The sequence below is a fragment of the Camellia sinensis genome, unplaced genomic scaffold (genome assembly GCF_055761805.1).
Source record: "Camellia sinensis isolate YWXY unplaced genomic scaffold, ASM5576180v1 Unanchor1, whole genome shotgun sequence".
Classification (NCBI taxonomy): Eukaryota; Viridiplantae; Streptophyta; class Magnoliopsida; order Ericales; family Theaceae; genus Camellia; species Camellia sinensis.
In genome coordinates, this window is record NW_028128987.1 from 16,152,576 (window position 1) to 16,224,664 (window position 72,089).

Here is a 72,089-nt window from a genome sequence, read left to right on the forward strand (position 1 = left end):
GAATAATTTTGGGAAAGTTAATTAAAATTTGAAGTATAATACTAAAAAAGTTAAATTTTCTATAAAAATAAAAATAAAAAAACTAATATTTTGAAATTGGGGAGTATAAAATTTTTGATAATTTTTTTTTTAAAAAAAAATCCTAACATTACTTGTTTTTCAAAGGGTTAAGCTTCTGTGCAGTTTAAGATTGGTCTAGAACATTTTGTTACGTCTATGGAGCCTATTACGGATCTTATTTTGATAATAATGTGTAGAATTTATTGATTATTTAATCTTTATGAAAAATTACTTTAATCAAATATCAATAACTATTTGATCAAATAATACTTTTGTCAACAGTAAGGCTTGGTTTGACATATTACAAATAATTCAAAAAGTCAAAAAATTACTAAAAAAATTAAAAAATTACCACTATTTACTAAAAATAATAATAATAATAATTTTATACATTGCAACACATTCTGCCGTCCACAGACTTTTGAAATGCCGTTCAAAAAAAAAAACTTTTGAAATGAACTTTATGGAAAAATTGCACAGGATCAGTTCACAAACAACAAGGTCTTGTTCGGCCCGTGGGGGCCATCATGGGTCCCGTTTTAATAATATGAATCATTTAATGTGTAGAACTCGTCAAGTACTATATGTTTACAAAAAATCATATTGAACGGATATCGCTAACTGCATGATCGAATCAGTTTTGTATAAAAAAATAGATGGTGTTATAGTTAGCGGTTGAAAAAAAAATTAATCCGATCAGATAGGTATCGATATCCGATCAACATGATTTTTTACAAGCATTTAGTACTCGACGATTTCTACACATTGAACAATTCAGATTATCAAAAAGGGACACGTGATGGCCCCCACAGGCCGAATTGTACCGTCCAATGCAAGGCTCGAAAAGTAGGCAACAATTTCTTGTTTCAAACTACTCTGCCAGATAGGTCGGCCGTACTGCTACTCTCCCCAACTTCGCCTATATAAAAGTCAAAAAGTTAACTCAAATATTCATATTTTTTTTCTTAATTTTTTAGTCTAAAAAAATAAAAAGTGCACTTATTTAGGACACTCCAAACAACTCTTAAATATAATTTTAAAATAAATTATTAACAGAAATATAATAAGATCAAATAACTATTAATATTTGATTAATATAATTATTTGTAAAAATAAATACTCAAACAAAATCTATATATTAAATAATTTAAATTATTAAAATAAGACTCATACTATATTTCATGTATCCGAACAACACGGTCTAGGCCACTATGTGGGCGGTAGAGAATCTGGACCTTTTTCAAATCCACCAATCCACGTCCACCAATCAATCCCCTGACAGAGAACGTGGAAAAACACAACACGGACACACGTATTCATGATTTTTTTTTTTTTGTCTATTATCATTTTAAATTTTTTTTGTCCATTTCTTTACTGTTATTATCATTTCATTTCTCTCGTTTCTCCATTTTGTTGTTTTGTCTTCCCATGATTTTTTTTTTTTTTTAAGAGCCAGCTTAAGCCCCATTTTGAAAAGATTTCACATTTAAAATTAAAATTGTAATGATATTATGTTTTTTAAAAATATTAAAAAACGCGGCACATTATCGCAATATGCTACATATTAAAAAAAATCTTCACTGGTTTGATATATGTTTGCATAAAATATTCATTTTATTTTTTTTATTTTTTTTTTTGTAAATTGACATTGGAAAATAACTCCATATATTAACAAATGCTTAATCTGTTATTCTAAAAAGATTAACTTCTATAAAACGATTCTATCAATTTAGAATAGATTTCAAATTTCAGAACCCTCTTCAAAGTTTGACATTACTCCCAAATTTTTTAATGATTTTTTCAATAATGTTATTTGGCAAGGAAGGTAAGGGCATAACTTCTCTTCAATCCATTATTTGGATGGGAGGATATTATTCAGATTCGTGTGATTCATCATATGTCTCGTTTTGATGATATAAATTATTTATGTTATTATGCTTAAGTGTATATTATTCATTCATTAAAAAAATTAAATCTATCCAATATTTATTACTCATTGATTTTACTGCATTTGTACCCAAAAAAATTCTATTTTTAATAACACATTGATCGTTAATTTTTTTTAGACAAATTCGATAAAATGCAAGGGTTACGAATTTAAATTGGCCTAAATTTTTTTATGAATGATATATCTACGCAGGAATCGATAAAATAAATTATTTGAATTATCGCATTTGAACATGTGGTAGACCATACTGGCACACACATACCCTTTAATCCAAAGCCCAACTCGATTTGAGTAATACTAAAAATATCAAAATCTCTACTAAAGATTTTATCAAATGTCTCATATGGATATGAACTTCATATAAGTGCGAGGTTCACACTAATGTGAGACATTTGATAAAATCTTTGTTAAAAAATTTAAAGCCTCCAACATTTTTTTTTTATATTAAAAGTTCGTGTCTGCTTGATATAATTTCTATTTATAACTTATTAGAAAAAAATTAAATAGATTAAAAATAATAATTATTAAAAAAATTTTAAAAAAAATTCTTCTACTTTTTAAATTATTAGCTTTCGTCCTAATTTGGCACGTACAACAATGCGACATCTGAAAGCAAACTTTGTCCATCTAAAAACAGAAAAAGCAAACGTCTGAAACAATTTGAACGTTACCTTATCTCCAGATTAAACAAATACTCAAATGTGACCGTTGGAAGCAAATCTAATCATGCTCACTTTCAAAAAAATAAAAAATATTCACCTAGGTTGGTTTTCAATTTTCTAAAACACTTTTTAAAAAATTTTGTTTTCTTATTTTTCGTATTTTTTTATTTTTATTGAATTTTTTTAATTTGTTAAGTAATTTTTTTACTTTTTAAACACACCTAATATAAATACACTTAAAAAATAAAAAAAATTGTAAAAAAAATCTTTTAAAAATTCACTAAATACCAAAAATACAAAAAAATACAAGAATTCAATATATTTTTTGTATTTTTATGTATTTATTAATTTTTTAAAATATTTTTTCACAAATTTTTTACTTTTTAAATATATTCAAGTAAGGTGCATCTAAAAAAAAAGTATAAAAAATATTTAAAATTTAAAAAATATTCACTAAAAACAAAAAAAAAAACACAAAAACCAAAAAAGTCAACTTTCAAAAAGCTTAATCCAGAAAACTCAAACCAAACACAGTGATTATTATTATGATTATTCCATTGCAAATTGATAGAGGAAATTGTACATTAGCTCTATTTTTGTTTAATTTTTGAAATGAGTTTTGAGGTATATTTTGGATGGGTATGGCTTCTGTCCGGTCCGATCCGGACTGGACCGTGCTGTTGGGCTCGTGGGGGCCCACCACGGGTCCCGTTTTGATAATCTGAACCGTTCAATGTGTAGAAATCGTCGAGTACTATATACTTGTAAAAAATCACGTTGATCGAATATCGATAGCTATGTGATCAAAAATGCAGGAGCAATGGGAAGCAAGTTCCCAAATTTTTTTCTCATTTTTTCCACTAAAAGACAAAAGTTTTGCAAAACCAAAAAAAACACATCCAAACAAAATATCACATCCAACCCCATAATCATTTCACTTTTTCTCTCACAAACATCACATCCAACCACATAAAAACCCAACTATCTTCCCAAACACCAAAATTTTTTTTATCTCATAAAAACCTGCATCTACTAAAATCTACATAAAAACTCACTTCCCAAACACCATCCAAGATGAGGAGAAGACTGCAATTATCACCCCAAAAAGGCTGTATTACTACAAAGTGATGCCTTTTGGGTTGAAAAATGCAGGAGCAACTTACCAGAGATTGGTGACCAAGATGTTCAGGCATCTGATAGGCAAAACAGTGGTGGTATACATAAATGACACGGTCGTGAAGACCAAGGAACCTGGAGATCATCTGGCCGACCTAAAGGCAGTTTTTGACATCCTTAGAACATATCGGCTCCGACTCAATGCATCGAAGTGCGCATTTGGAGTTGGATCTGGTAAGTTCTTAGGGTATTTGGTTACCAGAAGGGGCATTGAGGCTAGCCCGGATTAGATCAAGGCCATCTTAGAATTGAAGAGCCCAACGTCGGCAAAACAAGTGCAGATGCTGACTGGAAAGGCTGCAGCCCTAAACAAATTCATCAGCAGAAGTTCTGACAAATGTAAACCTTTTTTCAGCTTAGTGAAGAAAGCCACAGACTTCCTATGGATGGAAGAGTGTGAAGTCACCTTGGCCGACTTGAAGAAGTATTTGACCATAGCTCTAGTCCTCTCAAATCCAGTGCTTAGAGAGGAGCTGTTCTTATATTTGGCAGTCTCAGAACATGCAGTAAGTGCAGTAGTGATTAGAGAAGAAAAATGAGAGCAAAGGGCAGTTTACTACGTGAGTAAAACCCTAGGAGATGTAGAGACCAGATATCTACCCTTTGAAAAGTTAACACTAGCTTTAGTAATGGCTTCCAAGAAGCTGAATCATTACTTTCAAGCCCACAAGATTATGGTGTTAACTGAGCATCCCTTGAAGTCCCTGTTGCAGCATGGAGATCTGACAGGCAGCATAGCCAGATGGGCAGTGGTGTTGGGCCAATATGACCTGGAATTCAGACCTAGAACAACAATCAAAGGTCAAGTTTTGGTTGACTTTGTGGCTGAGTTCACATCAAGCTCCATCACACATCGGGCTCTGTTGAGCCGAGGTTCAGGTGAACAAGGAGAAATCTAGTTAGGGATAACCAAACAGAGGAAAAAAGAGAAACTCAGGCCATACAGTGTTTACATCGGCGACTCCTTCCGGCTGTTTGTTAATGTGAGTTCAAACCGACAAGGAGCGGGGGTAGGAGTAGTACTAGTATCTCTAGATGGGCAGATACTGGAACAATCCATTTATTTGGAGTTTAAAGCCTCAAACAATGAAGTAGAGTATGAAGCACTGATCGCAGGATTAAAGTTGGCAGTAACAATGGAAGCTGATGAAGTAATAGTCTTCTGTGACTCCCAGCTTATCGTCAACTAGGCAACAGGCGAATACGCAGCCCGAAATGAAAGGATGTCGGCCTATGTAAAGGAGGTAGGTAGACTGGTAGCCTTATTCCAAAATTGCCGACTACAGCAGGTTAGCCGAGATGACAACAGCCATGCTGATGCTCTGGCCAACTTGGCTAGTGCAATGGAACTGGAGAGGCAAGGACGATAATGGTGGACTACTTTTCAAGTCCAAGCATAGAACCACTGAACACAGAGCATGAAGCAATGTGTGTGGAGATGGGACCAAGCTGGATAGATGTAATAATAGTATTCCTTAAAGAGGGAAAGCTGCCAGATAATCATAAAGAAGCACACAAGATCAGACTGAAGTCGGCAAGATTCAGTCTGACAGAAGAAGGACATCTCTACAGAAATCTTTTACTGGACCCCTTTTGAGGTGTGTGCATCTTTCACAAATTTAAGACTTATTGTATGAGATACATGAAGGAGTATATGAAAGCCATATTGGGGGCAGGTCACTTGCTCATAGGGGCATTATTCAGGGGTATTGGTGGCCCTATATGCAAAACGATGCTGAAACCTATGTCAGAAAATGTGAGAAGTGCCAGAGGTTTGCACCTTTGATACATCAACCAGAAACGAACTTGAACCCAGTGTCCAGCCCTTGGCCATTTGCCCAATGGGGCATGGATCTTGTTAGACAACTGCCTTAAGCAACTGGACAAAGGAAGTACCTGCTAGTAGCAACAGATTACTTCACCAAATGGGTGGAAGCTGAACCTCTTGCAAAGATTCGAGATGTTGACGTGAAGAGCTTCATATGGAAGAACATCATCACCAGGTTTGGGATCCCAAGGGCAATTGTAGCAGACAATGGTACACAGTTTGACAGTAAGCTAATCAAGAGCTTCTGTGCAAAATACAAGATCAAGAATTACTATTCCACTCTAAGTTTTTCTCAAAGCAATGGACAAGTAGAAGCATCCAACAATGTCATCTTGGATGGAATCAAGAAGAGGCTGGAAGCAGCTAAGGGAAAGTGGGTAGATGAGTTACGCAGTCTACTATGGGCATATCAGACTAGGTCGAGAATATTAATTGGGAAGTCCCCATTTCCCATGGCTTTTGGCATAGAGGTAGTAATCCCATTAGAGATCGACATCCCATGGATCAGAACCCAGGAAGTGGAGAATGAGACTAATGATACATTCTTAGCCCGAGAACTGGATATACTAAAAGATAGAAGGGAGAAAGCAACAATTCAGCTTGGGGCATACCAGCAACAGCTTGCCAGGGCTTATAATAAAAAGGTTAACCCACGAGAGTTCCACGTTAGGGACCTCGTCCTTAGAAAGGTCGTCGGGAACAAAAAGGATCCCAAAGAGGGCAAGCTTGGCCCAAATTGGGAGGGACCTTACAGAATCACCTCAGTCCTGGGATGGTGCATATCGGCTTGAAGACAGTAAGGGTAAAGAGTTGCCAAGACCCTAGAATACTTGCAATTTGAAGTTTTTCTTATCATTAAATTTCTTGTTTTTTTTTTAAGTTTCTTGTTATTAGCCGAACTAATAATAAAGTCTTAGCTTGATTTTTAAACTTGTGCAGTATGACTGACCAGTCACTTGGCGATGTTTCTGATTGAAACATGACAAATAACTTAGACTTATTATATAGCAGAGTTTCTACTTGCATATAATAGCGTTGAACTAAGTTGGCGATATTTCTGATTGAAACATGACGAATAACTTAGATTTATTATATGGCAGAGTTTCTACTTGCATATAATAGAGTTGAACTAAGTTGGCGATGTTTCTAATTGAAATATGACGAATAACTTAGACTTATTATATGGCAGAGTTCCTACTTACATATAATAGAGTTGAACTAAGTTGGCGATGTTTCTGATTGAAACATGACGAATAACTTAGACTTATTCTATGGTAGAGTTTCTATACTTGCATATAATAGAGTTGAACTAAGTTGAATTAATCTATATCAATTAGATTAACAAGGAGACCGAGGTTGATGACCTCGGGCCAGTCTTTGTTTGAATCTGATCTCGGCGACAAGATTACTGGCACGTGCTTAATGAGAACTCAAGTGGAACTTAAGTTCACATTAAGGGGAAGAGAGCTGGAGAATGATGCTTGGGAGTTGGAATTTACAAGCAAAGACTGGTTTAAACACTTGTTAAAATTTTAAGAAGAATTTACAAGTTGAAGTTAAGCCGAGGTCATGTTGAAAGAAAATTTGGTTTAACACTTGTTGAAATTAAGAACAATTTACAAGTTGAAGTTAAGCCAAAGTTATTTCTAAAGAAGTATCTGCAAAATATTGCCGAGATTACCATATTACCAAGATTTGGAAAATACTGGAAGACAGAAGTCTTGATAAGTAAAAGTAAGGTGCTAACACTTATGAAAATATTTTCAAGCATTAAGCCAAGGCCGAGATAAATAATCGGTGGGAATAACTGAAGTATTCTACACCGAGAAGATTACAGAGTTAAGGTGTATGTTGAAGACATGCAAATTATTCTAAGTATAGGATCACACAAGATAGTAGAGAAAAGGCATACATGCAACACTTAGAAGAAAAAATAGAAGACTTGCATTCAGACATGGAAAGAAGGCTCTTCGGCCTGACATTAAATGATAGTTGTTCAGATTACAAAACAGGCACGTTGGCCAAATTAAAGCTTACATTGTTTCAAAAGTAAAAAAGCACAAAGGAAAAATATGAATGCTAGACTATTCGGCATCAGCATTAGTTTGGGGCTCGGAAGACATCTGAGAACTCTTCTCGGCAGCCTTCTCAGCCGCGAGCTCGACATCAATCTCTTGGAGAGTTTGGTCGATGCTCTTCTCAGCAATAGGCGCGTCAGATCGTTTTCTCAGGGGTGGCTTCTTTTGAGACCTCGTCTTCCTCATCCTGAGTCAAGTCCAAGACTTGCTCATTCAGAGTTGGGGACTTGGCCCCAGTAACCTCTTCTTTCTTCTCGGCCTCAGCCTGATCCTTGGACTTAGTTTCGTCTTCGGACTGGCTTGAAGATGGAAGGAATGGTAGGACGAGGTTGCCGGCGTTCTTGAGGGGAGAGCCCTTGGGGACAACCAACTCTTTTAGAGCAGCCATTCAACCAAGGGAGAAACCCTTGTTGCATGTCTGCTTCACTTGTTTCTTATAATTTTCTCTAACGTCGGCCGCCCCCTCGGCGTACGCCTTCTCATCTGTCATTTTGATCTCGGCTTCTTTTGTGGCCAGCTCATCTTGAAGCTCTTTTTGGACCTCGACCATCTTTGCCTCGGCCTCCTTCTTCTCGGCTTCAGAGACTTTGGCAATGGCCTTAGCGGCCCCAGCCCTTTCCTCAGCCTCATCCTTAGCTTTTTTGGCTTCCTCGGCCTGGTTTATTAAAGTCTTCATTTTGCCCTCGGCCTTGCTAAGGGACTTGGAAAGTTGGCAGCCTCCCTAGTCTTGTTGGCCAACTCCTTCTTGATGGCAAAGGCTTGCATCGCGAAGAAGTGGCCATGCTGGATTGCTTAGAAGAAATAGAAAGAACAAATGTTAGTAAAAACTTTCTAAGTATGATATAGCAGAAAATAAAAAGTATTAAGTGTTGAGGGCTTACGTGGACAGAATGTTGCAACATTAGAGCGAAGTTTTCATACTCGTTGAAATTGGCATTGCGGTTGAGATTTGTGGGAAAGAGCAAGGCGGTAGAAAGGGCAACACCGACTTCAATATTGTCAGCACTGTCACCAGCCCTGACCGGCTTGTCCTCGATGGTGATTGGAGGGGCCCAAGGGGCATCGAATTTCATAGACCCCGAGGCTGTAGCGGATTTAGACCTCGGCCTTTTTGACTGTGTTGACTCAGAGGGAGCAGCCTCGGTGGGCCTCTTTTCAGTGGCGGTGGCACTCTTTTTTACCTTGGCAATTTTAGAGATCAGCAAGGTATCCTCACAGTCGATCTGAGTCATCGTTGCCTTAGGTTGGGCCTTCTTTGGCCTTTTTTGTTTTGGTTTTGGTTGAGACTAAAATGGGGAAGGTTGTGTCGTGACAGTGTTGGGGATGTCGGCAAAGAGGTCGTCTGCAACAGTTTTCTTGCGACCCATCTCGACGGTGATTGTAGTTCAACATCGACGTTTGCGTTGGGATGAAGGGATTAGTTGTGGAGCCGAGGTCGACGGTTGCTTTGCTGGATTAGAGGTTGATCCCTGATCTGGCCGAGGTGATGAGGTTGTTGGAGGAGTTGTGGCGGAAGGAGGAGACTTGTTTTTCTTTTTCTTCAGGACGTCGGGAAGCATTGACTTGTAAGTCGGGATGAAGTTGAGCAGCAAAGGAGCTCTCCGCCGCTCAACTGGTAGATCCAACAACTTTTTGAGGTCCTTGCTGGGAAAGAAGGATTTGCGAAAGTCATTGGGTAACTGTGGAAGAACTGCAAGAAAAAACAGACGTCAGAACATATAGAAGAAACAAAGTATTAAAGACTTGAAAGCAAGTAAATGTAACACTTGGTTCTTACTATCTCCCTCTCTGAATAGTGTACAGCTGAGAGGGTAGAGGTGAAGGTCCTCGTCTAGAGCGAACTCCCAGTTGCCCGATACAATGAGGTAATCATCCCCAGTTCCTTTGTTGGAGTCTGGGAGGTCGGCAACGAGTTTGTATTCTGTGGATCTCGGCTTAAGGTAGTAAATGTAGCCTTTTTCTAACTTAAGGCTACACATGGTGTAACAGTATTATATGTCGGCAAGGGTAACCCTAGAATTCTCTTTTTTAGCTAAGGCAATTATACCATTGATAACTCGGTAAGAGTTAATGGCTAGCTGCATTGGGTTGAGCTTATGGTAATGAAGGACTTCTCGGAAAAGGATGTCGAGAGGGAGCCTAAGTCCACACTCTATGAAAGCTACGATTAGGAAGGGCATGGAGCCAACTGTGGGCATGATGGAATCGTCCTCTCCAACCGACCTAAGGTGAACGTCGGCCGGAATGGAAAACTCCTGCCTAAAGTATTCTAACTTAGTTGAGGTATCTACCTATGACTCCACATACCCATGATGTCGGCTTGGGGGGAATGTGGTGGATTTCAGAAGGATGTGGTTTTGTAAAGGTTGGAAGGACATCGGCAAAACCCATAAGAATGATGGGGCAAGAAATTTTGAGGATCTAAGTGATGTTTGTTTCAGTTTTTCCTAAAGTCGTGGGTTCTACAACAAATCCCAAACCTAAGGCTATGGAGACAAGAATTGAAGTCAGGAATCTAGAGGAAACAGCAAGAAAACAGAAACAAAAACATGATTCAGACTCGAGAAGATGAGCAAGAATACAAAGAACACTGAGTAAAAGTTTGTGCAAGTGAACAAAGCCAAGTTCAGTGGTAGAATAATGAGTGTGTGCTTGGTTCAGAACCTAGAAAGTAAAATCAAGGACAGTGATAAGCTACCAAAAATGAGCAAATGGGTGAACAGTGTGAGTATATTCAAGAAGGAGATTGGGTAAAAGCAAAATCATAAAATAAACATGCTCAGATACGTGATTAAATTCATACGCACAAATTTGTAATCAAGAATGTGAACTTGGCAATGGCAGGGAGTAATACAGTGAAGAAAAACACAGACTAATAAAGGAGGAAATGGTGACTCACCGAAGAAAATGAAGCCGGTGTTGAGTACGCCGGAGTCAGATGATGGCAACAATTAGAAAAGATCGGCAAAAGCTTCGCTGGAAGGGAAGAATGGAGGTGGTTGCAGAGCTTGAGAGCTTGAAATAATGGCGGATTTAGGAAAGTAGAGAGAGAGAACTTACATGAAAACGGTGGTAAAGAAGTGAAAAGACGGAGAGAAATAAGTAATTTTGATTAAACACATGAAATGGCGACAAAATGGCAATTATGGTGCCTAGGACAACGTGCTTGTCAGACAGCGCACACAAATACAAAGTGACTTAATGGCGCGTGTCAGTCATGGCTTAGTGGGGGAAAGACACGTGGTAGAAACGGTTGAGATACTGTGTGTGACAGCTCATACGCATATTAAAACTCTTGGAGTTCTTGATTTAACGGAACAGGACCTCGGCTAGGAGGACGACCTCGGCTAAATAACTTGAACTAACTTGGTTGATGGTTCTAAGGCGCAGTGAAAGCAGACTAAGTCTTGGTCATATTTGAGCCGACGAATGATCACCTCGGTAATGAAGGATAAAACGAACTTAGCCGACGTGCTAAGTGGAACGAATGATATAGGTTCCATCACCTCAGGATGCCGATGTAATAGAACCTAGAGGGCAGTTGTGGGGACATAATTTTTGGATGACAACACGTGGCCGAGGTGGCACCGATGTGTCAGCCGAGGTGCCACGTGTCCTGGTCATAACGCCAAGATGATCTCGGCTAGGCCGAGGTTATCTGCGAAAATATCGGAATCCGGGATAAACGAATAAGGGACAAGAGTCCTAGAATGAGAGAATACTTCAATTTGGATAAAGATAAGACTCTTAGAGAGTTTATCCCAGTCTAACTGGGAGTCCAAGATTAACAATGAGACATAATCCATTGAAGCTAGGCTTTTACTGGGATTAGGTCTGTGTTGGCTATAAAAAAGAGGCAATGGGTCTAAGGTACGCTTTTTGTATTCTGAACAGTGAGTTAATCACTTCTGCTATCTTAGAGAGATAATTGACTTGATCGTCGGAGTGCCCTCGGGTGGACGAACCACCGCCGGATCCTTATCTTTTTGGTTAACAGGTCGTTCGGGCTTAATCTATTCTGCCGGTGTTTACCTATTTGGCAATGTGATCGGAAATTGACATACACAGAGCCGTTACAACCGTTACACATGTGAATTTCCGTCACACTGTAAAAGTAGGTGTAATGGGTAGCACTTACCACTGCAATCGCTGCGTAACACTGCTTTTTAAAACTTTACTTGACCCCAAATTTCCTCCACCAAAGGCAACCATAAGGGCTCACTATAGGGCTTCAACGCTTCATTTACGCTTGAAGACGAAAAGGCAGCTTTCGTTTCATCTTCTTGATTCGCACTCATGGTGGCTCCAAATCAAATCGATTACATATGTATGTATAAGTGTCAACGAAGAAAGTAAATTCTAACGCTGTGTTTGGTTGGAAGATTTGGAATGGGAAAGGAAAAATGTGTGTGAAATTATGTGAAATGTAGATATATTTTATTCACATTTCACCTACCTTTTCTATTTTTCTTTCCAAATCCCTTATCAAATCTCCTAACCAAACACAACATAAAAGTATCGATAATAAAAGCAAGCTTCTTTAAATTCAATTGGAAATGAAAAGTGGGTTTGCCATCATTGGATTTGTTTTGATAGCAATAGCAGTAGCAGGGGTGGCGGCATTGAAGAGCAGAACTCGTATACTGCCATTTGGCTCTATATTACAGATCTCTTTTAGATCTCAGATCTGAGATCCTCGGTAGTGGCGGAGGAAGAGAACGAGGAAAAAGAGCCATCAATGATGGAAAGACAGAAATGAGAGAGAGAGAGAGAGAGAGAAAAGTTGAGCAGGTAGGATTTTTGGGTTTAGCAAGTAGAAACACGCGTGTCTTTCCTAGAGAGAGAAAGATGGAAAATATAGGTAGTTTGATCATTTTGCACAAGTATGTCATAAGCGCGTGAATTTTAAGTCAAATAAAATTTAAATTTAGATTTGTGAGCTAAGAAAAAAAAAAAAAAAAAAAAAAAAAAAGAAGGTCAATAAATTGTCAATCATTAAAAAAAAACCTATTTTTTTGGATCAAAAATTAATAAACATGGAAAAACTCTTTTAAGATTAAAATAATTTCAATGAGTTGTATTTATAGCATATGTCAAGTTGGATGCGTGGAAAAATAATTTCAACAAAGTTCATATATATATATATATATATTTGCATGAAGTCAATGAATTCTCATATTTAACGCTAATCTTATTTATTCTTTCTATAAATAAATAGTATTGATCTGTTTGTTTTCAATAAATAACATTAATCTCTTTTTAAATTTAGAAAAAATATAAAGTCTCACAAATTTAACATAATTATATTGAATTTCTTTGAGTTTAATTCACATGACTCTTTGATCCATTTTCATCAATAATCCATTAGTTATAGATTGAAGAAAAAAAAATATATTCCTTTGCTTGTTTTTTGTTTTTCAAAAATACTTTTTAGAAAATTCTACTTTCTTGTTTTCTATATTTTTTTTGTTTTTATTATTTTTTTAATATTTTAAGTAATTTTTTTTAATTTTTAGACACACCTAACATAAATACACATAAAAAATATAATTTTTGTGAAAAAACTCTTTTAAAAATTTAGTAAATACCAAAAATAAAAAAATTAAAAAAACGAGAATTCAGTATATTTTTTATATTTTTATGTATTATTAATTTCTTTAAATATTTTTTTATATTTTTTTTTACTTTTAGATATATCTAAGTAAGGTGCATCTAAAAAAGTAAAAAAAAAATGCTTAAAAATTTAAAAATATTCACTAAAAACAAAAAAATACGAAAAACAAAAAACTCAATTTTCAAAAAACTTAATCAAAAATCTCAAACCAAATACACACATTATATTTTTTACAATGAAATATTTATTTTACTTTATTTATGATTATGTTTTTATAAAATCATTAAGGGTAGGCATGGGATGGCCGAGCCCATATTATATAATAACACTTAAAATCACATCCCAAGTTCGGTTATAGAAAATATTACACAATTAATCAAAAATCTCAAACTATAAACTCAATTATAGTTAATTTAATTATTTGCATGCCTCTTTAAACTATTCAAGAGTAGTAGTTCAAATTTATAACTATTACACAATTTGTAATACATAATTGACGCTTATAGAAAATAAAGTTAAATATTGTAAAACATATATATATCTGCATATTTATAGAAGTATATTGTGTAATATAATTTGTCCGCGAAATGGGCTAAGTTCGGCTTGAAGCACTCTTCTCAAAGTCGTCCCATATTATAATTGGGGTTAAAAATTTTGCCCAACATAGTCCTATGGTCAAAATTATAATCCCAAACCCTATAAATCATGAGCGGATTTACTAAGTCATCATGTCAATATCTATTTAACCTTGCTAAAAGAGAGGTCTATGCAATTATATTAAAATTATAAAATTTATTATATTTTCTCTAAACTTTAATGTTATATTTGTTTTAGTATGATGAAATTGGACTAATAATTTGATAAATCCCACATAAATCATGTTTGTTTTGAAATAATGCCGCGTGACAAACAATTGAAAAGTAGAATAATGGAGTACAGAGAGGAGCTATACTTGTATTGTATTTCAACTCCACCAGTTGGACAAGTTAAAGAGAAAGAATATTGGTCTCGAGTCAAGGCTAGAGATGTTAGTGATTTGCCAGACCTCTTTGAGCTTGAGTTGTTGGGCTGTGACGCCCCAAAAATTTTTTTTTTTTTTTTTTTTTTCTTTTGAAACGTCATAAGATTTTAAATAACAATAACTTGCTAGATAAAATTTTAACTACTAGTTAGGAACTTTTAAGTTTTTACAAAGTCAAAGTCCAACGACAGAATAAAACTACAAGTTCACACACAACGTCACAACATAGTTTAATCCTAATACAAGGGATAACATGATTTTATTCTGACAAAATATTGGCTCTAAGTCAGCCAAGGTTCGATATTGGCAGCAGTTCCAATTTCAGCCTCAGTCCCTTCTTCAACATAATCTGGCATGAAACGCCAGGGCAACAAAATATATGCCATGAGTTTTGCAACACAGTAAGAAAACGTAACCAACCTACCATTCTTTTTAAGAGACAAATAATAATATTCTAAACATGAGATAACAATATAATTATACACAGAAATTACAACCATTAAAATAGTTTCAGTAATTTTAATAATTTAGGTGACACTCGAAATCTCACCAAAGAGATTTAACTCACCAACCACTAAGCATGGCAACGGTTAATTTGAAACCCTCCCTTGGTCAAATATTTAAGTGTTACCAACCGTAACTACCAGGGATGCCCACGTCCGGAGTTATATACCCAAGTAGTGGCATCCGTGGTCTGCCCCAAGGAAACGGTCTGCCAGGGGTAAGCAACCTCCCTGTGTGCCACCTGCACATCCACCCTTATTCCATAACCGAATACCGAAAAGGGTTCAAATAAGTCCCATGCCATCTTAGAGTTTCGCAACACAATTTACGTGAGAATTCTCAAAACCGGGGCTCACCCTGAACAACCGGTGTTAACCGTCAACTCTTAATTCCGTACAGTCTTTAAACCAAGACTCACCCCGAACAACTGGTATTAACCGTCAATTGTTAACTTTGTATATGTCGTTAATCATTTCAGTTAATTTTGATATTAATCACAAATAACTCCAAATTTTTAATCACAAGTAATGTTATACCAACTCATTAAAATTCTCAATCATAAAATATTGCATGTGTCACACAATACTAAATAAAAGTACAGAATTTAAATAAACAATTTATTTAAACCATGGTATGATATAATAACTTAGATACAAGAATTAAACCCTAAACACACACATGCACAAATTTTTGATTTACAAAATTAGACTAGCATAATATTAAAGTGGTGATTTTATTTTGTCCAGAAAAATTTTCAGAGTATAAACCTTGCAAATAAAATTATAAATACATTACTTATACAACTCTAAAATTCATATCAATCTACAGGATACTCAATAAGCATGTTATGGTTATTTTTCAGAAAGAGTTTTCCAAAAATAACTTATAAATAATTCTAAAGCAATTCTAAGGGTGTTTATGACACAGATTTGTCACATTTCCTTACATTAATTCCATGCTTAAATTTATAGATCAAACCCATAATCTAAAAATTTATCATGAAACTAGACTTCTCAAATTTCATCTTTTAGTTAGAAATTTCCAGATTTGGCTTAGTATAGAATTTTAAATAAATTTTCAAATACATGGTAAAATCTGTCTCACAGTTTCAGATTTAGTTAGAAATTTGTATAAATTCGTAGAAAGCTCGAAAATTGTTTCCAAAAATTTCTGGATAAACTAGACATCATTATCAACAACTCTGTAGAAGAAATCATCTCAAAATTCTGAGTATAAAATGTCTAAAAATTTGGGTAACATGCTGGCAGATTCAAGACAGATTATTCTCAACACTGTTTCAGATTTAGTTAAAAATTTGTATAAATTCGTAGAAAGCTCAAAAATTGTTTTCAAAAATTTCTGGATAAACTAGACATCATTATCAACAACTTTGTAGAAGAAATCATCTCAAAATTCTGAGTATAAAATTGTCTAAAAATTCGGGTAACATGCTAGCAGATTCAAGACAGATTATTCTCAACACTGTTTCAGATTTAGTTAAAAATTTGTATAAATTCGTAGAAAGCTCAAAAATTGTTTCCAAAAATTTCTGGATAAACTAGACATCATTATCAACAACTTTGTAGAAGAAATCATCTCAAAATTCTGAGTATAAAATTGTCTAAAAATTCGGATAACATGCTGACAGATTCAAGACAGATTATTCTCAATACTGTTTCAGATTTAGTTTAAAATTTGTATAAATTCGTAGAAAGCTCAAAAATTGTTTCCAAAAATTTCTGGATAAACTAGACATCATTATCAACAACTTTGTAGAAGAAATCATCTCAAAATTCTGAGTATAAAATTGTCTAAAAATTCGAGTAACATGCTGGCAGATTCAAGACAGATTATTCTCAACACAGTTTTAGACAATGTATCAAATGTACATAATCGGAAAAATTTCAATTATATAAAAAAAAATGAGAGGGTTGAGAGGGTTTTCTTTCTTAGTAATAGAGTGACAAAATGGTTGAGAATTTTGGCTTCTTTAATCTCCTACTCTTCTTCCTCTCCTAACACCAAGCTTGGTGGCTTTGGGGATTTCTCTCTTCTTTTTTTTTTTTTTTTTCTTTCTCACCGGATGCTTGCATGCACAAGGAAGGCTTGCATGCATATAAATATTGAAAACATCTCTCTCTCCCTCTCATTCTTTCCATTATTTTATTTTCTAAAAAACATTCCATTCCCTTTCTCCAAGTTCTAAGAATAAGCTTTCCTTAAATTTTATGGTTTCCTAATTTCTAAGAGATGGTGGGTTTGGTAGGAACTATGGGTTGTTTGCCCATGGTTTGTTTGTTTGTATTATTATTATTATTATTATTATTTTTTTTTTTTGTGTGTGTGGGTTTCTGAAAATTGACACACTAAGATTTTTAACTAAGGTATTTAGTAAGAATAGTTATTATATTGAATCATAATTAAAATAATTTATAAACAACAAATATTGAACACCCACAAAATTATTATTCTTAATAATGTCTTGTTAGTGATTGAATTGAGTCAATTTAAAACTAACTTTTACACTAATGTATAATTCAGATAGACTGTAGACAAAATTAATTAATAAATTTTCTTTAAAGAATAATTAAAAGATGGGTTTTCACATGAGCAATCATGAAGGATATGGGAAAGCCTCCTCAATTGCATTGTTTTTATTTATTTTTTATTTTTTAAAATTAAGTTGAGTTAAAATAAATATTAAAAAATTGTTTTTAAAATTTTAAAATTATTTTTCTATAAACATTAAAAAGATGTATTTTAATTTTTTTATTTTTCAAACCAAATTAACTTTTAGTGTTATTTAAAATATGAAAACGAAATTAAAGTAGCACAAATTTTCTGAAGAAAAATTTTAAGTTGTTCAGCCAGCTAGCCAAATGAACTGTTTAATTTAATCCAAGGGCTAGCTGGAACTTTCCAAATCCAAGACCAGTTGTGGAGTTGGAGAATTTCAAAAAACTGAAAAAAAAATTCAAAATAATTGTATTTTATTTGCACCGAAAACAAACCGTGCGTTTTTTTTTTTTTTTTAAAGTTAAAATTATTTTGAGTTGGTTTTATTAGTTTATAATTTTTTCAAAAAATAACCCCTCCGCTACCTGAATTTATCCAAATATGTTTTTTTAAGGGAAAATCGGTCTAGGGTCCCTCTTCCACTTTTCGTAATGGAAGAGATCCACAAAATTATTTTTTGATATCTAAGGTCCCTAAACATATATCAGATGAAAGTTTCACTGGCTCATCTCTTTCCACTCACTGAAAGACCTCTCGATCATCTTCAACACTAGACAATTCGATTTACACAAACTCAATTTGACCGATTCAATGATCGGAAACTCCGAAACCAAACTTCAATTAGAAACCCTAGGTTTGTCCGGGATTCAACACTGCGATTACGGCCTCAGTTGGCTCTGGAGGAGTTGTAAACAGCTCAAGAAACTCCAATTGCGAAGCTGCTATGCAATCGGCGATGAATCATCACTCTCATCGTTCGTCGAATGCTTAATTGGTCTCCAAGAAGTGGAATTGTGGACATGTAGGGCGATAATCAACGAGGTTCCTCTTCCTCCTCCTCTTTCATACACTTTCTCATTCTAGGGTTTCAAGTTCTTGAACCCCTTCAATTTCATTTTAATTCATCATCCCCTGTTTTCCCTACTATTCCGTCAAGCTTTTACAGTCTATTTCATACACTTTCCCTACTCTTCTGTCCCTAATGCTTTAGATTTGCACCTTACAATGAACAAGTGTGATGATCAATCTGGGAAGCAAGATGCAAAAGAACAAGAAATGGAATGTCTGGTTGTAGGAGATGCAGCTGTTTCAGAGCCTGGGGAGACTAAGAGTTTTGGGGAGGAAAAAATTTCAACTTCTTCTATGTTTGAAACAGATGCTTTAGTTCCTGAAATTGAAAAGACTGAGAAGCAAGATGTAGAAGCACAAGCGAGCAATGATCTTATTTTGCAGGATGCTCTTTTGAAGCACTGGTGGACAGACATGGATGAAAGATTATGCATGGATGGAAGACTCTGGATGCTCTTTTGTATGTTTTATGGACAGAGAAAAAGTTCCTTTATCACATCATACATGGATGGAAGATTCTGCTTCTAGTGGACAGCCATCTACTTGTTGTGAACCAGAATTTCTCTGTGAAGTCCAGAGAAAATTCGACCAGAGAAATTCTCTGTGAAATGTGAAGTTTAGAGAAAATTGGACCAGAGAAAATCTCTGTAAACTAGAATTTCTCTGTGAAGTCCAGAGAAAATTCGTCTAGAGTCTCTAGATCGAATTTTCTCTGACTAGTTGAGTCTAACTGATTCAATTTCCCCTTCTACAGCTTGTATTATATCTGTCAACTACACAAATGATGTGTTCTTGTACATGTGTGCTTTTGGTATTGTTGTTGTTTCTTGGTAATAAAGTTTGTGCAGCATTTGTGCTGTTTGGTTACTGATATAGAGGTTGATGAAGATGTCGAACAAGAAGATAAACCTGGAGTTCAAAACCTCAGCATCTCTGTGTTCTACAAGAGGCAAAGTAGTCAAGTAAAAGTCCTTTTCATCTCATTATTGCTCCAAGCCTTCACTTCCAACTCGGCCGAATCCAGTGACCGTGACGATAATTCGGGCTTAAGCATTAGCGATTGTATGGAAAAGTGCTGGAACAATTGCAGTTGTGTTGGGTTCACCACAAGCAATAGCAATGCTAGTCCAGAGAAATTCTCTGGGTTTCAAATTAAGCATTCCAGGTTCCAAATTGTGAATTGAATTTTTTTTTTTTCATTTGAAGTTGAAACCAGAGAAATTCTCTGGTTTTTTAATTGAATTTTCTCTAGGTTGAAACCAGAGAAATTCTCTGATTTTTGAACTAAATTTTATCAGGGTTGGTCCAGAGAAATTCTTCCCAGAATTTCTCTGGACCAATTTTCTCTGTGACGTGAGATGATGATAATGGTCATGATTCGACGCTGAAGAAGTTGCAGAACTCTCCCATTAATGGAAGACTGAAGCGAAAATATAAAGGCCACGAATTGTATACGAAACACAATGGTAGAAAGAATTTTGAATTTACAGCCAATACATTGTTTTTTCTTAGGAATTGGGAAGAACTTGCATCAAGTGATAAAAGGGAAGGGGAAAAAAAAAAATCATTCGTAAACTTCTTCAAGATAAAAAAGACATTTCTTGATTATCAGTGCACAAACATTCACCAAAAATATGCATGGTGTATGTGTGGCTCCCTCTGCATAAAATTCTGAGAATAATTAGATTTTCCAGAGAAATTTGGACTGAAATTTCTCTGGACCAATTTTCTCTGGACTGAAATTTCTCTGCACTAATTTTCTCTGGACTGAAATTTCTCTGGACCAATTTTCTCTGGACTGAAATTTCTCTGGACCAATTTTCTCTGGACTGAAATTTCTCTGGATCAAGGTTGAGGGACCTTAGACATTATGAAAATATTGTTGATGGACCTTAGACATCATAAAAATATTTGATGTCCTTTATGCTATAAAATCATAAGATCAAGGACCTTAAAAAAAAACCCCTTTTTTTAATAGAAAAGATCTCCCCGAAATCTAATGGAAAAAAAAAAAAACAGAAAAGATCTCCCATCATTTTGTTAAATTATGTTTTGATATTCTTACGTCCGAATATGAGTGTTTTAGAACATAAATACAGAGATGTTTTGCAAAGTTGGTAAAAAGTTAACTTTTGACTTTTTATCAAGGTTTTTAGTTTTTTAGAAAGTAATTTGAGAAGTTGGTAAAATGTTAGTTTTTAACTTTTTGATTTAATATTTGTTTATGGTGTCAAATCAAATTAAAATGACCAAAATACCCTTACCCAACAAAAGAATTTTTTTTTAAAACTTTTTTATCATAGGCCCAAATTTGTAATTTTAACACCTGCGTTTTTGCTCTCCCCAAATGAAAATTCACTGCGTTTTTGGTTGCCAGCTTTTTTGGCATTGGATAAAAAACGCGACTTTTTTCATAACTTCCCAAAATGACACGCAGTCACTTTAGTGGATATTCGTTTGTCGCACAATACTTCAAACGTACTCTTCCAGTTAAGTCATTCTGCTTTAATTCTATAGATCACATCTACTCTAATCTCCCCAGCTGTTGTAATAATCGATCATAAATAATGAAAATGTTGCATGGGATAGAATGTTGAGCAACTAAAAAACAATCTATATAATAAAGGAAAAAGGTTTTTGAATTTATGTCAAAAATGTATCAGAGATACATTTCAATTAAACGCCTGAGATGATTCCTAATAAATTTCTAACGGTTGAGATCAATTTCTTTCCCTCCCAAACACTCTCTGCTCTCTCTCTCCCACGTCTGCCCAAAACCCATTCTCTTCAACACTCTCTCTCTCTAACGTTCTCTCTTCAACATTCATAATCTTCTTCAAGATTAGGGTTTCAAAATTCTTTCTCTTTTGAAACTGGCGACCAGAGGTAGCAAATCAGAGAAACCTAAGATAATCTTCCAACAATTTGATTCAAACAGAGATGGACCAGCTCACCACCACTGCCGTTGCTCATTATCACTGTCGCCATTGATCACCATCAGTTTTCGAAATTGCAAGGTATTTTACATTCAGTTCTTCCATTTTTTGTCTGTCTTGATCACTATTTTAGGTTGAATTTCCATGGGTTCCCTACAGTCCAAACCTCAAAACAGAGGTATTTTACATTGAGAATCCTGAGGCTTCAAGTTTAGGGCAAAATTTTTTCTTCAATTCTTTCTTCAATTCTTTCTTCAATTCTTCAATTCTTTGAGAATCTTGAGGCTTCAGTTTTAGGGCGAAATTTTGAATTAATCATAGTTGTCTGTCATCACATTCCTTTCAATTTCAACAAACAAAAAGAAACAACATTTAGCAACCAAGGGTTAATTTCACTTTTATCCCCCTTACAATATCACTATTTTTCTACTTCATCTCTAAACTATCAATCTCATCTAAAGATTTCATCACATTCATTTCAATTTCGACAAACAAAAAAATTTTGATCTTTGTTCATATGGTCCAAACACCCATTAAATTTGTTGTGGGTGTAATTTGTTCAAAATAGTAGGAAAATTGAGTGTATCCCCACTCCCATCCCATATTAGTATTTCAAGAGTATTTAGAACCCATTTCATGAATTAGCACCCATTTCCCATTAAAAAATCAAACATTTCATAAATCAAACCTATTTAAACTGAAATAAACACAGATTGGGGCATCTAAACTGAAATAAACACAGATTGTGGCATCTAAATAAACACAGATTGTTTAAACTGAAATAAACATAAATCAAACTGAAATAAACAGATTCATGAATCTAAATTGGGACATCTTCAGATTTAACTAATGAAACCCAATAAAACCCATAACATCACAGATTTCAATTTCAACAAACAAAAAGAAACAACATTTAGCAACCAAGGGTTAATTTCACTTTTATCCCCTTTACAATTAACTGGTTTGTCTATATGGTTGTCAAGATCATCATTGAGTGCATGAACTGGTTGTTTATCTTTGCTCTTTATTACTGTTGTTGGTTGATTACTAAATCGCAAACTTGTTTGAACAAAAAGGGCAAGACTTGGTGTATATTATTATATGTATAATATATATAATCAAATCAATTTGAATGCTTGGAAGCTTGGAAGCTATCTCCTATGATCAAGCAATCCTTATTCTCACATTCACTGTATATTTTTTCTCTGCTCTGTGAGTCCTTGATATTGGTTTGGAATTCGAAGGGACTCAATAAACAGTTTATTTCTTTATTTATTATGAATAGCATTTAGATAGCCAAATAACAGAGGACAAAACATTTTTCCAAACGAGTTCACTGAGCCATTTCCATTTTCTCTATCTAGAAAATAAATATTTTAAAATAATACAAAACAGTCTCTAGATTTTGAATAAAATATACTTGATCATAGGAGGATTGCGGTTATGAAGATAATTATTCCCTTAGCCTACAGAAAACAAATGCAAATAATTAAGCCCAAAAAAATAAAATATACAGATGCCACTGTCAATTACGACAATGAAAAGAAAAAAAAATTAAACAAAGATGAATGCCTCCATCATCATTTTGATGATACAGGAAGATGTGCATAGGGGAGGAAAAACACCATACGGGTCATTTTCCATACTATTATTAATTTATGGGTCATTTAGTTTCCATTCTCTCTCAGCTTTTGTAGTTTCCTTCTTTACCCCATCAAAGCTCACTCCAGTAGGTTATTTCTCTCAAATTTTGTTGTTTTGTTGTTTTAGCTTTTAATGTTATGGTCTGGTGTGTTATTGTTATTGTTCTGTATTTTTTTCTTCAGTTCTTCAGTTCTTTGTGGGTTATGTACATATTGTTTTTAGGCTTTGAGAGCATCCCTTCCTGGGAAATTTATATTTTAAAGTTTCCTTTTCCTCTTCCCTTTCTGCCTCTGTTACATTAATTTTGTTTCCTACCAATTGACTAAATGAAGAATTATGTTCGAAATCAAAATTTCATTAATTTTTTAGATAACTAAATGAATAATTCTGTTCTTCCTTGCCGATAGAAAATTTACCAACTGGAATATAGGAAGAATTTCCTTTGCTGCAATTCAAACAACGCTGCTCTCCTTCGGCTCCCATCGAACTCGCACTCGCAAGGTAAGATTTCAAATTCGCTCCCTTTCTTTGCTCTTCATCGCTGTGTTGAGTTGTTTGAATTTGTTGTTTGAATTGCTTGAATTCTGTTTGACGTGAATCCTTGATATTGGTTTGGAATTTTAGCAAAAATCTGATTGCAGTGGCGTTTATTAAATTTTTGGTTATATAAATTGTTATTAAGTCCCTCTCTTCTGTTATTGAGTCCCTTCGAACTCGCACTCGCACTCGCACTCGCAAGGTAATTTCAGAATTTTTTTTGCGGATTATGTTGATTACTCTCCTTTGTTATTGAGTTTATTTATTCCATTGTGGATAGCATTTAGATAGCCAAATTTCATTTAATGCAGTTGGATTCCCATATAAATCTGCATATGATCTCATTTGTCCATGTTGTGTTTTAACAACAAAACATTCTGCCAAACGAGTTCACTAAACAAAACAGTCTCTAGATTTTGGATAAAATATTAGATACCTTATCCTATATATATATACTTGATCATAGGAGGATTGCGGTTATGAAGATAATTCATTCCCTTTGCCTATAGAAAACAAATGCAAATAATGAAGCCTAAAAAAATATGATATACAGATGCCACTGTCAATTAAGACAATGAAAATAATCTATTTCCTTTCTCTTTCGTAGATGTAAGATTGTTCAGTTTAGTGTGTGCCAACACCAATAAATAGAATCTATTTATTACTTCTTTTAATTAAATTGTTAATTTCTTGATTATTAATTTCTTTTCCCATTTTTTATTATTAAATTGGTGTATTTTAATAAATTTCTTGATTTTTAATTTATCTCATTTGAAATATTGCATTCCAGTATAAAAATTGTTAATTTCTATGTTTGATAATAAAATATTGCATTCCAGTATAAAATTTGTTAATTTCTGTTTTCGATATTAAAGATTTAGATTTTGTAACCAATTTTTATTTTTATATAGTTATTGTAACAAATTTATTTGATATAAAAACGTGTAGAGATATGAGACAGCCTACGATTCCTTTGTTTTTTTTTCCAACTATGTCAACTCACAATTTCGTTATTCTTTTTTGTTTTCCTCAAAGACGTTCGGTTCATACTTGGCAAGGTAAGATTGTTTGTTTGTTTTGATTTCGGTTGTTTTTGGCTCATGGTTGTGTTTGTTTTTGTTTTTGGCTGGATTTGTTTTTGGCTCATGGTTGTGTTAGCATTTTTAGGTTCAAACGACGTTGCTCCTCCTCCGGCTCCCTTCGAACTAGGTAAGACTTCGAACTCGCTGTTGTGTTTTTCCCTTTATGAATTCTGAATTTTCGAACTCGCACTTGCAAGGTAATTTCAGAATTTGTTTGGATTATGTTGATTACTCTATGTTGTATTTTTTTTTAGGCAGATACATTGTGTTCTCTCCTCTATTATTGAGTTTATTTATTCTTTTATTTATTGTGTTTGTGTGCTCTGATTTTTGTTCCATTGTTAACAGCATTTAGATAGCCAAATTTTGTTTAATGCAGTTGGATTCCCATATAAAATGGCTGAGGTGTGTTCATCTGTAAATTCTCATTCAATTTGGCATACATGCACATGCACTCACACATGGATATATCTATGTCTAGGCTCTGTATGAGTTATTTACTTTGTGAGTTGTTCCATTGGGGTGTGAGGGAAAAAGCAAGAGACTAAATGCAAAAAATATTTGTCATTGATAGATTTTGCAGAGTATTGTGATACCAGAGACACCAATGTTTAGACCTCAATTTCCTCTCCAAGGTTTGTTCTCTCAAAAAATGGCTCATGTTAAACGTTTTTGACATTGTTGGTATGAAGAATTGAGAAAGTTAAGACTTTGATGAAGAATGTTTTGGTTACATCACAATTTCCTACATTCATCAATTGAACAAGAAGGGTAACACAACATCCAAAGGTAAAAGCAGTGTTGTCTGCACTGAAAATGGTTCAAGGCATGTTAGTATAAGTTCTCTCCTACGAAGGATTAATTTAGTAATATATTTGGGTGATCCACATGGAAATGAAATTATATATTTGATGTAGGAATAGAGAAGCTTTCAATAATATAAGGATCGTTTGTTTTTTAAATCATTGACTAGCAAGCATAGCATTGTAGCATACAGTACAATGAAGTAGAACTGTGGACAAAACATGTTTGTGTGCGTATACATGATATGAACTGCTTATCTGCAAGCCAGTAAATAATTGTGATAAAATAAACACTAATTTACAATTTCTAAGGTGCACAAAAGATCTTTTCCTGATTTGGAAACAAATTCTATCTGTCCAAACTAAACCAGTACATAGAAGTGATTAACGGATACTAGATTTTAGTTTGGTCCACTTCATGATGCATATAACTAAATGAAATAGTGAAATTCTGTGGGGATTACCTTGGCTTAGCAGTTAGGAGTAGTTAAAAAGTGAAAGACGCAATCATGTATTTCTATAATTATCTGATAAAATCTTTATGCCCTTTTGAGGAGCCTTATATTACCACTAGAATTAAGAAAGTGGAAAACAAAACGTTAAAGTCTGTAAAACAGGAACTAAAATGAAAACATAAACCAACAAGTTCTCTAAGAAGAAAAAAAAATTCAATATATTTTTTTTTAGTATCTTTATCAAAAAATAACACAAACTTCACAAATTTCAACATGATACATATAAATTACAATTATATTTTGATCGTAACATTATTTATACCGTGCCTTTAGGCACGGGCATATACTAGAGATAAGATAGGACTGTTTTTGAAAATATATAAAATGTATTAGAGATACATTTAAAATTAACGGCTGAGATGAATTTTAAGTATATATGAATGGTTCAGATTGGTTCAGATGAATGTTGATTGCCGCCTAATATACCCACATACCCATGTCTGACCCTATCCCCCTCTCACCTTCCCTCCCTCTCTCTTTCTCTGTTCTTCTTATTCAACAGAAGCAAAAAACACACCCGATGCTCCTCCACGTCTCAAACCCCCCTCACCTTCCAATCTGTGTAATTTGGGGTTTGATTTCCTATTTTTGGTGGCCAATACAGACTTATAGGTTAAATCTAACTTCACAATTGTATATTAAAGTTGTATTTATTAATTGTTTGAATTCCTGTTTATTGATAATTCGCAGTTTTCATTATTTTTTATCTCGATTACTATCTCTTCGCAGTGCTATGCATATGCATATCTATTTTACCTAACACAGGCCCTCCATTAGAAATGAGAAGCATAGTGGCAATGAGGTAAATAGTTTTTGAGTTTGTTCTATATCACATGATTCAAACTGTTATATTGTTATAGAAACAGGGATTGTGAGAGAAATATGGATTTAAAAATATAAATAAATAAAACTCTTAATGATTGATAGATTGGGGTAAATAGTATAATTATCACTTGGCTGGTTCTGTTTTTGATTAAATATTGTTCAGGTAATTTCAGTGTTTTTTTATGTTGTGTTTTACTCAATTTCTGTCTCTCCACTTCTCGTTCAGTGTTGCTACAATTCAAACGCATCGTTCTTCAGTTCAATAGAGGTAAGTTCTCCAGTTCGTTGTGTTAACAATCCAGTTCTTTGTGTTGATTGTTTATGGGCCAGTTACATTGTGTTATTTTAGATTGTTATTATTAGAATTCCATTCTCCCAAACCCACAATTTTTTGAATCAATCTAATACATTTTTTTGAATCAATCTAATACATTTTTTAAACAAAATATAAACCCACAATTTGTTTATTAAACCCATCCAACCACCAAGAACTACATTAGTTTTTTGAACTGGTTTGAGGAAGATGGTTGTGGTGACCAATTTTGTTGTAAACTAGTTAGAGTTGGTTTTTTTTATCGCACCATTTAGTGTTTTTCTCATTACCACTGGTTAGTTTTTTTTTTCCCCCCCCTATTAGTTAGTGTCATTTGGTTTTTTTTCCCCCTAATACAATTTGTTATAGTTTTGTATCTTCGTATAGTGACTTAATTAAAAGCCAACAGCTACTTTAGAGCCATACTCTCATAATTTTTTTACTAACAGCCTTAACTTCAATAATTGTATCTGCCTAGCTTCCCACATCGAATAACTTCCCACCTTTCACAAACACTCACCATCATGGACTTAGCCCATCTAGATTCAGCAAAAACAGAGGCTATCCCATCCAAATTCAGCATCCCATTTAGTGTAACATTTCTTTTGGAGCATTTTTGTTTTTTTTTTTTTTTTTAATTGGGCCAAAGGTCACTACATTGAGGGCGCTGAGTTGATCGATTCTGTTCTCGATGATGTTCGCAAAGAGGCTGATAATTGTGATTGTTCGCAAAGCAATAACAAATTGTGATTGTTTGCAAGGTAACTGTTCTTGGTAGCCATGTGCATGTAAAGCAGCATATAAGTTGTAGAAGTAAAGAAAACCCACCAAATAATCCCACAACCCACTCATTAGCCCTGTTTGGTAGAGCTGTGGGAAAATGCTTATAGCTTATGCCTAAACAGCTTATAGCTTATAACTTTCAGCTTAAGCTGATTTCCAGCTTATTCTTAAAGCATCTCCTGCCCCACTCAAAGAATAAGCTGATTTCTGACTTCCACAAAGCTATAAGCTATAAGCTATAAGTTAAACCAAACACATCAAAATAGCTTAAATTAAGCTGAAAGCTGAAATAAGCTGTAAATAATTTCTGCCAAACAGGCACATTGTTATGATATATTAATTGAAACGCACTTACTCATTGGTAGATCAAAAAAATCCATCAGATCACAACATGTTTCCTTTGGTAGTTGTGCGACCAAAGTTTTTGAAGCGTTGAAGCTTCAATCTCCAAGTAGTACGCTCATGCTTCTCAACATTATGTTCATTTTTTCCTTTCACTTTAATTTTGATGTCTTATAAATCTGTGTTTTTATCAAATTCTTAGCAGGTTAGCTTGGCATTGCAAAGTTCATAAGAGCATCCAATCTAGGTATTGTGGTTCTATTTTGTGGTCGAAAAATGGAAACTTTTGCACTAAATGCTTAATTTTCATGTTTTTTGTGGGTTTGACTATAAATTGTTGAACATGGTAAAGTTTGGGAGAATGGTATTGTATGAGTGGTGAAAAAAAACTATTGCTAAATAATATTTATCACATTGTTGATTGAAAATTCACAGTTTTGTTTATTTTGGATTCAAATTAATGTATACTGCAATCTTATGTGTTTTGATGCAATTGTTTGGATTTGATTTATTTGTTTGTTGTTAGATTTTTATTTTCTCATTGTAAGTGTACATCATTGTAAGTGTATATCAGTGTTTATTCTCTTCATTAATAGTGTTTAGTGTTCGTAAATTTGATTTTTTGTAAAAAAAAAAAAAAAAATTTAATTGTGAAGTGATTTTTTGCGCTGATTTTTCTACTTTGAGGGAAATGATAGAGAAAACAAATGTTCTGTAAATCCATATTTTCATTGGGTTTGGTCCCAAAATTAAATTCTGTGAGGGAAAGGTACAGGACGAAAATGGTCATACCGGCGGTGTATGGGAGGACAACAACTCTTTTTGTTTTTGCTTTGTTAGAAAATACGTGTTTAGTATTTATGACTAAGTAGTTGTTCTTACCTATTCCTGATTTTGAGTTTTTCATTGACAATCTATTTATGATTTAATTTTTATGGCTGTTGAGAGAACAGAGTGTTCCTAGAAGTTTGAATTTGCACATGACACTGATAGCTAAACTAATAATTCATGTCTTATGAATTTCTATTTATTTGTTTCTTTCCACTGTATTTGAAAACTAGATGAAATAACCTGACATTTTCTGAAAACTAGAGATTCAGTTTTTGGATTTGGAAACTTTGTAGGGGTAGTGGAGGTCAACAGAGTTTCACCCACTGATTAATCTAGATATGGGTTGTGAATTACACCGTGCCTTCAGGCACGGGCATACGCTAGTATGTAGATATGATAGGTGTTGTTGAGATAAGGATGTTAAAGTGGATGTGTGGCAAGACTAGAGAGTTAGGTATGAGTATATTCGAGAATGTGTAAAAGTAGTATCGATAGAAGATAAGTTGAGAGAGAATAGATTGAGATGCTTTGGCTATATACAAAGGAAACAAATAAAGACAGTAGTAAAGAGGTGAGATACAATGACGGTAAATGGAAGTATTAGAGGAAAGAGCACACGACGTGGGCTAGTGTAGTAAATAAAGATATGAATTTTCTTAATTTGACTAACGAAATGGCCTTGGATAGAGTCGAATAGAAAAAAATAATTCATATAGCTAACCCTATTTAATACGACTTAAGACTTGGTTTGATTTGATTTAGTCAATTTGAATTTTTGATGTTTTTGAACATTTTTCATATTGTAGTCAATTTTTTTTTTTAAATGCATCTAATCTATATGTATTTAAAAAATAAAAATTTGTAAAAAAATCTTAAAAAAATTCAATAAGTACCAATAAATATGAAAATATACTTATTTTTTGTATTATTTATATTTATTTTTATTTTTAGTGATTTTTTTTGTAAAATAAATTCTCAAATTTTATACCTTTTAAGTAAATATTAAAATATTAAAAAAAATTCACTAAATACTAAAAAAATATGAATAAAAAACATAAAACTATTTTTAAAAACTCCAAAAAGAAGCAATTAAAATTTAAAGACAGAGATCCTCAATCAGCGATATGAGCACCCTTCTCTAGGCAACGGTATAATTGACACACTTGATTTGACAAATTAATTTTTGGAAGCACTTTAAAAGTTCTTTTCTGACTTCTCAAATATATGGACAAAAATGAAAATGATAGTGTTTTTAAACTTTTAATTATTCTTTTCCCCTAAAAATATGAAAAATATATATATATCATAAAATGGAAATGAAACCAAACAGACCTAATTTTTGGTGACCATAACACAAACTTAATTTTCCTTTCTCATTTTTGTTCACCTTTAAAAATAAATAAATAAATAAAAAATAAAAAATAAAAAAACTTACAACTTCAACTGGCTTATGTTCCAAAATATTGGGTATAAATAATTCCAGACCACCGATATCATTATTCATTCGCAACTGTTGCTCAAAGTTACTTCCATTTAAGGGATGCTGCAAACCAGACCTAAACCCTAAATCATATATTTGTATAACCATGATGAATCTAGGTGATCTCCATCGTTCATTACATTTGAATCATAGGGTTTATCAGTAACTTTCTATAACAAAGTGTTACAGTTCTTCAATAACATTTGTGGGCTTATAATGTTCATCACATAACTCAATTACAATCCAGACAGCAAAGGAATGGAAGTTTAGTCAGCTAGATAGCAAACTTTTCAAGTACCATTCCACAATGTCTAATCCACAGAATTCCTTCACGACTGGCATCGTAGCTGGGACCTCCAACTGGAACGTTGAATTGGACCCATCTAACCCTTTCCAAGAACTAAGCTGTTTTCTAGCTTCTTTAATGGCTGCTCTTGTTGCACAGTGAACCGAAACCGCCAGAAGCAATGGCGGCTCACCAGAAGCTGCACAAAAATGTCTCAGTTCAATTTAATGACTGAACCAAAACAAAACTTGGTGCTGTTTGGAGCAGCTTATGGAGCTGCTTTGCTTAAGATTTTTTTTTTGGAGTCATGTGACAAACTGTTTGGTGCAATTTCTGTTTATAGCTTATTAAGCGAAAGTTACTTAAATAAGCTCTTTTAGCTTTTGCTTTATGATGATTATGAGCTTTTAACTTACAATAAGTTGCACCAAATATACCCTTTATCATTCAGAACAGGGACAAATGGGAGTTTGCAGACACGTTTTTGTAACATATTATATGTATTTCATCAGTATTATTAAATATTGAGATGGGTGATAATCATTCACTATAGAAAGTTCATCAAAAATACCTATATGTGTGATAAAGACCAGCCTTATAATTACTTTTATCAATTTTTTTAATAATTTCACTTTTAGTTCATGCAATTTCTACTGGCATATTGTAGATGGTTGTCATATCCAGATCTGAATAATACAATTTAATTATCTTTGCTTGTTTATTTATGTTGGTGTGCATTACCAAAATTCAAAAGTTGTGTTGTTTCGGAAAGGATTCCAAAATGTTTCCATTTCAGCTAACATGAAATCATTTTCAGAATATAAACTTAACCAAGATTGCAAACCAGTGGAAACAAGTGAAAATAATTGCAAAAAGATGGAGATGCAAGTGGATCTATGTTCTAGTGCAAGTGAAAACTATGTCCTCACTTGCACCAAAACAAGAATCCCACTAGCACCTCCAGATTTTTTTTTGCAATTGCTTTCACTTGTTCCACTAATTCGCAATTCCCCCCCTAAAATAAATCCACTTATACAATTTAAGAAAAAATTACTTGCATTGTATTAAGAAGTTGAGAGGGCTAATGATGGCATAGCCCTTGATTGATTAGAAGTTCATCATCAGATTTGGAAGCCTAGGGTGAAGCCCATGGGCTCAAAGACCTTTTGGTTTCAAAGATGTGGTTGATAGATTATTATTATTGATATTTAGAATAGCATCAAGACGATGCAAAAGAATACAAAAAGGAGAACCCCTATAAGGGAAGGCCCAACCTCGTAACCAATTAAGTCATCCAAAGAGTACAGAAAGAGTTAAATTACATAATTATTAGTAAGATATATCTAATTGTGTTTCCAAATAATAACAGGAATAGTTTTCTCTTTCAATTAGGGTTCATAGTCTATAAATGCTAAGCTTTACAGTGTATTGATCAGTTTTGGTTATGTTGTTTGAGGAAAGGCCGTGGTGGTTGTGTGTTTCTCTTCCTCTCTTCTTTCTACATCAGTTAATTAGCAACACTGCTATTCACATATTCTTCATTTTTTAATTTACACAAAAAATGAAATCTCTGTCCATCTCAAAATAATCAGGTACACTCATCAAAGTTTTTCATTTTTGATTTTGATTTATTTTTAAATCTTCAACAGATATCACATTACTTCCATCTCCAAGGATTTAGCCAAACCCCATTTCAATAACAGAGTGATCTAAGTGCATCATCCACGAAGAAAGTTTTGATTTTTTTTTTTTTTTCACAAAGAATTGAACGAACTTCAAAAACATACCTTTAGAAGAGAGAACACGGTTTTGGTGATGTCCGCTGTTTAGTAGCTCAACATTGAACTGTTTGGGTATGTTGTCAACAGTTGGGATCTTGTATGTCCATGTGCCGTCCGAAACAACCAATCCATCAGAGTTTGTGAGATATTCTTCAAACATAAAAAATCCAACTCCTTGTACAAAGGCTCCTTCAACCTGTTAGCAGCAAGTAAATAAAGATTAAACCTTCCATTTGGCTAACAAAGCAAATACAAACGCAATAAAAATAAATAAATAAATAAAAACTTGATAGTCATAATCATTGTTGTCAAATTGTGAATCAAATCATGAATTAGATTGAATCGTAAATTGTCGTTATATTCACTTTCTCTAACATAATATATAATTTTATATACATACATACACAAAAATATACATATGTTGTTTAACATGAATAAATATTAATACAACTAAATTGTATATATGTATATATATATATAAAATCATGTATATCAATATCATCAGTTTTCTTTTTTGATTTTTTATAAAAAATTTGCGAAGACAATGTCAATTCATACATTATGCGAACAAAATTGAATTGTTTGAATCATAGTGAATCTTAATGAATCGTAATGAATTGTAATTGAATCTCAAGATTTACTCATTTAAGATTCAAATGCACAAATCAATCGTTTTGCTTGAAACTCATATCGAATCGTATGAATCAAATCATGAATTGTAAGATTCTAAAACACATCTTAATCATCCCTACAAGAAGAAGAGACCTAGAGGTCTCAAGAAGATGACGGTGTTTACGCTCGGCTCGATCATTTTGGGCAGGTGTATTTGAACAGAAAGTTTGGTGAATAGTATCCAAATTGGTCAAATACTCACAAAACTCATTTTTAAAATATTCCCCACCCAAATCAGACCGTAACACTTTAATTGTAGACCCAAATTGAGTAGTAATCATAGACTGAAAAGTACGGTATATCTGATAGAAGTCAGACTTATGAGTCACAAGATAAACCCAAGTGTAACGGGTGCAATCATCAACAAATGACACATAGTATGCAGAACCCCCCTTGGTGAGAACAAGAGAAGGGCCCCAGCCATCGGTATGAACTAAAGAAAATGGTGTAGTAGATATAGAAGTACTGTTACGGAAAGGTAAGGCTGTCATTTTGGCAAGTTTACACCCCCGACACTCGGTAAGTTGACTAGGAGAAACTTTGCCCAATATACCTAACTGAGCTAGACCGTAAGCGGTCAGCAGACAAATGCCCTAATCTGGAATGCCACAAATAGAAAGGACTGGACAGAGAATCTAACTGAAAAGAAGAAAAGGTAGTCGGAGAGGTAGTCATAGGCAGATGCAAGCTCTCCACCACATAGAGGTCTCCAACTCTACGACCAGTCCCAATCTACTGCTTGAACATCCGATCCTATACAGAACAAATAGAAGAAGAAAAGATAACATCAAAACCAGAGGCATCAAGTTGACTAATAGATAATAAACTGACAGATAACAGAGGAACATATAAAACAGATGGAATAGAGACTGCAGACATAGCAGATGGTAGGACAGACCCAACAGATATAACTGACATACCAGACCCATTAGCAGTATTAACAGTAATAGGAGAGGAATGAGGAGTACAATTCTGAAGTAAAGAGAGATGAGGAGTCATATGATGAGAGGCACCAGAGTAAAAAAGCCAGACAGACGAAGAGATACCTGAAGGAGACCCAAGCAAACCTGAATGAAGAGATGAAACAACGGAGGCAGATTGAGATGGCTGAGAGGTAGACAATGTATGTTGAAGCTGACTAATCTGAGCAGTCAAGGAAGCCAAGTCAGGATCAGGAGCCGGAGCAAATACAGTAGAATCGGCGGGAGGTCGAATGGTACTCAGAGAAGGAGCGTAGAACTTAATCAGCAATTGCTGAGAAGATGAGGCAAACACAGACAAAGCAGACAAACATCCCTTCTAATAAGACCTTAGATTATATAGCCCTAAATCCTAAACCAAAAGGAAGAATACAATTGTGCCTCTAATAGGACTCTAACACAACCATACTTCTAATAAGACTCTAAGTTGTACAACGACAATCATGCCTAATTTGAAAAATAATAGAAAATACACAATATATTCTCACACCCCCGCTCAAACTCAAGGTGTTTTAGCAGAAAACACTAAGAGTTTGCTAAGAAGAAACTGAAACCGAACGGTAGTGTGAGTCTTGGTGAAGAAGTCCGCAAGTTGTAAAACCGAAGGGATGAAAAAAAGCGAGATAGAAGCAGACTGCAGATGTTGGCGAACAAAGTGACAATCAATCTCAATATATTTTGTCCGCTCATGAAAGGCAGTATTGTGAGCAATCTGAACAGTACTGCGATTGTCACAATAGAGAGAGGTCGGAGAAGACTGAGAGACACCCAAATCAGACGAGAGACAACAAAGCCAAAAAATCTCAGCAATGGCATGAGCCATAGCACGATACTCAATTTCGGCAGTAGAGCGAGCAACGATTGATTGTTTCTTGCTTTTCCAAGAGATTAAGGAATCTCCAAGAAACATACAGAAACCAGACATAGACTTACGATCAGTAACATCACCAACCCAATCAAAGTCAGCATAGGCTACCAAGTCCAAAGAGAAAGTAGAGGACAATAATAAGCCCTGAAAGATAGTATCCCTGAGATAGTGAAGAACGCGAACCAAACCAGCCCAATGGGTAGAGCGGGGGTGAAGCTGATCGCGAGTTGCTGATGATGACTGAAGATGATCGCGACCCACGAACCAGAGAGACCCACGTACCCTAAGTCGCGACTGTGAAAAAGACCAGAGAACAGAGACGACTTCGAACAACAGGCGACAACTTCGAACAACAGGCGTGGATGCCGGCCAGACTTAGGGTTTCAAACATGGCTCTAATACCATGTAAGATTCCTGAAAGCTTTTTGTATCTCGTATATTCAATGTGTGAATGATTACAATCAGACCTTAGATTATATAGCCCGAAATCCTAAACCAAAAGGGAGAATACAATTATGCCTCTAATAGGACTCTAACACAACCATACTTCTAATAAGACTCTAAGTTGTACAACCACAATCATGCCTAATTTGGAAAATAATAGAAAATACACAATATATTCTCACACCCTACAATCAGTGATGAATTATATTGAGCATTTTTACTTGTAAAAACTTACCTCTTGCAAAAACTCAACTTTTTGCAATTAATAGAATATGATCTTGTACTAAATGAAATTACAGTGCATATGAGAAAACAACAAAGGACAAGTACTTTGGGATTGGAATTGAGTTTAAAATACTATGGCAGTCAGGCCAACCTGTCCCAAATCCACAGCAGGGTTCATACTCTGCCCGCAATCATAGATAATATCTGCTTGCAAAATACTAGTTTCTCCAGTCAAGAGGTTTACTTCCACCTGCAAAACCCAGTGCCATTTTTATTATTCAATTTGATATTACGATACGGCAGACCATTTTGTTACCAAAAAATGTTAATACCTAGCTATTTATAGTGTGGAATGTACTTCCTGAAATATGGTACATTTTTTTTCCATTTTTACTTTTTGAGGATAAAAAATCATACAACGAACTAAAATCTAGAGAGTGGATTTTTGGCAGAAGAAAAAATTAAAAAAAAAAATTTGGGATGTAATACTCATAGAAATGTTTTTATTTTTATTTTTATATATGATTAATTTGAAAATAATAGACAATATTTTATTCGATGTCTAGGTATTATAGACAATTGCTCATAGGTATAGGAGTACTTTAAATTCTGATAGTTTGATATATACAAGCCTAGCCCTATCATATCACATTTTAGAGCACTTGATGTACCACATTTCCATTCCCGTTTCTCGTACCAGAACAATCTGCGTTTCAGTTAACATAGGCCAGGACACACAATTCCTAGAATGATTGCAGTATCACTCTCAACAGTATGCAATAGCGAAATACTTAGCATTCGAGGAGCACTGCTCAGTGTGTAGTTCAATAAATGGGAAAGCATTAAAGAACACAAATTTTAAAAAAAATTCAAGATAAGATACAAATGAGTAACAGACGAACTTGAACTTACCTCGCTCACTGCAACACCATAATTCAGATATTGCATAGAAGTGAAGTCAGGCACATAGAAAGAACTTGTTGATAAGTTCACAGCTTGCAAATGTGCCTGCATTTAGAACATCACAAAAAAGTGAGACAGCATCATAGCAAAAACCTCAAACTATTCTATTGTCGCATTTTGTAAAACATGATTATCAACCAGCATATAAAATCTAGTCCAAAAAATTGAGCAAACATTTTGTTGACAATTTATCATTGGAAATCTCATTATCTCAAATATACAAAACCAACTTGATAATATGGAAGTAAACCAACCTGCTACAGGAGTAAGCTAATATTATACCCCAAGACAAAAAAAAAAGAGGCTAAAGTGCCCCTCCCCCTCAGTTGTGAGTTCTACCAATGAAATCAAGTGACGCACTCAATTCCCTCCTCCAAACTCCAAAAAAAATCATTGAGAAAGCCTCCATGATTTGCTCTCCACGTACCCCTTCTCTCTCTTCCTCACACACAAACATACAAATGCCCTCCAACCACCAAAAAGCTCCTACTTGACTTACCATCCAGAGGACCCCGTCATCTTTGAAATCCTTGCCGACTACTTGGCTCTCTGCAGTCTTTCTTTCTTTGAAATCCTTTCCAAGTCAAGTCAAGCAGTGGTGTTGGTGACAATACACAAGGAGAGGTACCAGAGAGACTGATATATCTCTTTTATACTCTACTAGATATTGCATATTTAGTGGGAGTTGTCAGTCAGTTTATGCATGATTCTTGTTATGCACACAATGGTGTTGTTTGTCGTATTTTGAGGTACCTTAAGTCAACTCCAAGGAAAGGAATCTTGCTTTTCAACCATGTTCACTTGAGATTGAGGCATTTATTGATTTGATTAAAACTGGGCTGATCCAGTTAATGATAGACGATCTACTTCTTGATACAGTAAATTTATAAAAGGGAATCTAGTTGCTTGGTGAAGCAAGAAATAGACAGTGATGGCTAGATCCAGTGCAAATACATAATATAATGCTATGGCAGATGAAATTTGTGACGTTACATGGCTTCGTGTTTGACTAGGAGATTAGAGGTATGTGATGATGGACATATGAAATTATATTGTGACAAGATGGTTGACATCAATATTGCTCACAATCCGTTCAGCGTAGAACCAAACATATTGAGATCAACAAGAATTTCATCAAGGAAAAATTGAATAAAGGATTATTTTGTATGACCTTTGTGACATTTGGAAGATTAGTTGACCGATATAATCACTAAAGGGTTCAGTAGTAAGGTTTTTCACCACATTGTTTGTCCTTTGGTCATAAGAAATACCTATGCACCAACTTGAAGGGGAGTGATAGAATATGTCCTTCTTGTTAGTCATTTCAATATATTTGCCTAAAAGGTTATTTTATACTTTGAGTCAAGGTAGTATAAACACAAGTGAACAAAGGAGAGAACCTTAATCTTTCATTCTCTCCTTCATTAGCCATCACATTCACATTCTCTCAATACTCTCTTCTTCCATATTTTGAATACTTGGAATTCTAATTTCTTGCACCTATACACTGCAAGATGCCGTCACCCATAGAATACGCAAACTCAATTTGGATAGACGCACACGAACCAACAACATTAAAACTGAGAAAGTTCTCACAATAGTTTCTGACATTTGCCAAAGCTTTCATTTGAAGAGCATGATTAGGTTAGTGTGAACAATTATTATACACAATATAAAAATGCAAGAGTGTCTTAGAGTGAGAATCACTCTCAGACAGGCAACATACGTCAGCCCCGCAATATGACTTCTAGTCTTCTAACTCTAATACATTAAAGAAATGAAAATTTTTTAAAAAAATATTCAAAAGTGAAGATAAATATACCTGGAGAATCAGAGCCTCCCATTTTATAGAACCTGTTTGCTCCTCCAACTTTTCTTTAAGGGGGATTAGTCTTTCAACCAAGATATTGCAGCAAAGTCTAACTGCTTCACAGCTTGATTCGGATGTCGTGCTTCCAGCAGTGAAACCCCCTTGTATCAAGCTCAGGGTATCTGACTGTATGACCCGAACTTTCTTTAAGAGTTCTTCAGTTCCATCACATTGTATCATACTGAGAGCAAATGCGGTCATCTGTTTTACCTTTGTCCACAGCCCCTGGCCCAACTCAATCCCTCCAACTTCTACAACAATAGACCCATCCCGAAGAATACTTACTTTCCCCGGGGTAGGTCTCACAATCACTTCATGTATAATAGGAACTCGAGAAATGCCTCTTTTCCGCCATTTATTACACATATTGAAGTGTTGTATCATTTCAATCCTTTGGTGAAGGCATGAAGACCTAGCCAATTTATCCCAGATAGAAGGCAAAGTATACTCCACAGATTCACCTGCACTACCCTCGTAGAATAAATTCAGGCTGTCGAATGTGTGGAGATTTTTGTTTCTCACGGAATCCACTTCCATTGAAAGCACAGACGCTACATGTTCTATTACAGATTCGGCAATAAAAGATGCCTGCACCTCCCCAGGGGCCCGCATTGCAGATTTAGTAGAATGGTTTGTCTTGCACACCTTAAAATCAAAAGATAAAGCACCCCAATCATACTTTTTTAGTGCACCCAACATGTTCAGTGGCAAGATTGGGCTTATATCTACAAACAATCCACCATTGATTAATATATCAAGATGTAGAGCAGTGATCTTCCCACTGGATTTGAACCCAACACTGTATGTTATTTTCATGGGGTGCCTTCCTCCTGACATTACCATATCAGTCTTGCGATTAAGATATATCCGGACAGGGCACTGTAATTTGTGTGCTGCAAGTGCACATGCTGTAGCAACCTAAAGTATACATGTAAGTACTTGCACCAAGTGGTTCATACATGTAAGGGCAGAAACAAAGCATTATTCCACAGTAACTGGAGGAAGCAGATCTAAAATCCAAAGAGAGAGAGAGAGAGAGAGAGAGAGGATAAAAACTTTTTAAACAAACATATATATGGGGAAAAACCCCTTCAGGCTAAAAAATGTCATAACCAAATAGTACAGTAACATTAACAATATTATTAAGAGCTAATTACACTTTATCCCTGATGTTTAGTTCGAAAACACGTAACCCTTGGGGCTTAGAAATCTACACTGACCCACCCTGTGGTTTGGAGTGAAGGACAAAACTAATCCAGCTACAATAACGGTGTGTTAACCATAGAAACAGTGTCACCTTTGGTGATCGCAGGCAATCCTATTCCAATGGTGCCCTGTTTAAAGATGGGACTACAAGAATTGGTGTTATTGTGAGAAATCACATAGGTGACGTTATTGCATCATGCTTGGAAAGAATTTATAAAGTTTGAGATGTAGATCATATTCAAGCTTTAAGTGCACTCAAAGCTACTATGTTCACCAAGGAGATTGGTTTGAACTATATTCTATTGGAAGGGAATTCACTAGCAGTGGTGCAAGCTGTTAAGGCGCAGTCGGAAGACCTTTCCAATATAGGTGCATTCATCCGCTCCATTAGATTAATTCTGAGGAGTTTTACCAGTGATACTTGTACACATTCGTCGACAAGGAAATCAATTAGCTCATGTGATAGAAAGAATGGCTCTTCAGGATGAATCTTGTATCTACTAATACTGTTTCTTAATTGTTATTTTCTCTTTGTCCATCAAAAGAAAATGTAAGGGTAATTTCCAATTTACCTTTCCCACTTTCCAATAAGCAAAATGAGGAAAAGAACAAACACCAAAAAGGAAGGTAAAAAAAGGAATCAAACTTACTTCAAGTTTTTTCTTTTCTTTTCTTTTCTTTTTGGTTAAGATATTTTCTAAGACGAAACAAATACTAGACTGTATGATGTGCAAACCCAAAAGAATATTTCCAACAAAAATATACAAGGAAAAAAAGAGAGGAGAAGAATGAATCAAGAGTCTCCTTTTACTTTTCCTCATTGAATAGTGAATAGAACAAATGCATCATCCTAAAAAGTTAGTTTGCTGAAATTAAAGAAAATCCAATAGTTTACCATGAGGTTTTCAAAAAAGTCAGTCCGGAAACTTACACCATGAAATCCTCATAAAGGAACAAATTTTCATTTTTTAATTTTTCTTAAAGTTAATTTCTAATAGTCATTCAATTGGATACTTACAGGCATAGCTCTTATGGCCTTGCCACCGAAACCTCCTCCAACTCTTCTTGTAATCACACGGACATTATGTTCAGGAATACCAAGACAGCTTGCAATTGAAGCATGTGCAAACTCAGGGCACTGACTAGAACTGTAAACCAGCATGCAGTTGTCTTCATCTGGGATAGCAAGGGCGGTCTGTGTTTCCATATAGAAATAGTATTGAGACCCAAGTTTGATCTGCATACCAAAAATAAGAAAGGAATTTGATTTAAGCATACCAAAGAAGCACAGATACGGACATGTGACTTGACACAGTTGGACCTGCCAACACTGAAATTTTCAAAAAATGTAGAACACGACATGTACAAGCAAAATATATAATTTTATATATTTCTTATATGTTATATTTAAGGATAAACAATAACTATATGTCATATACATGAATATTTTATTCAAATATAATAACTTCTAATGTTTGAAGGAGGAGAATATGTCTAAATTTACATTGCTTTTCTTTTATCATTAGATTCTAAATCATTTTATTCAAATTTTTAGTGTGTTTCATGTGTGTTTAAGCGATAGACATGCGTTCTCCAAGCTTTCAAAGCATATACGAGTCTAGAAATTTTTTTAAATAGTAGGACATATTTGGACATGTATTTGACAGTCGTTGGGAAGTGTCTGATGAGTGATATGCCACCTTCTTAGAAGTGTTTGTGCTTCTTAGAAGCAAACATTATGAGAATTTGTACCCCACAAAGTTCTTAATCATTATAACAATGTCAAATTTGAAATGATCATTTTTAAAATATATCCCATAGAAATGGGGAAAAAATCAAAAATAAATAAATAACAGGAAAAAAGAAGAAATAAAATTATCACAAGTACCTTGGCAGAGAGAATCTTGTGATCAGCTTCAGCCATTCCTTTAGAGAAGTCACCAACCGGTGCCGGATTTAGGAAAGGAGGGACTACAAAAAAACTTGATCTCTCAACAGCCTCTTCAAGGGTTAAAATAGGGGGTTCCAAATTTTCAGTGTCATAATCAACCAAGGCAGTATCTGCAGCCATATCTGCAACCTTCTGAGTATTTGCAACCTAAAAACAACGTTCAACTTACTACATATAAGACAATAACCAGAAGAAAAAAATGGAATACCTTTTCTTGTATATATCCATTATATATAGACCAATGATAGAATATAGACCAATTAGATTATCAAATAGAAACAATTGAAACACGGAATTACCACAAATGCAAGGGCCTGGCCAGTACACCTAGTAAGATCATCAGCAAATAAAGGTTCAGGACCAAACATGGCCTGAGCACCTATATTGCTCCCACCATTAGGGATATCTCTGTAAGAAATAACTCCAGCTATGCCATCTTGTTGTGACTCAGATTTAATTTTGACACTCTTTACCCGTGCCAAAGGCTTTGTGCTATAAATGAATGCACCATGAAGGCAGTTTGTTGGCGAAGGAATATCATCCACATAGACAGCTTCACCTGCAAATTTGGCCAATCAAATTACAAGTAAGATGAAAAGTTGTATTGCTTGAGGGTTGAAGAGACAACATTCTGTGAAAAATAAATAAAGGCGAAAACAATAGAAATAATATTCAATTAAATAAAACCCCTTGCAAGTTTTATATTCTAGACACGGGGAAAAAAAAAACAAAAATACACTAGAGGAAGGGAGGAAAGCGTAGAAAACAAAAATAAGAAGAATTTTTTTTTTTTTTTTTGAAGTTGTTAATCTAAAAACACATTTCAATTCGGCTGATCAGAGCTAGAAGTTAACATCATTAAAAATCTTTTGGACTCTGTAACACCTGGCCTTATATCAAACAAGATACATCTCTCCAACTGCAAGCATTCATTGAAATGAATAAATGAGCGTAGCAGTATGAAGTAAGCCATGCATGTCAAAACAAAAATAAAGGGCAGTACAAACCAGAAGCTTGGATAGCAGCACCAGATTTTGTAATTGGTTCACCCACCGGATAGTGCTTTTGGTTTGATTCCACCACCTGTTTTGCAGACAACGACAATGCTTGGTTTTCATTAAATCCATCTACCAGGCCATTAGTTAATTCACCACAAACATCAATGAAGGGACGAAGGAACTCAAAGAGAAAACCAACAGCCAAGCTTGACCTGTAAGCAGCTCTTGAAGTACCGATTTCGGGCACAATTGTGGCTTCAAGTAATTTAATAGCTTCAAAAAGAACATCAATGTTTAACAGTTTTCCAGCTAAGCATTCCTCGACCTTTCTTGCCCTTATTGCATGTTTAGTACCGTAAGCACCAAAAGCCAATTGAATATTGTCTATAATAACTCCATTAGAAGTTTTACATGAAGTAACTTCAGCCAAGAAAGCAGCATTTAAATAAGCCAAAGCATTCCCTAGGGATCGAGGTGCAGCACGATAGGTTTCAAACAGTAACTTCGTGTCAGTTTTTGTGGAACCATTTCTAGCTGTTTCCCAACATGGAATCTGTATACTTAAAAGCACACTTCTAGGATCTAAAGGAGGTCTTCCCAAGAACTCCTCCAATGTAAGCTTTTCATGTTTGAGATCTGTCATTATATTCACCGCTGAATCCACAGCAAGAAGTATCGTAGCAATATCTGAAGGAAAATAATTCCGTTGTGCCATTACCAAATTTCCCCCTATACTACCCGAGTTTCGGATGAACCCTGAAGCAATCTTCTCCATATGGTTGGCAATTTTTTGGAACACTAACTCACCTTGTGAATGAAACTCACCATTGTTTACTTCCTTCAAAGTTAAGATAGCTTTAGAGATCGTCACAGTTGCTCCAATTATGATCCCCATCTGATCCCTTTTAATCATTGAGAGATCAGGAATGTGCCTCAGATCAATGTATTTGTCGTAGTGATCTACTTCCTTGTAATAACCAGTCCCTGTGTTAGCAACAACTAATTTAACCCGTGTATCATTTTCAGCCAGCAGCATGCTCATAAGCTCCTTAACATTAACTGGCTGATACCAAGAATTACTTTTGGAACTCAAAAGCATAGAAGATCTAATTTCGTTTTTCAAGAACTCAGGAAATGTACAAATCTGATCACTTGGGTTGTAAAATGGTAATTTACTTGCCTTCACTTCATTACTCTCTCCTTTCTTCCAAAAAGAATTGATTCCCAAATCTTCCATGTCAACATCAGCGGCAAAGCTTTTGCAGGCATCAACAATGGGCCGATACCCAGTACATCGACAGAGATTTCCCGCAATAGCCTTTTCAGCTTCTGAAACTGTCAGCTTGGAGAATCCTGGAGGGGGCTCTGACCGTGGTGCTTTTTCAGCGTTGATAAGAGCCGAGAAGAGAGAAATGCACATTCCAGGTGTACAAAATCCACATTGAGAAGCATGAAAACCAGCAAACCTTTGGTGGATTGGGTGAAACCCATCTTTACTATTTCCAAGGCCTTCAGTTGTAGTAATTGAACACTTGTCTACACTGCAAAGAAGGGTAAGACATGAACTTACTGTAAAATTTTCAACTTCTTCATCCACGGGATTATACTTCGACAGTAGAACAACACAAGCACCACAACCACCTGTGACCATAAAAATTTGAAAAAACTATTATCAGATAAATGAAGATATGAGACTTTTAAACAAAAATTCAAACCTGTTAACCCTTGTCAATACCAAGGAACACTTAGAGAGATTGTTATAAACCCAAGACAATTGACAGAAAGTAGCATAACCAGAAGACTTAATGTGACCTGATTCTTGGTTGCCAAGAGAAGTGAAATTAAGGAAAAAGAAAGTAAAACTAAGGGAAAATTACACAAGTGATCCCTATACTTTACAACATGTGTCAATTTAATTCCCATAGTTCCAATTGCGACAAATTTTGCTTGCAATTTTTCACATTGTATCAATTTAGTCTAATTAATAACTGCTTGTCAAAATTTTGGACCAACAATGGTTACATGCGTACTTTGTGACCATTGAACAATCCCCATGAACACTCTCCCCCAAATCCGTCTCTCTATCCACTCATTCGTGTACTTTAGTCCTCACTTTTCTCTCTTCTCCCCCCATCAACTGCTTTATTGCCTGTACCACCACCCCTAAATTTTCCACCATGTCTAAACCTCGAGTGATGACGTTTTGTATTGCACATTGCGGGCTGAGTTGCACAAGTTCAACAACATTGTAGAAGTAGTGATAAATCAATGGATGGATTTGATCACCATTTTCAGTGACTCAACAATTGCGTAGGAAGAAAAAACAACATGACTTCCATTCTTCTCATGGCCATTTGTCTTATTTGGCTTTGTTATTGAAGCTAGAGTCGGTATTTTTGTTCTAGTGTTGTGCTTTGTTGATAACAAGAGTCATCATTGATTGATTCATCACCATTGCTGCCCACAAGCACTCATACCACCTCCTTTTTTCTTTCCCTAACTTCATCCTCTTGGCCGATTGAAAACCAGTACTAGATAACAATTTTAAGGGAAGCAGCCATGGAGGTCATGAATGAATCTGGCATTTTGTTTGGGGATTGCAGATTTACAGAAAATAGATCTCCACATTTTGCTGCTGAACTGTACTAAATCCAAATCCAAATTCTCAACATATATACATGAATCAATATTTTAATAGAGTATGAGACAGAGAGAGCTCAAAGAAGAGCTTTGTGAAGGTGTGCTGATGATGGCTACATGATCGAAATCAAAATAACAGAACACTACTAGATAGTCAAACTTTCAGGATAAGAAAATCCCTTAACCCATCAACCAACCAACCAACCAACCAACCAACCAACCAACTAATCAATGCAAAAGAAACCCAAATTGCCATCCATCAATTCCCACCAATACATACACATGACATAGAAAAAACTAATATATATATATATATATATAGAGAGAGAGAGAGAGAGAGAGAGAGAGACCTTCACCACAACTGAGCTTGACACTCTTGAACCGAGTTTGGGATCGCAAGAATTGGAGCAAAGTAGTAGAAGGATCGACTGTGGAGAGCTCAAACCTCTCTCCATTAACAGCAAAGAGAAGATTCTCTCTTCTTCTTATCGCTGTTTCTCTCTCCTCCATCACCAACCAAGGCACAGCCAAGCTCTCTCTCTCTCTCTCTCCAACAACAAAATACCCAAAATTGAAGAACAAGGGTGCAAAATCGTAGGCATATGCTGACATCCACAGTGATGTCAGTTTACAAAGAGTTTCACATTTTTGCTGGGGTCAAATCTCTGTCTATATCGTTTGATGAATTTCTAGTGGTGGCGTGGAGTAGAGAATCGATAATTGTGAAGTAAAATGATAAAAAACACTCCTCCTGTAATGGCTTTTGTCATTTTCTCAACTGTTGCAGAAAAATGAATAATTTGTAGGGGTCAGTGAGAGTGTCTGATGCTCTGCTTTGCTTTGTGGTTTCCTTATCAACAATGATAGTTATCACTAATTTTGGAGTTTTAAAAAGATCACTAATGATATAGTGCTCAATAAAAAAGAAAAATAATACAACACTAAAGTCAAAATATCAAATCATTCCTGGCGGAGCCCACTCCCACATCATTAGTGATAGCACTAATTAATGTTCTCACTCATTTTCCTTTCCTTATGATAAGCTGCACCCTTGTTTTAAATTGAGCCCTCCTTTGCACCAATTAATTTAGCCTGTTTTTTTTAGTTATTTTAAACCTCGGTTGGAGATAGATAATTTTAATAGTTTTTTAATTTTTTATAAAAAAAAAATATCTAAAAAAATAAAGAGAATGATATAATAATTTATAAAGATATTTTAACTTTTTTTTATTAAAATGTATAAGTGACTAACGAGACTTATAAAAAAATTGTGTTTTAGATAAGTTTTAATTATTTTTTATTGATTTAATAATTATGAGATAAAAAATAAAATTATTATAATTTAAATGTGATATTTTATTTTTGTAATTAAATTAGTTAATTTTATTTTTATAACTAATTTAGTAAAAAATCTGATGTCACATGGCCAGTGGAAAAAAAAAAAACCGAAGCACGTGGCATAGTTTGAAAGGAGGGTGGCCGTTGTGCGCGCTCAATTGGACTCCTTTATTTTTTATGGTATATAGCGAGCGGATATATTTTACAAAAATTAACTTGATTGGATGTTAATATTTTTTATTAAACAATATTTATATTTAGGTCAAGTTTGGCTAAACTAAAAAAGTGCACTTATTTCATTTTTTTATCTTTTTTAGGTCACATCAATCAACATCTCCTCTTTACTTTTTCTACACATAATACAAGAAAAGTCAAAAAGTACACTTATTTAGTCTTTCCAAACTTGGCCTTAATTTTATATTGAAAATCATCTTTATTGTTTATTGTTTGGGTGAAGTATCAATAAATTTTAAAATATAATTTTATAAACTATTTAGTCATTTCTTCTTTTTTTTTGAATCTAAAGATCTCATTAAAATAGAAATTACATAAAAGAATAATCACTTACATGTTTCGATTTAATTTTTTAAGAATAAAAGTGAGTTTCTCAAAATATAAAATTACATATTTAGGCAATCTGCACTATAGAAATTTTGAATTTTTTTCTCATTCTAAAACAAATCTCACATTATGAACAAAAACGTAACATTCTAATAATATAACACTTTAATTTAACAAACTAAAAAACTCCATGGTATATTTTTCCTAAACGTAATAATGTAACACTAAAAAAAAAAAAAAATTCCTTAGTATACTTTTTCCAAACAGAACACTCTAATCAATGTAATTCCAAACATAACACTCCAATATAACACACACAAAAATACTAAAAACCTCCTTAGTGTACTTTGTCAAAACGCAACACTCAGAGTTTGAAATTATACTGTCACGACCCCAAACCGCCCCTAGTAGTTTGGTGCCGTGATGGCCAGTAATCCGTAATTACCGAAGGCCAACTTTCAAAAACTTAACACAATCAGAGTATAATAATCGGGGCTCACAAATGCGGAAGCAATAATCTAAAATGCGAGTAGTCCATAAGAGCTGTGCGTAGATCAAATGCAGTGCCAAACATTTCCAATTAACTTTACAACTTGAATACAACAAGTAAAATACGTATTACATCTTGATCAAAAGGCTTCTCGAGCCGACATATACAAAACACAGTAAATACAAGCCAAGAAGCATGATTTTCAAGATTCGCCGACATGAAAGATAAATAACATTGCCGACGTAAGTACAAAACAAAGCCGACATAATCAAGAGTCCAAACAAGCTTTCAAAAACAGTCTAGGCGTCGCCGACGTCCTGTTCATCACCTACATATATATATATAGAGGGTAAGCTTGGATACTCAGTGAATGGTACTAAAAATAAAGGTTTTGCATGAATATAGCCGAAGTCTTTCAAAACGAAACACATCAAACTTTACCGAACAAGGGATGAATCGTATTCATCAATCAAATATCACAAGTTGCAGGGGATGCTTACTGACATCGGCAAAACAAGGGATGAACCGTATTCATCATTCAAATATCACAAGTCTCAAGGGATGCTTACTGACATCGGCGGAATAAGGGATGAACCGTATTCATCATTCAAATATCACAAGTCTCAAGGGATGCTTACTGACATCGGCGGAACAAGGGATGAACCGTGTTCATCATTCAAATATTACAACATCGGCGAAACAAGGGATGAACCGTATTCATCAATCAAGTATTACAAGTATCAAGGGCTGTACGATCCGTTATCGTTTAGTCAAAGGTACTGCGAAAGTTTATAGTCCTCCAGCACAAGGGACTGGTGTTACTTAGGCCCGTAGCCCGATTTAACATAGAAATCTTTTCAAGAAAGGACCGTATCCTTTTACACTTAGTACTGCGAAAGTTTAGAGTCCTTCAGTACAAGGGACTTGTGCACTTGGTACCGCGAAAGTTTAGAGTCCTCCAGCACAAGGGACTTGTGTTACTTAGGCCCGTAGCCCGATTTAACATAGCAAAACTGGTGTTACTTAGGCCCGTAGCCCGATTTAACAAGGACCGTATCCTTTTATACTTAGTACTGCGAAAGTTTAGAGTCCTCCAGCACGAGGGACTTTCCAAGAGAGGACCGTATCCTTTTCAAAGATGGCATCAAAACAAGGAGTATACTTGATACATCAAAACAAGAGCTATTCATTCATGCTTAACAAAACACTTTTGTCAAAACAAAGCAAGCAAGATTTATCAAAACAAGTATAACATAGCTTTATCAATAATACCACTCACCTAGTTCTTCAGGTGTAGACTCAAAGCAAGGATCAAGGTCCTCAAAACTCGAATCCAACGGTTCAAACCACGAAGATTAAGCTTGGAAGACTTACTCACACTTAAGAACTTCTCTTCCTCCCCTCTAGAGCTTCTCTTTCTAAAAACAAAGATTGAGACCAAAAATGATTTGTTTCTAGGTCTGCCGGCTGTCTTAACAACTAGCTCGGACACGTGGCGTTATCGGGTTGGTTTAGCTCAAAAAGGTGATTGATAGATAAGACAAGTCTCTGACAAAGCGTATGCAGCAAGCTCGGGTAAGGCACAACGGCAAGAAATGACATCGGCTCAAATCAAAGCTTCGGCAACCGGATGACAAAAACATCGGCTAGGGAGGACGACACTTGACTAAGTTGTGCCACGCCTTGGCCGGGGTGTGCCACATCTCGGCCTAGGCCATACCTGCCCAAGGACAAGGTTCAGCAAGTGCAAAAACATCTCGGCAACAAGCCCGAGGTGAAGATAGGGGTCGACCAAGGTCTCAAAACAGTTCTAAGTACAAGGGTTCAAAGGCGAACTAAGTTCAAGATGACTTCGGCCACACACACACACCGAACAAGGAACAAAACTACGCAAGCAATACAAACAAAACAAGGCAAGCAGAAATCATTCCAATAAACACAACAAGGCAAGATCATCAGGAATGTATGCAAGTATGACAAGAGTAAGGTGAGGGTCGTTACATATACATTTGTCCAAAACTTACTAAAGAATATTTGTACATATTTTGAAATGATTTGAAGAATCTCACATCTTTTTTTTTTTAGTGTTACATTGGAATGCTATATTTAGAAAAAATACACTAAGAATTTTTTTGTGTGTTACATTAAAGTGTTACACTAAGGAATTTTATATGTGTTACATTAGAGTGTTACACTAAGAAATTTTTTTGAAGTATTATATTAGAGTGTTTCGTTTGAAAAAAGTACACTAATAAAAAAATTTTTGCGTTACATTAGAGTGTTATACTAAGAAATTTTTTTGTGTTACATTAGAATGTTACATTAAGAAGTTTTTATGGAGCATTATATTAGAGTGTTAAGTTTAGGGAAAAAATACACTAAGAATTTTTTTTTTTTTTTTGATATTACGTTAGGGTATTACACTAATTTTTTTTTTAGAGTGTTACATTGGAATATTACAGTGTAAAATTATACATGTGGCTAAAACTTACAAAATAGTTTTTATACTCCTTTGAAAATATTTGAAGAATCTCACGTCATTTTGAAATGTTTGAAGAATCTTATATTTCAAGTCATTTTTGTACTTATTTTGAAATGTTTTCCAAATAGAAAAGATTTTCATATAAAATTTAATCTAAATTTGATTCTCATAAATTGTGTATTTTATCTTTCTAGTACAAAAGCAAAAAAAAAAAAAAGAAAAAGAAAAAGAAGGAAACACAATAGAAATAAGGGTATTATCATAAATCTAATTTTTAACTAATATATTAAATCTGTCTTTCCAAAATCAATGGGATTAATTGATCTATAAGAAAATCCTTAAGACTAAATGGATCACCATTCCTCAAGATGAGATTTATAGGTAAATTTTCTTTATTGTTTTACATATAAATGTAATTTGATGAAAGTTATACTGATATTTGATTAATTTGGATAAATTACAAATATACTCCTTACGGTTTGATTAAAATACAAATCGCCTCCTGTAATTCTGGAAATTACATTTCACTCCCTGAGATTTCTAATTTCATAACAAATTGCTTATTTTATTAATAAATTATCAAATCAAGTAACAATTTTTAATGATGTTGGAAATATATTTCAATTAATAATTTAAGTAATAGGAAAACAATAATGAATTTCATTTTTTTAGTTAATTGTGTTAAATAAAAAACTATAACAATGTAGTATTTGTAATTTTTAAAATCACAAAGAGCAATCAGTACTTTAAGCAAATTTTAGAGGGTGTATTTGTAATTTATCTTTTAAATTTTTATAAATATAATCTACTTGATATATTTTATAAAGTGAAGAGTTTTGAATAATCAAATTGAGACTACCTATTTTGGGAAATAGGTTAAAAGTCCACTTTTTGACTATTTTTTAATTTTTTTTAAAAAAATGTAAAAAAAAATAAAGAAATGATATAATTCAAAAAAGTTAAAAATTAAAAAAAAAAAAAATTGACTTCTAACCTAATTGACAAAATAGGTTTAATAAGTGATTGCTAGCACAGTTACCACCCATCATCTACATTCAAATAAATATTAATTATTCAAATACATTTTGCTTTTTTTTTTTTATTATTATTATTATTGCAAATGTGTTTTTTTGGCTTGATTTTCTGCTTATCTAGTTTGTATTTTGAACAGATGAACTGGATGTTGTAGTGGTTATCTTTTATATGATACTATCACTTTACTCAAAAAAAAAAAAAAAAAAAAAAAACTATACAATACATCTATGTTCTCTTGTGTGTTCTTAGCATAGGAGAAATTGGGTTACTATTGTGCACCTATGCACAATAATTACGGTTGTGCATTTGATAGTATCCACTTTGAGTTCAACATTAATTTTTTAGAATTTATGGAGTCGAGTTATATACTTTTATAAAAAATTAAGTTAATTAGATACTGATAACCTTCTGAACATAACACAATTCTATCTAACAAAAATAAATGGTAAGTGTGATCTTGAGTGCTAACCTAAATACAAATATGATCTTATCAAAAAGTTATCAATATTCGATTGATTTATTTTTTTCGTAAGTATATTATTCAACAGATTCTTAAAAATGAACAGTTCAAACCATCAAAATAGAACTTGTACAAGTGCACAATTGTGAATTTCCCAAAGTTAGGGATGTAAATTTTTTAGAATATGTGATAACACAATTCGATTCCTATACCAAATTATTGGATTAGAGTATCTTCAAGGAAAATATTAAAAATACTTGTTAAAATTTATTATATGATAAAAATAATAATAATGAGACTCAATTTTATGTATTAAGAATTTATTAATGGGGAAAGCACCGATAAATCCCAAATTTTGAAATGTTAATCCATTTAGTCCCGAAAGTTTTTTGTTGGACTAATAGGTCCTATTTCTCAAGAAGCTTACTATAGGCCTTTTTATCATTTCCCTTCTTTTCAAACATCAAACATTATTCATCCAACATCAAACATTAGCAACGTCAGGATTATTTATCAAACATCAACCACTAAACATTAAGATTATTCATCAAACATCAAACACAGATTCTGAACCATTAAACATTAGGATTATTCATCAAAGATCAAACATTATCCATCAAACATCAAACATTAGATTTATGAGTAACATCATGGAAACAACATCAAACATCATCATCGAAACAACATCAAACATCACAACATTATCATAAAATAACATCAAAAATAACGATTAAACAATTTTTTAAATAACAATTAAACATCAAAATAAAGAGCAAAATGAGGCTTCAAACATCACCAACATCAACTACATCTTCAACATTATTCATCAAACATCATTCATCAAACATTATTCTCCAACATCATTCATGGCTCCGCCATCAAATTCTGCCATCAGTAACAAATCTGAATCAATCTACCCATTTCATGATTTTCCCATTACAATAATCACTAATAGTAATCAAGAAACCCCATTACTGAAAACAACAAATAGACTCTTAGATTGAAAATTCAACTACATATCTCACAAAAATGAAAGAGATAAGGCAACGTTACCATCGTTGAAGATCGATTGACAAGGACTTGAAAATCAGTGCCAAACTAACAAGGGTTAAGTCTATATATATATATATATATATAGTTTGATGAACTCAACATTAACTTAAAATAGTCACTGTAATAAAGAATCAGATGAAATCGAAGAAAAGGACGATCTTTATTTCTAGGGTTTGAATGTAGAATTGAGAATCGTACAATCACCAAAATGGTCCATCAGATTGAGCATTTCGCTTTTTGGGTATTGTTTAAAAGTAGTGGGTGAGGCGGCTTTGCTTCGCATGAGGGTTTTCTATGACTTTCTCTCTCTCTCTCTCTCTGTCTCTGCATATATATATGCATACACCATGTATATAATGTGTGTATTGTGGGTATGAACTTGGGAGTACGAAACGCGGGAGACAACGTCAATAATTACCCGACTAGAGCTCTTATTCCGCACACTGCTACGCTAATTGGGTTCAACAGAGAGAGTGACGATAATGATGATTTACAGATTTCAGGGACTCTGGAGATTTGTTTTGATGTTGAAGACGAAGAAAAATGAATAATCCTAATGTTATTTTGACGATGTTGTTTGATGATGATGTTGTGAGGTTTGATGTTGTTTTGATGATGATGTTTGATGTTATTTTGACGATGATGTTATGATGTAAAAAAAGGACTAAATGGTTTATAAAAAAACATTTAGGACTAGATGGAGTAACATTTTCTAATTTGGGACTTATGAGTAATTTTTCCTTTATTAATTTAGTAAGTGCATAGATGTTGCAATGGAGTTGTTAAAAATGTGTTGAAGTCAATATTAAAAAATAATTAGAACTATGTGTAGAGAATACACCAAGAGACAAGGGAGAAGAGAGTGTGTGATAAACATATGACAAATTTGATCAAGTTGTTAACTTCTACATTTATTGATTTATTTTTATAGAGTTAACTTATCCTTTTCTTTTTGGATTTCATATTAATTTGTCCATAAACAATGCATTACTTAATGTCTTATGCTAATTCATTATTTATATTTGTTGAAGATGTTCCTAGAGTTGATTATTTTTTGATATAAATACAAATATAATATAATTTGATAACACGAGCATTAAGGGTCTTATGAATTTTTTGAATTGCTTATATAACTCTATGTAGCTGTTGAAAAAAAAATACATGAAATAAGATTTTAATATTAATATAAGTTTTTTAAATTAAAGATAATGTAGTTTTTGTCTATAATTTAAAAGTGAAACTAATAAAAAAATTATAATGATTAGTTTTTGTGAATAAAGAAAATGGAATTGTGTCAAAATCAAATATTTTTATAAATTTATTAGTTTCTTTAAATTTAACTTGTGAAAAAAAATTCATATACTTTCTATCTTTAACTATGATTTAAAAAACTTGACATATCACATTCACATGACATGAATCGAATATAAACAAATAAACCTTTTGCATAGTTTTCATTATTTTTAAAATTTTGGGATCAACACATATAATAGCTATGAAATCTTTTAACTTTGTCTATGAATTGGACAATTTGTTTATCAAGGGTTTGGGTTCTCTCAATTTAGCCATTTAACTTGATATAACAGTTTGGGTTTAGTGGGTCCATTTCAAGCAGATTTCGATAATTCAAGCTGTTTACTTTTTTAAAAATTGTTGAATAGAATATTTATATAAAAATTCAAGATAATTAAATATCGATAACTATATATATATATGCATAAATCACATTTGTATTACAAAATATGAATGATTATTCTTGAAAGTATCTTTATCATCTATTTTTTAAAGACAAATACAATTCAAATATATATAAAATTGATATTCGATCATTTTTATTTTTTGTATTAACATACTATTCAACAATCTCTAAAAAGTAAACGATTATGATGACTTAGTCCCAAAATAGACTCCCTAAACTCAACTTAAGATAATTCAAACCCTTTATGTATATATATATAAAACAATTATATTTAGTAAAATAATAATATCTAATAATTCTACTGTGCCACAAAATTCAAGATAATGGTGAAAGCTTAACTTAATGAGCGAAAATATAATTTACAATTCAGATAACTTAAATAATAAATTATAAGATTTGGCTTGTCTCCAATTAAAAGTTAAATTAAACTAGACAAAATTGTGATCTTTGACCGGTAAGAGTCATTAAATGGAGTATTCTTACCTACTAAGAGTTTATCAAAATATGGCCCAATTGAATTTTTTCAAAGACTCTTACTGTTTAATGATTTTTAAAGGTCAAAATCTTCTGTTTAATGATACTTACTGGTTAAAGACCTCAACTATTTGACCTAATTAAAATTTCAACCGGAGACAAACCATTTCCTAAATCATAAAACCAAAATACCCCAATCCCATCCCTCACAATATACCACTTAACTTATACCTTAAAACCAAACACTGATCTTTTTCTCCGCTTCTTATTTCAAAATAAAAATAAAAAAAAAATTTTAAAAAGTGCTTGGTTGAATAGTTTAAGCTATTCAAAATTTAAAATAATCTTTGCATATCAAATTAGACTTTAATGATTATTAATTTGGACAATTATATCCTTGCATTAGTATAAATTTAAAACTATAGAAATTTAATAGATGTAATTGATAGTTTATAGATTGGGAAAAAAAAAAAAACAATAATTTAGAAGGGATAAAAGTAAAATTAACCCAACAGAACTATTAAATCTTTATTAACTTTGGAAGCTCCACTGAGCTTATTTAATAGTTGACATTTAGGGATGAAATAAAAAAAAAAAATAGAAGTAATTTTGAGAGGGATAAAAACGATTTTGCGATATGCCTAAAAGTCAGTTTTTTGTAAAAAAATATTTGAAATCCCTGAAAAAGTTCTAACAATTTGATATGTTAACAATCAGGGCTGGTTCTGATTTTTTCAAAACTCAAAGCAGGATTTTCATATGGGCTTTTATATATGAAAAAAAAAGAAGGAAGAGTACTAAGCTTGTAATATACACGATTTATAAACCAGGTTTTTTCATACATAATAATAAAAAAAAAATTTGTGAAGAAAAGATTATGTATCCAATTTTGTTTGTAATTCACTGTGCTCACAAAAAATGTTACTATAGGAATTTTGATCTCACAATCTAATTGGATCTTTTTGCCGAGATCTTGAAAACTAATCTGTAGAGCACGTGCGACCGGTGACTTGTCCACTAGGGGACATTCCGATGATCTCAAACAATTCCACTAATAACTTGGCTCAAGTAAACAAATAACTCTCAAGTAAAAGCGTATCTTAAATTCACGGGAATGCCTACCTTTTGTAATCATCGGTGCTCTTGCCTTTTTAAGTCTTACTTCAAAAGACTCTATACCTTAGAAGGATAGCAATTATATTGGACTCCTCCTACTTGGATTAGGATTAACTCTCTTAATAGTTCTGATCTATTTAAACAGAGAGTCTGTCATCCTATAAGACTCTAGTCCCTTATTCAAAAATCTCAGATTCAGATGTGGTTTGACCACACCTCAGCCAATCACCCAGTTGGCACCTTGGCTAAACCACCTAGATCATGTGAACAACTCAAAATTATATCTTCACACTTACTTTTATATATGTTTACTAAAATTTTACTTAAAACATATAACAAAGTTTATAATAAAATTAAGCACAAAAAAAAAAAAAAAAAAAAAATGTACAAAGTATAACCTGTAAGATTACTAATCAAACTTGCATATTCAAATTCTTTTGTGACATAGTTGTCTGAATGTCAAATTTAATCAATTTCAACTTAAAAAACTTCGGCCTTGTTTGGTTTAACTCTCAAAACACAATTTTTTAAAAAAAATTTCAAAATTTTTGTTTGGTAAAAATTTTCAAAATTACTTTTTCTCTCCTGCACATCAATCAATCATTTTTTCTCTCTCTTCTCTCATTTTCAATTACTTTTTCTTTCACACACATCTATTCAACTATAACAAAATATTAAATCATCCCAAACTTTCATACTCCAAACTATTTCTAAAATATACAACCAAACAAAGCAAAAAAATTTCTAAACTCTTTCCCCTAAATTTTTAAAAAAATTTATCTCCTAAAACCAAACCAAACACTCATTTTTCATAATCAATGGTAACAACTATAATCAATAATATTTTATACACCGTTCATATATTTGAAAAGCAATCATCCATCAAACAATTCACCACATCAATCAAACTTTCAACAAGTATACTCAATAATATATTATACACAATTCATACATTTGAAAAATAATCATTCATCAAAAAATTCACCACATTAATAAAATTTTTGATTTTTTTTCCTATGAGCAATTATAATAGTTGACATTTTTTGAACCAATTTTCTGAGGTCCAAAGCGGCCGCTTGCTCAGCTTTTCTTCAAAGTTAACACTATTATCTATTTCAGATTCATATCCCTTATCATATTATTGTGTGTGGATTTAAATTTTATATTGTGAGTCTCATTTGAACTAATGTGTATAAAATAAATAGGACTCATTAAATCAATACACCAAGAGGAAGGGAGAAGAAAGAGTGTGATACACATATATTTACGCTTCGTTTGATATTGGATACGGTAGTCAATTTTTTTGTGTTAGGACTTTTTTAACCTAACTTTTTTAGTCTCGTTTGGTTTTTATTTTTGAGCTTTTTCTATTTTTGTGAGAGAAAAAATATAATGATTATGATTTCAATGTGATATTTTATCTTATTAACTTATATAACATATTTTATCTTTTTATGCTTTTGTAACCTCAAAATGTTTACCAAACGAAGACTTAGTTAACTTGTCCTTGTTTTTTTTATTTCCAGTTAACTTTTTTTTTTTTTTTTTTTTTTTTTAACTTGTCCATAAACAATGCACTACTTAATATCTTAAACTAACTCATTATTTATATTTATTGAAAATGTTCTTACAGTTGATTACTTTTAGGAAAAGTCTACAATGTGCACTTTATAAAAAGGCATATAATATGCACTTATTGTGTGGTCCATATCGTGCCACATCATAAAAAGTGACCTGCTAAACTGGTCATGTAACAGGTTACAGAAAGAATCATAACTTTTTTTCAAATATCATAACAATACTACAATGAATCATAACAATGTCATAATATTGACCTAAGTGTCATAACAAAGACACTATAAATCATAACAATATAATAACAACTCATAACAAATATAGTTATTTGTAATTAATTATCATAACATTTGAATCGTAACATTTTTTATTATGGCAAATCATAACTTTTGGCGGTACAAATCATAACTTTTAGTGATGAATCATAACCATAACATATTGAGTATAACATTTTTTCCCATAATCATAACGGCATTAACAAACTATCATAACTTTTATCAATGAATCATAACATAGCATGTTGATTGTAATTTTGTCCCGAAAATCATAACAACATTAACAAAACATCGCAACTTTTAGAATTTCAAACACAATTGATTGTGTAATCAATTGGTATAGCATATTGGAGTGAATGGAAAATCATAATTAATTGCGAAATCGATTGGATTGAAAGACCACAATTGATTATACAATCGATTAGTGGCCAGAGTTTTGAACTTTCACAATTGATTGTACAATCCATTAGAATATAAGGGAGATTCAAATCTGATAATTGATTGTACAATTGATTGTAGGGATCCTTGATATAATAAACCTAATTGATTCAATAATCAATTAGTTTTCATAAGCCACACTAAACCAATTAATTCCCAACTTATTCACAGTTCCCAATGAATTAGTAAAAGCCTAATCATTAATATCAATTTAGTCAATATTCAAATAGTAATTGATCGGTTGCCATTTATATGTAATTTTGTTGTTGTGTTTTCATTACCTCAAACATTATCACTAACAAAAATGCCTGACACTCCAACTACGTTTGTCGTTTTACAATTCTCTCTCTCTCTCTCTCTCTCTCTCTCTCTCCACGCCAAGAATTTTCACTTTTGGTGACTAAATTTAGTCGCAAAAAGTCATATTTTAGTCGCCTATAGTCTTTAGCGACTAAATTTTTTGGTCGAAAAATTAGTAGCCAAAGAGTAGTCGGGAAATATAATTGCCGACTAAACCTAATTTAGTCACCAATAGGTTTGAAAATTAATTAAATAATACATTTTTGCCGACCAATTTTTTTGTCGCCAAAAGCCAATTATTTAGTGGCCAAAAACTTTTTAGCTACTAAATTTTTTAGTCGCCAAAAGCAAAGACTGGTGTTTTGGCTACTAAAATTTTAGTCGCCTAAAGTCAATCTTTTTTGGCTACTAAAATTTTAATCGCCAAATACTATTTCTTTTTACTACTAAAAATTTAGTCGCCTAAACTACGACATTTTTTGCTACTAAATTTTTAGTCGCCAAAAGTCATATTTATTCTTCAACTTTTGTTTTTAGCTACAAAATATTTTAGTCGCCAAATTTTTGATTTTCTTTTAGCTACAAAACTTTTAGTAACCAAATGTTTGATTTTCTTTTGGCTACAAAACTTTTAGTAGCTAAATGTTTGTTTTTTTTTTGTTTTCCCTTTTTATTGGCTACAAAACGTTTAGTCGGCAAAAACATGATATTATGTTTTATTGTTAATATTATAATGTGTCCATAACCTGTTTGTATTCCATTCAACCTGTAATACGTATATAAATAAAATGATACATAAATTATCAATCATTCCACAATATGCATCCGTATACAAAAAATAAATTACTTTAACTATTCAAGTACATACAAACGAACTATTGTCCAAACTAAAATAATAATTCCATACAACATATACAATTATACAAAAAGTAAAGCCTTCCATATACAAAAATTACATTTACAATACCATGTGAAATGACCATTTGGCATGGTACAAATTACCATCGTAATCTGTACCACGACAAAAGGTGATGTATGTACCAAGCCAAAAATACATCTATGTACCACGACAAAAAATCAATTTAGTGGACGACGTCAAAAGGTGATCTATCTACCATGCCAATAATTATCTGTTCGCTGCCAATAGTTTTCTGTATTAAGAATAGTAAACTGCACAAAAGCTAGAGACGACAAAAGAATTATATTACTTCTATACAAAAGTACAATTTCTTCTCCATACACAAAAATATCTTTGCAAGTCCACGCAACGAAGTCATCTACAAAAAATAAAAATAAAAAATTAGAATTGGACCCAAAAAATGCCCAACTTCATGAATGAATTTGTGAACAAGTGACAAATAAAAATAAGTGAGAAGCAACCTTCCATGATGAATCAATTATCAGTCATTGTACAGTCTTTCTAAAGTCTTTTATTATACGGAACATTGTTAAATGCAGAACAATCATTACTAAATCTTTCATTAGTAACATACAGCTAATGTAACAATCTTCTATTTGTATGCAACATGTATCCAAATTCTGTGGCTAAACCAATATCAAAGCCCAATGTGAATAGAAAGTATTCTTTTTTACCAACTTCCTCATTATTTGTTTGCAAAAGGCACTTGAATCATTAGATTGGATATAAAACCATCGGTGCTTATTAATGTATGTCAGTGCCATTTCAGAGAGGATATTAGAACATGTGATAAAAATAATAACACACGTGTGTACGTTCACAAAATTAGCAAGTTTAAAACATTTTGTCAGTTGTCACAAGTTCTATTTGTAATGGGAAAGCTGCCCGCAAGAGTCAGACAGAGGTTCGGGGGATGTTTTGAAGTTTCACCCCTGAAACGCCCTTTTCCGACTAAGTTTTGGGCGTATTCACCTGTAAATCCCAACTTACGGGTCCGAATAACATCCCGTCAGTTGTCACAAGTCCTATTTGGCATGGGGAAGCTGCCCGTGTCTGCCAAACGGAGGTTCAGGGGCTGTTTTGAATTTTCGCCCCCGAAATGCCCTTTTTCGACTAAGTTTTGGGCGTATTCGTCTCTAAATCCCAACCTATAGGTCCGAATAATATTTCGTTAGTTGTCACAAGTCATATTTGGCATGGTGAAACTGTTCGTTTCGGTCACACGGAGGTTCGGGGGCTGTTTTGAATTTTCGTCCTCGAAACGCCCTTTTTCGACTAAGTTTTGGGCGTATTCGGCTCTAAATCCCAACCTATAGGTCTAAATAACATTCCGTTAGTTGTCACAAGTCCTATTTGGCATGGAGAAGCTGCCTGTGTCGGCCAAACAGAGGTTCGGGGGTAGTTTTGAATTTTCGCCCCTGAAACGCCATTTTTCAACTAAGTTTTGGGCGTATTCATCTCTAAATCCCAGCTTATAGGTCCGAATAACATTCCGTCAGTTGTCACAAGTCATATTTGGCATGGTGAAACTGTTCGTTTCGGCCACACGGAGGTTCGGGGGCTGTTTTGAATTTTCACCCCCGAAACGCCATTTTTCGACTAAGTTTTGGGCATATTCGGCTCTAAATCCCAACCTATAGGTCCGAATAACATTCCGTCAGTTGTCACAAGTCCTATTTGGCATGGGGAAGCTGCCCGTGTCGGCCACACAGAGGTTTGGGGGCTGTTTTGAATTTTTGCCCCCGAAACGCCTTTTTCGACTAAGTTTTGGGCGTATTCGTCTCTAAATTCCAACCTACAGGTCCGAATAACATTTAGTCAGTTGTCACAAGTCATATTTGGCATGGGAAAACTGTTCGTTTCGGCCACACGGAGATTCGGGGGCTGTTTTGAATTTTCACCCCCAAAACGCCCTTTTTCGACTAAGTTTTGGGCGTATTCGGCTCTAAATCCCAACCTATAGGTCCGAATAATATTCCGTTAGTTGTCACAAGTCCTATTTGGCATGGGGAAGCTGCCCATGTCGGCCAAATGGAGGTTCGGGGGCTGTTTTGAATTTTCGCCCCCGTAACGCCCTTTTTCGACTAAGTTTTGGGCGTATTCGTCTCTAAATTCCAACCTACAGGTCCGGATAACATTCAGTCAGTTGTCACAAGTCATATTTGGCATGGGGAAACTATTCGTTTCGGCCACACAGACGTTCGGGGGCTATTTTGAAGTTTCGCCCCCGAAACGCCATTTTCCGACTAAGTTTTGGGCGTATTCGCCTCCAAATCCCAACCTACGGGTCCGAATAACATTCCGTCAGTTGTCAAAGGTCCTATTTGGCATGGGGAAGATGCCTATGTGAGCCATACGGAGGTTCGGGGGCTGTTTTGAATTTTCGCCCTCGAAACGCCCTTTTTCGACTAAGTTTTCGGCGTATTCGTCTCTACATCCCAACCTACGGGTCCGAATAACATTCCGTTAGTTGTCACAAGTCCTATTTGGCATGGGGAAGCTGCCCGTGTCGGCCAAATGGAGGTTCGGGGGTTGTTTTGAATTTTCGCCCCCGAAATGCCCTTTTTCGATTAAGTTTTGGGCGTATTCGTCTCTAAATCCCAACCTATAGGTCCGACATTCCGTCAGTTGTCACAAGTCCTATTTGGCAAATTTAAGATGAGAAAATCTATCCTATCCAGTCTAGGTTTGAGCTTATTTCGGCTTGAGTTACCCATCCAGTCTAAGTTTGAGCTTATCTTAGCTTGAGTTATCCAAACTCAATACAACAAAACTTTTCGATTATCTTAAACTAATGTATTGCAATTTGTTTTTAAATATAAAAGTCTTGAGAAATTATAAACATGAAACATAATCCAGGTTGCTTGGTTAGAGAGATCCCATGCGATGTTCAAATTTAATTTGGATTGACAAATTTTTACCCTAAATTTGGAATTATACTAACCAAAGGCGTTAAATTTTGCAAGCTAAGGTTGTTCGCCGAAGTTTCACCCATAGCTCATGCAGCCATGCATATACTGGATCCTTTGTACCTAAAAAGCCTTTTGTCCCTCTAACTCATGCACACATGGCCACATGATTTAGGTCTCATGCACTAACAACCACATGATCTTGGTGGTCCTCAGTTCTCTAGGAGTACAACTGAATTATTAATTGCTGTGTCCAACAACCTCATCCCTTAAGGCAATGTTAGGCTATGTTTGGATGAAGTATTTGTGGTGGGAAGGAAATAAGAAGGGGAAAATGAATGAAATAGAATCATATTTCTCTTTCTGTTTTCTGTTATTTTCTTTTCTCAAATCGTAAATCCAAACACAGTATAGAAGTGCTGATCCACCCTACAAAATGTAGGACAAACTTTTTATACGGAAAAACAATTCCTACAAATAACAATATGTTTCATGTTTGGTTTGCATCTGTATGCAGAAAAAAAAGGTTAGGTTAACATTTACTAAAGAGGAGCATCTACCATTCCCAACCATCCAATATTGATTGGGATAAATAGATCCCCTGGTTTTGAGATTGAAGTTTACAAATGCCCACCTACAATTTATGATAAAACTAGGAAAATTGATATGTTGTAACTCTCAAATCACAGGTCTGAACCAATCTTGATTGTGCACTACAAAATATAGTGGCTAAATGTGCAAGTATTTTTAAAAGGACTAAGTTGACAAACACAGAAATTGGATTCATCTTTTTTGGGAGCCAAAGAAACCAGATTTACCTTTCAGGAAGATGACCTTTTGGATATCAATAAACTAGCAAAACCAGTTGAATTTATAGAGACATCCTTAACAATTTTCTTACAGAAGGAAACTAAATTTTTTTTCACATCCAAAATAAATTATGTGAATGAAATGAAACGCACCTAGATAAAGTTTTCAAGTTTGGTGCATAAGCCATACTCCAAGCTTCATACTGTGGTTTGATGAAATTGTTTAGCTCAAAAGAACACAATATCCTAGCAAAATGCTAATGCAGTGGCAATCCATAGATGTGACAAAAATAGTGTGTTTCTGCTTAAAAAAAAATTAATAACTAGTGTCCTAATGTAATGAACAAAGATACCATAGCACCAATTCAATTTTAACATTCATTTAAAAGGACATACAAAATAAAAAGAATAAAAATAAAACATAAATTAACAGGTACCAACATTGGGAATTGTAGACAGGAGATTATCATAGTTGGAGGTCTGAATAAGCTGTCAGTTTATTAACAAACTAATGCTGCTCAGTGAATTTGTTGGAAAAAGAGCTACAGCGGAGGATAAAGCTTCAAGAAAGTTGATCTGGTCTTTTCATGTGAGGAAAATGTCTATTGACACCACTAAGTTACCCTCTTTTTTTCCTAAAGAATTTTTTCCTAAAGAATTTTTCATCAACCTAATAGAGCCCAAAGAAACATTCCCACTAATGCCCTTGTAAAGGATGGTAAGGGAAATTTCTTTTCCTAAAAATTTTCCTGAGAATTTTTCACCAAAACAGCTCAAGCCTAACCCTAATGATCTTTTAAAGGATTATAAACAACACAGAAAAATTGATGATGCAATAGCATGGTTGGTGAAGCAAAGATTTAACACCCTATAAGCCTCTATAATAGATATGTAAGCCATTATTAGAGCAGACAAAAATAAGGAAAATGACCAAATAGAATTAGAAGGCAGAGAAACCTCCAGACATCCTTCAAGAAAATATTTATGAAGCTTGAGTAAAATCTGAATTTTCCCTATAAAAGGAAGGCAGAGACTAGCTCACTAGCCAGAATCCCAGCTCCTTTAGAAAGAAAGGTTGTAAATCCCATTCAGCGTCATCAAAATCAGACACCTCAACAACCCATCATGGCACAAAAATTGAATTTGAATTTTAATTTTAATATACAATCTTCACCACCACAATTACAAGCTTGCTTATGATTATGATGTTACTAGGCAAGCGCGCTTTCTATTGCCTACCTTGCTAGCCATATCAGCAAAAGATGCATTACCTCCATGTTCACTGTTAATACATGTTTTTGTATTTTCAAACAATGTCACAATCAATTTAAAAGGTTGTTGAGGCTTATGGATTAAGACTCACTTCGAAGATCAAGGAAAACAGCTTACAACAAAACCTTGCAGCTTAAAAAAACAAAGGCTTGAGCCCAAGAAGCAAGGCTCTTATAAAAGACAAGCATCACACTTAGACTGATCTTATGCCTGCAATGCATGCTTCTCAACCTAGCCTAATGCAAGCAACCTATACCGATCATCACAAACTTACTTTTTAACTATCAGTCTTGCTAGTTTATTTCAACACATTAAGATACATACGTTCTACAAATCACACCACTAGTTATAGATATCCCTATTTTTACTTCTTTGCACGGTCAATTAGAAGTTCAAATCATAACAACTTGGTAGCTAAATTAAATTTCTATGAACTTTGCACAAATAATTTGCTCCTAAAACATAGAATCCCAAAAATAGTTGTAAGACATTGGTGTCCTCATATACTAATAAAAATCTCATCATTTCATAACTTTTATTCTATTGTTAATACCATGTATATTTTCTAATTTAGGCCTTAGTCCTATCAAATTTTGGCATTTCATCGTCTCCAAGGTAACTCATAGACCATTTTATAGCATCTCCAACCTTTCACCAATTTTTTCAACTAATTTGATTTCAAATTTGAGTAAAAAAAACTTGATTTTATATGAACTACTCAAATCCTTTCATTAAAATCTTTTTAAAAACCTTCCTCTTATCCAAAATTCCCCGTTTCATCAAATTTGATCAAGAAAACCCACCTCCAATGCTTCTTTTTTTTTTTTCCCATCAAATTTAGATTTACTTTATTGGTTCTCAATTTGCTAAAAAAAACAACTCTCCCTTCATGAGATTTAATGAAATAATTAGAGATAATTTTTTAAAACTTTTGATGAAAAAAAACAAAAATAACTAAATGGATATTCAACTAAGTCACAGTAACATCAAAATATCCATTCGTTTCTCACTTTCCACAATTCCCAAACAATTGCTAAAGGTAATACATCCCAAACCACTGTAATTTTCTTTCTAATAGGAAAAACAAGCCAGCACAATAGTAATTGTTACAAACATAACAGATTTCAATAAACAAATAAAAAATTACAGTCTCATATCAGTTACATGAGTACAAAATTCAATTACCCACACATCAGATTTTACACACTCAAGCCAAATTTCAAGTGTATATATATATATATATATATATATATGAAATCAAAACAACTACCAAAGCAAACAAACATCAAAAACCTAAACCGATTCAATTCATATTTTGACATCCTTTTTATTAAGGCTAAAGCAATCGGAGCTGATAGATACTGTATAGACACATCGATTATCAATGCTAAATTTTATATTTAGCGTAAAAGAGATGAAAAAAGAGACAAAATTTATATGAATTAAAATTTTAAGGGAGCACAGTGAATTTCCTTGTGAATTATGGCAAACTTATGAGTTTCCTTCTCATAGTGCATCATTATTATTTTCTTCATCTCCTAATTCTCTTTTGTCATGTTTTTTCATAGCCGATTCAAGAACCTCAGTAAAACTGTTGGAGGAGGAGTTATGTTGTCTAAGGATGAAGCATGATGAGATCCTTCAAAGAATTAACAACATGCGGTACTGGTCAAGATATATGTGAATGTGCATAAAAAAATAAATATAATACTACAGGTTATCTGAATCTCTTACTTTGCGCGGTTTGGCCAGTCTCAATATTGTTTGCACAGTTTGCACAATTGAAACAGATATATATATATATATATATATATAGAAAGAGAGAGGTGTTTAGAGTGAGGAATTTATATGTACAATGGCTGTTTATGAATCCTTTGCTTAAAAGTTTCTAAACCTCATTCTCAACTTACAAGTGTCTTTCATGAGCTAAATGGTTTATTGGTCATCATAATCAGCCATTACTGTACAAACTCCCTGATTTAGTACTCCATATCTTATCTACTATCAGACAGTGATCAACTAAAGCTTATAGATCTAGAGATGCAGTTTCTCCAGCATTTGTGATGAAGTTGTCTCACGGACTAATTCATGTTAGTAAACTTGGATTATCAATAATCAAGTTCAAACAGTTATATTTGGATAACATAAAAGAGTAGTTGGTATATTCCTCTGTTTTTCAACTCTCTTGTTGAGATTTCTGGTCTGTTCTTATGTTGTCAGATTTAATCGATTTACATTTCAATGCAGCATTAAATTGTTCAACCGCAAAAGAGGTTGGCAGTTTCACTTTCATAGTGTTCCACACATAATTAGTGCACTCATTGTTCTAGATAACAAATGGTGTATGCATATTCTTTATGTTCTTTCAAAATAAGATTTGTTGCCTTTAATAATTTTGGATGCTACCAGCATGCTTGGTTTGGTTTTGTGAAGTCTTGTGTTAAGAAGTGTAAAAAAGCTAATTCTTTGATTCACTGTACTATTACTATGTCTGTAGAGCTATAATTGTCGTTTGGAACATTCCCTCTACACGGCTCCACTGCTAGCAAGTTTTTATAATGCAGTAGATTAGGAGAGAAACATGGGTGTAATGTGCTTGCCACAGATAAGCTGATGTATATACTTCTGAAACCCATCCACATGTTGAGCAAATTAGTAATTCTTTCATGTTAAGTTTTATGGGTATTTCTCTCTATTTGACATTTGATGAGGTTTTGTGAAATTATTTAACAGCTATTGGAATGTCTAATACAATTCCATTACCTGGAATTTTGCAATCCTTTTTCCAAATAAAAATCTCTCAAAGCTGTGTGTGATAGTTTCCATAAAAGTATTACCAGCACTTCAGTTTTAGAATTTACTTTATCTGATTTCCTCATATAACTGACTGAATTGTTTTGGCACAGGGAAGCCTTCACTACATCATGCCTAGATTTCCAGAGGAATATTGAAAAGGGACAACTACCAAAGCAAACAAACATCAAAAACCTAAACCGATTCAATTCATATTTTCCTAATTTTATAAACCAACCTAGTGAGTTCACAATGGTGAAAGGGGCAGTTTCGAAGAAGGGAATTTCAGTTTAGGGTTTCATAGAATGGAGATGGAGAAAGGGAGAGAAACAAGTTGTAGCGAGAGAGAGAGAGAGAGAGAGAGAGATACCTTGAGGCAAAGTCGAGGGCACGTCATGTTCGCGGGATAGTCTTCGAGGGCGAAGAAGAGCTTCGAAGTCGTGTCTGAAAAAAGCTCCAGAGTCGTGTTTGAAGAAGGCGAAGAGGAGCTTCGGAGTCGTCTCTGAAGAGAGCTCCGGAGTCGTGTCTGAAGAGGGCGAATAGGAGCTTCGGATTGGTCTGAAGAATGGTTTTGGAAAAACAAAGGGAAGAGGGTTTCTGAACATACAACAATCGGTGAACAAAATTGTAACCGGTTGAGAGGATATTCAATACTTTCAATCAAACTATTTGATGGTTGAGATTATTTTATAAATATCTAATGGTTTAGAATAAATGTGTACATGATGTGCACTCTTAATAAAGTGCACATCTTAACAGCTCCCTTATTTTTAACACAAATAGGAATATGATATACCTGATAACACGAATATTATATAAATAATATTGACATCACATAATATGAAATAATATAAAATCAATGCGAATGATCATTTAATGCCCTAAGAGATGTTATGAAATTTTTGAATTGCTTATATAACTCAATATAGCTGATTTAAAAAATAAAAAAAGTACATAAAATAAAAAATATAATTTTTTTAAATTAAAGATAATTTATTTTTTCTATTATTTTAAAGTTAGTCTAATAAAAAAAACTATAATAATTATTAAATAAGAAAAATAGAATTGTATCAAAATTAAATATTTTTATAAATAAATTCATTTAATAGATATTAATTTTCTTAAATTTAACTTGTTAAAAAAAAAATTCATATACATTTTCTACTTTTGACTAAGACTAAGGCCTCGTTTGTCAACTATACATTTTAGTCAACAAGCTAAAAAGTCACTATAAATTGTCACGTTACTCTCTTTACTTTTATGCACAACTTTTCATAAAAAGTTAAAAATTTGCTAAAATAATTTGTTCGCAAACGAGGCTTAAATAAACTTGGCATGACATGTTACTTAACATAATACGAACTATATAGACCATTTTAATAAACCTTTTGCATTATTTTCATTATTTTTAAAATTTGGGGATCAACATATATAATAGTTCCGAAATCCTTCAACTTTTTATATGAATTGGATTATGTGTTTATCAACAAGGATTTGAATTCTCTCAAGTTGTCTATTGAATTTAAGAGAATAGTTTGAACTTAGTGGTCTGTTTTAGGACCGATTTCGGTAATTCGAACCGTTCATTTTTTAAAATTCATTAAATATATTATTCATGCAAAAAATTAAAGTAATTGTATATTGTTAACTATATGTTTAAATCACATTTATATTACAAAAAATGAATAGTTTCTTGATATTATATTTATCATCTATTTTTTTTTTAAAACAAATGTAATTTAAATATATAGCTATTGATATCTGATTATCTTTATTTTTTGTATGAATATACTATTCAATGATCCCTAAAAAATAAATGGTTTTGATGACCGAGGTTGGCCCGAAACGGGCTCACTAAGCCGAATTTAAGATCATCCAAACCTTTTATGTATATATAAAATAATTGTTTAGTAATACACTAATGTCTCTATCCGCTGTAGCACAAATTGCTTTGGAACTAATATAATTCCGGGTTTGACTCCCGGCAACGGAACATAATTTGTTTTTCTTCTTTTCGTTGGGTTGGTCTGGGCCCATTAATTTTGCCTGGATGCTTACAAAGGACCTTTAATGACTGGGCCGAAAAAGGCCGACGGTTAAGCCCATTTACTTTTGAACTTGTGCTTTTGCTATTAAACTAGGGATTTTTGGTGAGAACCCCCTTCCATGAGGCCTATTTTGTCTCAAGCCCACGGATGAAAACAATGGCCCCAAAAGCCCTCAATTAAAAAAATAGCATGAATTGACCGAAATGTCCATCCATATATAAGGGGGGAAATATGAAACAATTACACCGTTTCTCTCCCTTCTCTCTGTTTCATCGATTGAAAACCCTCGTCTCCTCTGAATATCATCGTTCGAAATCCCTAGCAACGATTGTAACCCTTCTCTGAGTCTCATTACTCTGGCTCTCTGGAGCTACTTCGTTACAGTTTCGTCGATTGAAACCCTAGCAAGGTTACAGGTTCGTCGCTTGGCATTATGCTTTACTCTCTCTCTTGGACACACATTTTACAGGTGATTTTTTCCTCTTTCTGCTAGGTTTTCCATATTATGAAGTCTGCGTGGGTTTGTTTTCATATTGGGAGTGGTGTATGAGATTACGTTGGGTGAGTAGAATTTGGGATTTTTGGTTGGACTAAGGATCATCTGTTCTAAAAATTTTATCATTATCTTAGAATACTTTATATTACTAAATCATGTGAGAATGTTAAGGTTTAAAAATTTTGAACAGAGTAAAATTTTACTTTAACTCTAGCCTTTCCTCATTACGTTTTGATTTTTGTAGTGTTTTGCTTCTGCAATTTCAATGCTTTGAAATTCACTTGCTTCATGAATTTTTCAGAGTAAAATTTTACTTCCAACCAGAGTAAAATTTTACTTATAATGAGAGTAAAATTTTACTTCCAATCAGAGTAAAATTTTACTTTAAATCTAGCATTTGTTCATTACGCTTTGATTTATCATTTTGGGAGTGGTGTATGAGATTACGTTGGGTAAGTAGAATTTGGGATTTTTGGTTGGACTAAGGATCATCTGTTCTAAAAATTTTATCATTATCTTAGAATACTTTAAATTACTAAATCATGTGAGAATGTTAAGGTTTAAAAATTTTGAACAGAGTAAAATTTTACTTTAACTCTAGCCTTTCCTCATTACGTTTTGATTTTTGTAGTGTTTTGCTCCTGCAATTTCAATGCTTTGAAATTCACTTGCTTCATGAATTTTTCAGAGTAAAATTTTACTTCCAACCAGAGTAAAATTTTACTTATAATGAGAGTAAAATTTTACTTATTACAGAGTAAAATTTTACTTTAAATCTAGCATTTGTTCATTACGCTTTGATTTATGTAGTGTTTTGGTCCTGCCATTTCAATGCTTTCAAATTCACTTGGTTATAATGAGAGTACAATTTTAATTATTACAGAGCAAAATTTTACTTTAACTCTAGCCTTTGCTCATTGCCCTTTGATTTCTGTAGTGTTTTGGTCCTGGCATTTCAATGCTTTCAAATTCACTTGCTTATAATGAGAGTATATTTTACTTATTACAGAGTAAAATTTTACTTTAACTCTAGCCTTTGCTCATTACGCTTTGATTTCTGTAGTGTTTTGGTCCTGGCATTTCAATGCTTTCAAATTCACTTATTTATAATGAGAGTAGAATTTTACTTAATACAGAGTAAAATTTTAATTTAACGCTAGCCTTTGCTCATTACGCTTTTAATTTCTGTAGTGTTTTGGTCCTGCAATTTCAATGCTTTCAAATTGACTTGCTTCATGAATTTTTCAGAGTAAAATTTTACTTCCAATCAGAGTAAAAATTTTCTTTCAGTAAAAGTAAAGTTTTACTTTCAGATTCACTTGTTTATAATGAGTAAAATTTTACTTATTACAGAGTAAAATTTTACTTTAACTCTAGTCTTTGCTCATTACGCTTTGATTTCTGTAGTGTTTTGGTCCTGCAATTTCAATATTTTACTTCCAATCAGAGTAAAATTTTACATCCAATCAGAGTAAAATTTTACTTTCAATAAAATCAAAGTTTTACTTTCAGATTCACTTGTTTATAATGAGAGTAAAATTTTACTTTAACTCTAGCCTTTGCTCATTACGCTTTGATTTCTGTAGTGTTTTGGTCCTGCAATTTCAATGCTTTCAAATTCACTTGCTTCATGAATTTTTCAGAGTAAAATTTTACTTCCAATCAGAGTAAAATTTTACTTTCAATAAAAGTAAAATTTTACTCTCATTACAATGCTTGTGCATTTTGTTTAGTGTTTATTTGTTTTGTCACATTGTTGTTTATAGTAAAATGTTACACTGTTGATATAGGGAAACTTTTTAGTGTTTGAAAATGGTTGTCAGAAGAAGCAAATGTGGTGATGATGATGATGATGATTTTGAAGTTCCACCAATGGTTATACAAAAGAAGAAAGTCCCTAAAAAAAAGAGCAAAAGTAGTGAAGAAAGTCCTTCGAAGTTGAATATTGTACATGGAGTACGGGAGAGGGAGAACTATATGAAACAATATAGGTCAACTATTGTTTCATTGATAAACATAATGCAAGACACGAGGTTCACTAAAAGACACATCACTGCCCTTGAGAGAACACCTTTTGGGATGTTGTTTAAATGTTT

The 72,089-nt window shown here is 33.6% G+C and overlaps 2 protein-coding genes and 1 long non-coding RNA gene across 3 annotated transcripts; 1 reads left to right on the plus strand and 2 right to left on the minus strand.

The window, feature by feature from the left end:
- Positions 1-6,126: 6,126 nt before the first annotated feature.
- Positions 6,127-6,465, plus strand: LOC145814108 (uncharacterized). The gene has a single exon (XM_082910633.1). It carries the CDS (start codon positions 6,127-6,129, stop codon positions 6,463-6,465), a length of 339 nt encoding a protein of 112 aa, XP_082766759.1.
- Positions 6,466-30,644: 24,179 nt separating this feature from the next.
- LOC145814295 (indole-3-acetaldehyde oxidase-like) lies at positions 30,645-46,225 on the minus strand. Its single transcript, XM_082910959.1, has 10 exons — positions 45,802-46,225; positions 42,821-44,452; positions 42,113-42,372; positions 41,751-41,960; positions 40,881-41,099; positions 38,609-39,574; positions 36,736-36,831; positions 35,975-36,073; positions 32,641-32,830; positions 30,645-31,052 (listed from the first exon to the last, which is right to left on the minus strand). Exons 1-10 carry the CDS (start codon positions 46,061-46,063, stop codon positions 30,838-30,840), a joined length of 4,149 nt encoding a protein of 1,382 aa, XP_082767085.1. The 5' UTR covers positions 46,064-46,225; the 3' UTR covers positions 30,645-30,837.
- A 6,264-nt stretch (positions 46,226-52,489) lies between these two features.
- On the minus strand, positions 52,490-53,494 carry LOC145814223 (uncharacterized). The gene is made up of 2 exons (XR_014357563.1): positions 52,871-53,494; positions 52,490-52,702 (listed from the first exon to the last, which is right to left on the minus strand). It is a non-coding gene; the product is annotated as an uncharacterized LOC145814223 (long non-coding RNA).
- Between the last annotated feature and the right edge of the window lie 18,595 nt (positions 53,495-72,089).

What these genes read in the sequence shown, in the direction of transcription:
- LOC145814108 (XM_082910633.1), top strand. Translation starts at nt 6,127, where the DNA reads ATGGCTTTTGGCATAGAGGTAGTAATCCCATTAGAGATCGACATCCCA.
- LOC145814295 (XM_082910959.1), bottom strand. Translation starts at nt 46,063, where the DNA reads ATGTCAGCATATGCCTACGATTTTGCACCCTTGTTCTTCAATTTTGGG. An exon ending in GCCAGGCCCTTGCATTTGTG is followed by an intron (nt 41,961 to 42,112) that starts GTAATTCCGTGT and finishes CGTTGTTTTTAG; the next exon opens with GTTGCAAATACTCAGAAGGT. An exon ending in CCGTGTTCTCTCTTCTAAAG is followed by an intron (nt 31,053 to 32,640) that starts GTATGTTTTTGA and finishes ATTTTTGTGCAG; the next exon opens with CTTCTGGTGAGCCGCCATTG.